The sequence below is a fragment of the Ursus maritimus genome (genome assembly GCF_017311325.1).
Source record: "Ursus maritimus isolate PB19 chromosome X unlocalized genomic scaffold, ASM1731132v1 scaffold_X1, whole genome shotgun sequence".
NCBI classification, from domain to species: domain Eukaryota; kingdom Metazoa; phylum Chordata; class Mammalia; order Carnivora; family Ursidae; genus Ursus; species Ursus maritimus.
Window position 1 is genome coordinate 8691465 of NW_024423319.1, and position 71441 is coordinate 8762905.

General features: G+C 45.4%; 1 protein-coding gene across 6 annotated transcripts; it reads left to right on the forward strand.

The window, feature by feature from the left end:
• Positions 1-6605: 6605 nt before the first annotated feature.
• On the forward strand, positions 6606-60275 carry INTS6L (integrator complex subunit 6 like). Of its 6 annotated transcripts, XR_005834318.1 has the most exons (19): positions 6606-6908; positions 7050-7127; positions 29710-29859; positions 30699-30788; positions 31020-31203; positions 31444-31572; positions 33734-33897; positions 36494-36646; positions 39543-39675; positions 47245-47339; positions 48308-48418; positions 50622-50840; positions 51692-51815; positions 53072-53214; positions 54953-55187; positions 57672-58046; positions 58831-58924; positions 59282-59913; positions 60010-60275. XR_005834318.1 is itself a non-coding variant. In XM_040627627.1 (18 exons), the coding sequence occupies exons 1-18, from the start codon at positions 6798-6800 to the stop codon at positions 59388-59390; spliced, it is 2697 nt and encodes an 898-aa protein (XP_040483561.1). In that variant the 5' UTR covers positions 6606-6797; the 3' UTR covers positions 59391-60275. The 6 variants fall into 6 exon arrangements, 5 of the variants coding, with proteins under 5 accessions (XP_040483561.1, XP_040483569.1, XP_040483574.1 ...); XM_040627627.1 differs by having other exon boundaries at positions 59282-60275; XM_040627640.1 differs by having other exon boundaries at positions 6609-6908; positions 54953-55055; positions 59282-60275.
• Positions 60276-71441: the final 11166 nt, after the last annotated feature.

Genomic DNA, 71441 nt, shown 5'->3' on the forward strand with positions numbered 1-71441 from the left:
TCGGGTGTCCCTCCTTTATTTCCTCCACAGCGTTTGTCTCGCGTTAGGTATTTACTTGTTTATTTATTCTCCATTCCTGAGGGCAGGGATTTTGGCCCTTCTTGCCCACCGACGTCTGTGTAACTCCTGGAACAAGGCCCGGTGCGTAGTAGATGTTTAATAAACATTTGTTGGCTGAGCCACCCCCAAATTCCATCTTTTCCTTCATCCCCAGTCTCAGTGGGTGGCCCCACAGTTGCCCTGTTGCCCAAGCCAGAATACTGGCCCTCCTTGGCTCCTTTCTTTTCCTCACACCCACATTCCATCAATGGATAAGACCTGATTATCCTACCACCTAAGGGTCCCTCGCACCCATGCGCTTCCCCTCATCCCCTTGTTAGCATGACAGCCTGACCCACCTAGAATAAAGAAAGAGACACCTAATTTGTCTCCTGGATTCCATGTTTGCCGTCATCTAACCCATTTTTCCAAGCTGAAGACAGAACGATAGTACCCAAACATAATCCCTCAATGGTGCCTCATGGCTCCCAGAATGAAAGTCCAACTCCCCTGGCAGGACCTACCAGGCCCCACGCGGCCCGGCTTCCGCTCACTTCTGCGAGCTCATCTCCAGCCACCTCTGTTCCCATCCTGCTCCCCTGCCCTCCCTCCCCTTTAATACAGAACTTCCTTTGTTTTTCTACTGGGTCTCTTTCTATGTCTCTCACCATCTTGCCCACCTCACCATTCCCTGACTAGAACGCCCTCCCTCGTCCCCTTGCGCCGTGCCTCACCTCCACCCGCCCTCCTTCTCCAGGCTACTTTGTTTCTTGTGTGTCAGCTTCAAAGTCATCTCCTCAGGGAACCTTCTCCGTGTGTCCCCCTGACCTCTCCACGCCCTCTAGAGCGTATGCTCCTTCCCCGGAGGCCCATGACTACATGCTTTGCCTCTCTCCCAGCACTTCACAGACACCACGTCTACTCTTTGGGTCATTTTCCCCACTAGAATATCATCTGCATGGGCATGGACTGTACCTGTTCTCACTTTGGTTTAACACTGACCTAGAGCTTACTCTGTGCTAAGCCCTTCTAGAAAATATTCATTCATTTGTTCCTCGTAACAGTCATAGGAGGCATGACCCTATTGCCGTTCTCCAGACAATGAAGCTGAAGCAGAGAGAAGTCAAGTAGCTTGCCCAGGGTCACAGAGCTAGCTGACGGCAGACCTGGGATTTGAACCCCCCAAATCCAAACTCTAAACCCCTGCAATAGACTTTTTTTCCCTTGTTCACCAAGGGATTCTCATTGCCTGCCATATAGCAGGTGCGCCAAGAATTATTTGGAAAAAAGAAAGAATGCATGAACACCCACAGGGGAAATAGCCAAGTCTTCTGTGGGGCAGTGGGGGGAGGGAAAAGAGGTAACCGCAGACGGAGACGGAGACAGCGAGTGAGTTTAGGAGTCCGAGGAGTTGAAAGCAAGTCTTCCAAGGGGTAAGGAAGATGCCAATAGAAGTGGCAGGTGACGAAAGACAAGCTGGCCTGGGAGGGGGAGTTCAGAAAGGCAGGTGACAGATAACTCCACAGCTGACAAAGGAAAATATAAAACAGACCATTGGATCTGGCCAGGAGCTGGCCCCTGGGGACCTCGGGGCAGTTTCCAAAGAGTGCCGGGAAGAGAAAGCAGACTGCATGGGCCAGCCAAGGAGGGAGTGGGAGCGGGAGCAGCCCGACAGATCTTACTCCCCTCTGAGCCATGACTGGGTGGGACTCAGGAACGGGGAGTAATCAGGATAAGTAAGGTCTTTTTTTCAAGATGCCAAGGTGATTAGGGCCTGCTTAAAGGCAAGAGGCAACAAATCTTTGGAGAGTCAGACCAGCTCTCCCCAAAACAGGGATGGACTGCACCCCACACCATGGCCAATGCCAGGAAATATAAACATGGGACAAAGCGTGCTAACATTTGGTGTGAGGGGAGTGAAGGCCAGGAGAGCAGTGCTTGGGAGGAACTTTTATCCCGAGAGCTGTCTGGTAACCCCAGACATGAGGTAGAAAGGTCTGGAATGGGAGGAGTATGGTGAGGCATTAAAGTGAATTGATTTAGAGGCTACCAGTGAATGAAAAGCAGATAAAGGGCAGAGACATGAAGAGGAAAGAGGAACCTATTTTCAAGAGCTAGCGAGTTCAAACAGCATGAGAAAAGCAGAAAGAAGACAGGACGGTTAGTGCTGGTCATACAGCTACCATGAACAAAGCATCCCGTTACCTGCAGAGGGCTGGCAGCGAAAATGGGCCTGACATCGGAAAGCAGGCGGGGAGAGGGTTTGGCTGAGGGAGGCAAACAGTGAGCAGTGGCCCAAAGAAGAGTCGCTGAGGAGGGAAGCCTGCGTAGAACCACGGGGAAGCAGCAGGGTTTTTGGTTGGTTGGTTGGTTGGTTGGTTGGTTGGTTGGTTGGTTGGTTGGCAGGGCAGGGTGGGGATAATCAGCTCAAGGGCTTGGCCCGAAGGGGCCCACTGGTGCCCAAACCCCAAAGGGACAGGGAGCTGCTTGGGTGGAAGGTGGTAGGCAAGGGCCAATAGGCAGGCCCACGAAGACAATGAAGGAAGGGAGAGCCAACAATTTCTTTCAACAACCATTTGCTGAGGCAGGCGTTGGTTATAGGCTCTGCCTGCTCTCCAGGACTTGACATTCCAGAAGGGGGCAAAGCCAAGACACAAATTAACCTATAACCTGAGGGGACTGATGGTCCGGAGCAGAAAAAGATGGAGAAAGGGCTCTGGGGGGGGGGCGGGGTTAGTGTTGATGTGTGCCAAAGAAATGCGATAAAGGGGTCTACGCACGTGCCAGCATGACAAGCCCTTTACTTTCCACCAGGAAATGAGGAAGAGAGGTTTCACGCTGAGGGCTGGGGGTTTGGTTCGATCTGGATAAGCCAATAAATCCACTAGATGGTTATTTTTTTTATATATATATATTGTCACTTTCATGTTTTATAATGAGACACAGACAGTTTTCAGATTCTATGTTTACATCATTTCAATTCCATTTGCCCTTATGCCGAGAAAGATCGATAATGTGTCCTGGGAGGCGACAAAAAACCCCATGAAAAGGCATTTACGTGCACAGGGAGCACAGGCTTAAGGACGGTGCTGTGGGGCTGGCATGCCCTCTACCTCGGGAGCTCGGCCTGCTGGAAGTATGTGCTTCCCCAGCACTGGGAAAGCATTTCTGACAACTGTTTCAACAGTATTCACCTGGGAGGGATTGTTTTGAACACTCTGTATGTCATTTTGTAACATAATCTCTTAGCTGATTGTAAAAGTAGGGCACACTCATTGTAGACAAGTTGGGGAGGAAAACATAAAGATTTTTTATGCCATCTCAAAATGCCATTGGTGAATTGGGGCATAGTTCTATCTGTCTATCTACCTACCGACCTATCTATCATATATAATATAATATGATATATGTTTATAATTAATATATTTATTATATTTATTACTATAGGTAAATGTTTTTATATAGATACAAATGCATAAATAAGGAGTGTGATATGCCTCAATTCACAAACGATAATTATATATCAATGTATTATAAAATATATTAAAATGTAAAATATACAATATATTATATATATATGATACAAACTCCTAATAGGAAATATTTTTTAAAAGACTTATTTATTTATTTGAGAGAGAGAGAGAATGCACGCGCTTGTGTGTGTGTGTGTGTGTGTGTGTGTGTGTGTGTGTGAGTGGGGGGAGGGGCAGAGGGAGAGGGGGAGAGAGACTCTCCAGCAGACTCTCTGCTGAGCCTGGAGCCTGGCTTGGGGGCTTGATCTCACCACCTTGAGAACATGACCTGGACTGAAATTAACAGTCAAATGCTCAGGCCCCCCCTTAATGGGAAATCTTGTACTTCTTCAACCAAAGCATAGTCTAAGGAACCAATCAACCCCATGCATTGATCTCGAGGTCTGGAAGTGGTGTATTATTACTTGGAGTTGACTCTAACAAAACTGTGAGCTAGACAAAGTTTGTTTCTAGGTAACAATCCCACCCCCACCTAATGCTAGGCGGAATTCGTAGATGACCCCCACGATCTCCACCCCCTGGGGTTACTTCCTGTATAATCTCTCCTTGAGTGTGGATAAGACCCATGACTTGCTTCTAGTTAACTGAATATGGCAAAGGTGACGGATGTCACTCACAGTTAAGTTACATTATGTCAGGCTATGTCTTAGCAGATGGGAGCAAGCAGTGTCCCTGAAGGGCCTGAAGAAGCAGCCTATGGAGGGGGCCACATGGTGGGGAGCCGCACCCACGGGTAGACCTCAGGGTGGCCTTCAGCCAAAAGACAGCCACAGGGAAAGGGATTCTGCCTCTGTCATCCTGACTGAGTTTGGAAGCAGATTCTTTCCCAATCGAGTCTCCAGATGAAAACCCAGCCTGGCCCACATCTTGACTGCAGCCTTTGAGACCAAGCAGAGAATCTGCCTGCTCCATGCCCGGATCCCTGAGTCATGGCAAGTGTCAGGTAATAAATATGCATGTTGTTTTGAGCTGCTGACTCTGTGGTAATTTGTTCTGATGCCCCAACCAGTCCTGCACTTTTAGTGCCCTGGCTCACGTAGACATTGCCTCTGTCCAACCATATTTGTATCAGAATGGAAATGGAAGCTTCTAGTGCCTTTTTCATCCTGATTTCCTTATTAATTCCCACCGGCTGTATGCCACCAGACCGGCCTGAAATGCCCAAGCATATTACTATCACTGGCTGAATTTTTGTTCATACTATTCCTTCCAACCCAGAATCCCTCCCTTCTGCCTCTGTGCCCCATCCATGAAACCTTCTGAACTTCTAGACTACTGGACCATTGCCTCTGTTGCACTTTTTACTGGCATTGCTTGTTTGTCCCTGGTTCAAATACTGCCATGTGGCCTCCTCTGGAATCTTATTTTTCTGAAAATGTTATTGAATGTGTATGTAGGTATATATACACACACATATATATTACAAAGAACATATGAAATGGTAGAAGCTCATTGAAGCTCAAGGATTCCATGTTGTTTATAACATACTGCTGGGAATCACACCTCTGTATTTAAAAGTTGTGTTACATGAAGTACTCAGCCAAGTGTGATTGGCTCCCTCCTGTGCCTCTCCATAGAGCCGGGACCTGAGAATATTCCTTTAAAAAAAAAAGATTTTATTTATTTATTTGACAGAAAGAGAGAGCCAGAGGGCAGAAGCGGGGTGGGGGGATGGCAGAGGGAGAAGGAGAAGCAGGCTCCACTCTTGGCTGAGCAGGGGGTCTGTTGGGGGGCTCATTCCAAGGACCCTGGGATCATGACCTGAGACAAAGGCAGACACTTAACCATCTGAGCCACCCAGGCACCCCTATTTTATTTTTTAAAAAGATTTTATTTATTTATTTATTTGAGAGAGAGTGAACACACAAGTAGGGGGGAGAGGCAGAGGGAGAGGGAGAAGCAGACTCCCCCACTGAACAGGGAGCCCAATGCGGGGAGGGGGGGCGGGGGCGGGGCTGGATTCCAGGACCCTGAGATGGTGATCTGAGCTGAAGGCAGAGGCTTAACCGACTGAGCCACCCAGGCGCCTCCCCCTTTTTAAAGAGAGAATATTCCTCATTGTTGCCCTAATTCCAGCAAGCTGCACTTTCCCTCACTGAAAATGGAATATAATGCCATCTACCATCATTGTTTCAAAGATTAAATAAAGCTAACGTGGATGCCTGGCACTTCATAGGTACTCAATAAACGTGAGCTGAATCAGAATCTAGGTTGGCAAACCTCCCATGTGTAAAGGCTGTGCAGACGCAACCATGGGTGGAATTATCACTGGCAGGCCAATACTTAAAAAGCTCAATGAAACTGAAGAAGCTTGTGCATTCAAAAGGCCGGTTTAGGTAACTGTGTTTAAGCTTTAGTTTTCTTTCTAAGTGGATATAAGTGGAATGCAAGGCCAGCAACCGCCTTACAAATACTGATCAAGAGTGGGGAGGCACTGAAAGGAATGCGAGTAGGTCTTGCCAGGAAAGAAGTTTGCTGCTTCTGAAATGTTTTGGTCTTAGCCACTGGCAGGACTGATCGATTGCAGTTAGCAGAGCGTTTTCTGTGCAGCCTGTCCAAGCATCTGCTTCTGTAGTGCTGCGCAACTGTTGCTCCAATTCACTCTCCCTTTCGAATCATCATCTCTGAAGAGCCAGGGAAAACCCTTCAAACCGCCCTAAGTATCCTAACAGCTTTCAAGTCCCTTAAAGGAGGGTCCTTAACATTTCCCCTTACCCCCTGCCTGGGTTCAAACTTCAACTCCCAGGGTTCGCCCAAGTCCCTCCCCTTGCCCTGTCATCTAATGAATATGCAAATACCACATAATTGGCAGCCAATGGCGTGGGTTCTGGTCACATGGTGCCCATGGTAGGTGAGCGGACAGAAGTTGTGTGTCGGTGAACAGAGACAGCTCTCAGTCTGGGGCGAGCGCTTGAGTGAGCGTGGACGGATGCTTGGGCAGTAGTCCCTGCGGCGGCGGCGGCACTAGTGGTGGCAGGGGAGGGGAAGGGGGAGGGCCCCGAGGGCTACACACGCTCACACTTTCAAGTTCCCTTGGAGGGAGAGGAGGTGGGGCTGCAGAAAGAGGAGGCCAGGAGCAGTTCATCCGTCCCGTCCCGTCTCCCCCTTTTCCTCTTGCTCCCTGCACCCTGGCTCTGCGAGAGTTGAGGGTTCGGGTGGTAGTCCGCGGCAGTGAGGGCAAAAGGGTCAGGAGAGTGGGGAGCGGAGCCAGGGGTGCGGGGGAAGATGCCCATCCTGCTGTTCCTCATAGACACGTCCGCCTCTATGAACCAGCGCACTGACTTGGGCACCTCCTATTTGGACATTGCCAAAGGCGCTGTGGAGTTATTCTTGAAGGTAAAGGGAGGGGAGGGGAGAGCTGGGGAGAGCTCCCGAGGGGTGGGGGTGGTGGTGGATCTAGGTGCTTCTGTAACGTCCGTATCGCCCCCTCCTCCCTCCTTCCCTTCGCGGCCCCCTCCGTCATCCCTCGTCACGCAGCTGCGCGCCCGGGACCCGGCCAGCCGCGGAGACAGGTACATGCTGGTCACCTACGATGAACCCCCGTACTGCATCAAGGTAAAGGGGCCATCGAGGGCGTGGGCGGGCGGGAAGTGGGAGCCAGGCGCCCAGGGCTGCCGCCCCCTGCCCCCGCCCGAGGCGGTGCTGCGATGCCCGGCGGAGCGCGCGGGCTGGGCGGGGGCGCGCGGAGGGCTGGCGGAGCGGCGGCGGCGCCGGGGGCCAGGGGACGCGGGAGGGGCGGCCGCGGGGCAAACGGCTTCGGGGTGGGGGGCCGCCGAGCTGGTGGCGGCGCCGACCGCAGCGGCCTCGGAACATGGCGGACATTTTGCTTTTGTATGAGCCAGAGAGGGAGACTGAGGGCGCTGCTGAGATGGAAGGGAGGGAAGGGAGGAGGAGGGGAAGGAGGGCCCGAGACCCGGAGGGAGGCCGCGGGGTGGGCCCGCCCCCTCCGGGGCGCAGGGGCGCGGCGGCAGCGGCAGCGGCGGCGGCGGCGGCAGCGGCGGCGGCCGAGGGGCCGGGCGGGCCGAGCGACTCCGCCCAGAGGTGCTGCGGGAAGGGCGCGCGGGCTCTCCGGCTGCCGGCTCCTCCTCCGGCCCTGCCTCCTCCCCCCGCCCCCCCCGCGCCTCCCGCTCTTCCTCCCGCTGCCCTCCCCTTCCTGCTGAGAGCGTGGCAGAGCCAGCCGCCGGCCTTCGGAGAGGAGTCGGAGCCTGTGCACGTCTGTGGTCTCTACCCCACCCCGCTCGATGGCAGATCTCCCCGCGGAGCGAGCCTCCCCACCCCCAGACCCGGAGAAACTTCTCATTTCGCCCCCCCCCGGGGGATCGGTCCGCTCCAGCCCTCTCGCGGGCACCTCCGCTACTGTTAGTGTTTCATTGCGGACCCCGCCGCCGAAGCCGCGACGGGCTGGGGCGGGGACTTGCCGATCTGAACTCACACGGGGCCGAGCTTTTTAGGGACCTGGCCTACCTATTTACATCCTAAATTAGGTTGCTGTTAGCCACGTAGGGATTTGTCCCGGGAGAAGAAAGGAAGGAAGGGGGAGGACTTGACTGCGCGCGGCTGCAGTAGCCAAATTCGATGATTTGATCCACGGCATTCTGTCCTGCAGGCGAAAAGTAGGGAGGATTTAACCTCCGTGGAGTAGTTAATTTATGTTCCGAATGGTGAGGTGATAAAGAACTGCCTCGCCTGCAGTGGCCCGATAAAGTAGAACGCAGACTATTAAATCAACCTGCATAAGAGTCCTGCTTGCATGTTGAAATTTCAAAAATGTATTATTACCATAATCCTTGACGTCTTTTGCTAGACGCCTTCTTTTTCTCAGAATTATCTTAATAGTGCTGGGGAGCAGCAGTCTGGATGTGTTGTAATCCGTTTTCAGGCGAGGAAAGTGTTTAAAAGAATGGAACCTACCAAACCGAATAGTTGGCCAGAGAGAGTGCGCCTTCAGAAATAAAACCAAAGGGAAGCTTTAATCCTGTAACTCGTAGCTTGGGTTAACAGTTCGATTAGTGGGTTCCCCTTCAAACTGTTCTGGTTTGGAGGCTTTGTTTTCCGTTTTCGATTTATCTGTATTAAAAACTGCAGGGAGTAGACAGCTTTCAAAATGCCTTAAGCTTTTAAAAAATGTCAGTTTCCCAAAAGGGTGTGACCATTTTTTTCCACAGAGAAAAGCAGATGTTTGTACATCCTAAGTCTGAAAGTCTACACCCTTTGAGTACTAATGCAGATAAGAACCCACCATCTGCAGTGTGGCCATTGGAAATTCTCCCTAATTTGAAGGAGTAAAAAGGATAAGCCACAAAGCAGTGTGCTTTTCTTTTTCTTGAAAGGATAACTTATTTAGCATTTTTGATCTAGAAACATTTCATGGCAATATTTACAGAATCTTTGGGAAGGAAAAAGAAAGTCTCACCCCCTTCCCCCAACAACCATCATGCATCTTAACCACGGTATACATATTACTTTGCTTTCCCCACCTATTTTGTCCCATGAATTATTCCGGGTTGCCACATAGTCTTCATAGTTAACATTTTTAGTGGCTGCGTAACTTATCCATGGTATTTTGGAGGCTCCAGATAGTTCTGGGAACAGAGGGGAAAAGTTGGATCTTGTTTTTAGTGGAAATTTCATCTGTTAGCTCATTTTATCCTGCCATGTTATAGATCACATTTTTTCCCCTTAAGGGGAAAAAAAAAAAAAGAAGCATCCTTCCAAGTTGAATTTGATCCTTGTTTTCTTGCGTAGGTCAGACACTGGAAGGCACTTTGTGTAATGCTTTTAATTACCCATCATTAGTTGCCTTCTGATTTAGGCTTGATGCTTTCCCAAGGTTCGCTCAGGTTTTTCATTTTCATCTCGCATGATAACTCCATGTGCTCGAAAATGATGCTTAATGATCTTGATGATGTTTCTGTCACGTTGCTGTGTGTACCTGAATCACTAATGCTCCCCATCTTTGGTAGCATTTTCTCTTTCTGAGTCTCCTCAGCCACTCCCTCCTGCCTTCCCTCCCACCCCTCCCCTCCCCTCAGCATGTGGTAACTATTTGTTCTTTGGCTTTTAGGATCTAGGCATTTGGGAAGGCCTGAAATTTTAGAACATCTGGTGAATTTTTCTTAAAATTTAGTCGAGTCTTTCATTAGCTAATAGCTGGGAGCCAGAAAGGTCTGTTTTCCGTCCCACGGATTATCAAAAAGATCCTTCTCTGATGGTCAGTGGGCATCTTCGTTCCTCCTCAAAACTTCCCTCTTCATGAAGAGCCTGGGTCCCTTCAGCCAAGTGATGGTACACAGAGGGCTTTATTGGTACCTTCTTTTTCTGCAGAATACTGCGGACTGTTATTTCGCAGTCGCTCTACGGTTGGAGGGCTATTGTTTATCTCTCCTCAGAATAACTGCTAATTTCTCAGGTCTTGGTTATATACAGCTCGGAACACTGCAGCGCGATTTCTTTTCCTACTAGAAGATTCAGTTCTGTTGGTGGTGTAACAGACAGGAGTTGTGCATTTGGTTGGGAGGGTTTTTTCTAATAGGCGTGGAACTATTCCCAGTATATCCACTTACAGGCTCTGACAATAAATCTTGTGAAAAGTTCCAGTGACTGGAATTTTTCTCGAATGTATACTGGTGCGTACATGAATATAGTGTTTCACCTAGGACTTAGTAACGTCTTACTGCACATCCCCTAGGAATGGCTATGTGCTCTTTTAAAATTAGTCATACCTGTTACTTGCAGTCGGCTTGGCAGGGATGGAATGAGGTTGGATTTGGGGACTGTATAAAAAGCATATGGAATGCAAGCATTTCGTGCTACATCTGTTTCAAGCGTTGCTTTGTAGACAAGTTTTATACACAGTGTCCCAAGTGTTAACACTACTTTTACAAACTGGTATCTTCAGTGTGCACAGCTAGGATGAAACCCTGTTGAATATTTTAAAATTTCGAGTGTAACCGTGTAAGACGAATACGGGGATTTTAAAAAGTGGGGCTTGTTTTGCATATTGGTTCTTAATAGTTTTGGCTGAGGTTCTGCTGTCTTGTATGTTTTCTTTTGCTATGAATCATAATTTCCTTTTATTCAGTGAATAGCTGAGGTAAGCTTGTCGCTGCTCCTCGTTCGGAGCAAAGTGAGGGCTCCGAGAAGAAAGTGAACCAGGAGACTGGCGGATATAGTAGATATTCAAAATAGTTTGATGTTTGAAGCTACTTTCTTAAAATGATTTCTTTTTTATTGAAGGAAATGCTTTTTTAACACAAAACGGAGTCACTTTTCTAGAAATAGCTGAAACCCATGTATAAATAGTGGGCAGAAGTTGTTTTTTTTTTTAATAAATAGGAAGAGATGTTTCAAAGAAATATCCCAAGTCTAATTTGAAAACAGAGAGCACTTGAAAAAGTGAAATTTTCCCTTGAGTGTTGCTTTTTCACATCCTGTAGCTAGTTTTGGTCACTGGTATGTGCATGCCCGAGTCAACATGTGTCAGCAAAGGCAGCCGTTTTGCTTACAGATTTAGGAAGTAAACTTAATGCTTTTTTTTTTAAAGACTTTATTTATTTATTTGACAGAGAGAGAGACAGCCAGCGAGAGAGGGAACACAAGCAGGGGGAGTGGGAGAGGAAGAAGCAGGCTCATAGCGGAGGAGCCTGATGTGGGGCTCGATCCCATAACGCCAGGATCACGCCCTGAGCCGAAGGCAGACTCTTAACCGCTGTGCCAGCCAGGCGCCCCAAACTTAATGCTTTTTAAATGATCTGTGTTCCAAACATGTATTGGTGTTTTGACTAAGGCATCAGTTTTTCCTATGCCCCTGACTATAGGGGATGGGCCTTATTTGGACAAAAGAGTGACTTAGAGGGGAGCCTTTCAGTGGTTGGAAGCTAAGGAAGTGCTCTTGGGTGAACCGGTAGCAACGGAGCCTGTGAGAGCAACCTGAGACAAAAAGGTGCCCTTGAATCTCAAAATGCTGCAAAGGAGGCGCATCGACTGCTGTGATGAACTGTGTCTCCCCCCCTTTGCTTCCTTTTCGGCTTTCATTGGCCATTGGGAGCTTGCGATGATAGGCATTTTGAAATAAGGAGAGGGGAGAAGAGCCATTCACAAAATGAAAAGGCAACCTACTGAATGGGGAGAAAATGTTTGCAAATCATATATCGGGATAAGGTGTTACTATCCAACATCTATAAAGAACTCATCCATCCAACTCAGTAGCAAAAACCCAATCATCTGACTTAAAAATGGGCAGAGGAGGGGGGCGCCTGGATGGCTCAGTTGGTTAAGTGTCTGATTTTGGCTCAGGTCATGATCCCGGGGTCTTGCGTTCCACTCCTTGCTCAGCGGTGGCCTGTTCCTCCTTCTCCCTCAGCCACTCCCCTGCTTGTGCATGCTCTCTCTGTCCAATAAATAAATAAAATCCTTAAAAAAATGGGCAGAGGATCTGAATTAACGTTTCTCCAAAGAAGACATCCAGATGGCCAACAGGTACATGAAAAGATGCTCAGCCTCCTTCCGCATCAGGGAGATGCAAATCAAAACCACAATGAGATACCACCTCCCATGTGTCAATGACTATTATCAAAAAGAGGAGATAACAAGTGTTGGCGGGGACGTGGAGAAAAAAACTTGTGCGCTGTTGGTGGGAATGTAAATTGGTGCAGCCACTGTGGAAAACAGTATGGAGGTTCCTCAAAAAATTAAAAATAGAAATACCCTACGATCCACTTTTGGGGTATTTCTCTGAAGACGATAATAACACTGACCTGAAAACACCTGCACCGTCGGCCCCTTGGTTTATTGCAGCATTGTTTACAATAGCTAAGATACGGAAGTAACATGTAAGTTTCCATTGAGGGATGAATGGATAAAGAGATAGTGATACATAAATTATGCAGCCATACAAAAGAATGAAATCTTGCCATTTGCAAAACATGGATTATGCTCAGTGAAATAAGTCAGGCAGAGAAAGACTAATACCCTATGATCTCACTTACATGTGGAAGCCAAAACAAAAACTAAAACCAAGCTCATAGATACAGAAAACAGATCAGTGGTTGTCAGAGGCAGGAGTTGAGAGGTGGGCAAAATTGGTGAATGGATCAAAAGGTACAGAGTTCCAGTAATCAAATAAATAAGTCATGGGGATGTAATGTATGGCACGGTGATTACAGTTAATAATACTGTATTGCATATTTGAAAGTTGCTAAGAGACTAAATCTTTTTTTTAAGATTTTTTATTTATTTATTTGACAGAGAGAGAGACAGCCAGTGAGAGAGGGAACACAAGCAGGGGGAGTGGGAGAGGAAGAAGCAGGCTCCTAGCAGAGGAGCCTGATGTGGGGCTCGATCCCATAACGCCGGGATCACGCCCTGAGCCGAAGGCAGACGCTTAACCTCTGTGCCACCCAGGCGCCCCTAAGAGACTAAATCTTAAAAGTTCTCATTGTAAGAAAAAAAGAAAATAATATTGTAACTGTGTATGGTGATGGGTGTTAACCAGACTTATTGGGGTGATCGTTTTGCAGTATATACAAATATGAAATCAACATGTTGTATACCTGAAGCTAATATAATGGTTCATCAGTTACACATACATACATACGTATGAAGTAAATGCTTACAGACTTTTGTCCACCACTGAACCTCGCCTATATTCCAAAACCCCATCACATCCTATGAATTAAATACAGTTTACTGGAAAAGAATTTTCTTTTCTTTTTAAAAGATTTTATTTATTTATTGGAGAGAGAGAGAGAGCGAGCATGAGCGGGGTGGGGGGGCACAGAGAGAGGGACAAATCGACTCCCCACTGAGCAGGGAGCCCTATAGGGGCTTGATCCCAGGACCTGGAGATCATGACCTAAGCCGAAGGCAGACTGAGCCCCCCAGGCGCCCCTGGAAAGAATTTTCTGAGTGAGGTACTTGAGTGGTCACACTTTTCCTTTATACAGGAATTAGAACTTTAGTGGAAGCTTATACAGAAAACCCTTCATCACTCAAGTGTATGCCACTCTATCTGTACTTTTGTTGGTGGTTTTTTTTTGGGGGGGAGCAGTGAATAAAATATTCCGTGTTAAAAAAAACACAACAAAAACAAGCAAAATTTTTGGTAGAAGACCAGATCCTTGGGCAGGGGAGTTAAGTGCTATCTGCAGACTAAGCACAAGCTCTCAGATGACGAGGGAGTACTGACCAAATTGCAATTGCGGAGTCTGGTCTGTTCCTTATCCCAAACCTCTCCTCTATCCATTCATTCTTACCTGCTCCTCCCTTGCCCCACCCCTCAGCATTCCGCAGCTGGACCCCTACTTCCGGTCTTGCTCCCCATCCTGGCTACTAAATTGGTCATTCTCAAAGTAAAACAAAGTCAAGTCATCCCCCTACTAAAACCCTTCTTCAGTGGCTCCCCAGTACATTTCTGAGTAGCATCCAGACTCCTCCAAGGGCACCAGGTATAGCTTCCCTTCGCAGTTGTGCCTTTCCACTCTCTTGTCTTCTCCTGGCCCTCAGGCTCCAGCCACAGCGAGAAAGTGGGCTGTGTTCTCCAGACTCACTATGCCTCTTGCTGTTCCCTCTGCCCCGGACACACTGGTTGGCCTGACATGCCTCCACTCTTCATTCTGTATTCTCCAAAGTCATCCTGTCCCTCTGTCCTACCTCTACTCCCAAGGCCATAACAATTCCCACTGTGATCCCCCAACACTGTCCAGACCTCAGCGATAGCAGACAGCATGTCATATGGTGATTCTCAGTGCTCATGTTGGCCTCCCTAATGTGAGCTCTTGAAGGGCCCATATTTGAAGTGCTCTCTCTTTGTACCCCGTTACAAACGGTTCAGATTTATAATACGGGAGAATTGTGTCTTTGACAAGACCAATGTATATGCATCCCCTTTCTTTTGTTGGTTGAAATATAACTTACATACTGAGATACATCAATCTTAACGACCTTTCTGCGTTCACGCAACCACCGCCTCAGGCCCAGCTACAGAACATTTCCATCACCCCAGAAAATGCTTCTTGCTTCTTCCTGCGATCCCTTCCTCCCCTGCAGGTAACCGTTGGTCTGACTTCTATCGCGACTGTGGTGATAGGATCAAAGTGGCGTTTCCAGAAGAGAAGTCTGACAGTGGATTGCTACCACAGCAGTCTAGGAGCCTGTGATCTAGGCCTGAAAGACCTGGCCCAGGGGGAGACCAGAAGGGTCAATCAAAGTCATGGTCCTAGTCATCAAGGGTCATGAGAATGGCCCTTGGAAAAAAGGTGACTGGAGAATGTGAATGAAGGTATGGGCAGTGTCAAGAACAGTGGACTCTTAACCAACAGATTGGTGGTGAGGGAGGGGGGTGGGCAAGATACAGCGAGAATTCAGTTTCTCCAGTCAGGATTCTAACTAGCTGCGACTGGATCACAAAAGGGCTTTGAAACCTCCAAGCTACAGTGTGTACATTTTTCCTGGGATGAAGAGCTAGGAGATGGAGTTGAAGAGAAATGGGGCCAGGTTTGTCTGTGTGCTTGTTTGGGGATGATTCCCACTAGGGGAGGATGACATGGGCAGGGGAGAGGGACGAAGGAAAGGTGGGAGGGGACCCAGAAGATGTGGTTGAAATTGCCTAGTTTTGCATTAGTGCTGACCACCTGAGAGCTCTTGGCCTTGAAGTTGGGATTGGGGTGGGAGGGATGGGAGAAGGGCAGGGCTCATGGAAGGAAAGGGCAAATCCTGCCCTCCTCAGGTTGCCTGTGCTTCAGGGAGATAATTAGAACTGCTTCTGAGACAGGGCTCTTAGTTTCACAGAGTGGTCAAAGATGGCTGCTTCCTGGAGAAGGGCAGGATCAAAGGACCCTCTGTATGGGGGAGCCTCTGTATGACAGGTATGAAGATGGGACCCCACTGATTTAGGTCCTTCAGTGAAAACCTCTTTGTAAACATGGTCTCCAGTTCCTTGCCCAGAGCATAAATGAGAGATCCAGGCAGTCCCTTTGTGTGTGTGTGCGCGTTGGAAGATCAGAACACACTACCTCCTGGATACAGTGTTCCAAATGGTGATTAGGTTCCCAGACCTTCCTCCCCAGGAAAGCCTTTTTAACCCTTAATGTCACTTAGCCAGAGAACTATTGTGTTTGTTATTGTTTCTACGGGGAAATGGGTTTGGGTTTCCAGGGTGATTTGTTAAAAACACATCCTTCCCCTCTTCCTCACAACTCCTGGTGACTAGTGGTCCCAGGGAGGGGTGGGGACACTCTTAAGGGGTCCAGTAAGGAGGATGAAGGGCTGAGGTGGCAGTGAGGGTAGGCATAGCTCTTCAAATATACCATTCATGTTTTATTTTTTTAATCTTTTTTATTCATTTATTATATATATATATATATATATATATTTTTTTTTTTTAGAGAGGGAGGGAAGGGAGGAACAGAGGGAGAGGGACAGAGAGAATCTTAAGCAGTCTCCATGCCCATCAGGGGCTCGATCTCACGACCCTGAGATCCTGACCTGAGCCCAAGTCAAGAGTTGGATGTTTAACCGACTGAGCCACCCAGGCACCCCCACCATTCATGTTTCAGATTGGCCATATTTACACCATTCGGTACAGCACGCACTGGGCACATGTGGTGAAGGAGCACTTGAAAGGCGGCTAGTCTAAATCAAGACGTGCTGTAAGTGTAAATTAAACATTTGATTTTGAAGACTCAGTACAAAAATATATAAAATACCTCATTAACAATTTTTGTTGATCACAAGTTTAAGCAATCATACTCTTCATGTATTGGGTTAAATAAAATATACTATCACTTTCACCTATTTTCTGTATTTTTTAAATGTGGCTACTTGAAAATATAAAATGACGTATGTGGCTTGCACTGTATTTCTGTTACCCAGCGGTGTTAGTTGATGTTTTTTCTTAAGATACTTATGACGTTCAAGTCCTAGAAACTATTTGCTAAGGAGGTTCTTTTCTCTTGAAGGTCTGTTTAAAATTAACACCATAATGGACTCATTTGTGCATGAAAGGTTATCATACAGTTCAGAGTTGATGGGTTGATAACCCTTGGCCCTGGGGCAAAATATGAAAGCATCCCATTCTTGTTTAAATTGAAAGCCAGTTTGGTTGCTTAGACTTTTGGATGCAGTTGGTGATCCAACTGGTTGGGTTAGAAGTGTTTTCCTAGGCTAAGTACAATAGAATGTATGTGTGAACTCCTAATGTAACCACGGGAATGCAGAATTCTGCTTGTAATATGTGTTCGCCAGCGGCCCTAAATGTTGCATGCTTTCAGTGTTATTAGAAATATGTGACACAGCCCTGATTCGATTTATAGAGCTTCTTGGCTCAAGAATCCTTAGGAACAGCATTCATCAAGAAAAGTAGGATAAAGGATAAATTCTCTAGCTTGGCATAGTATAAAACCTAAGAAACAAAGGGGGGTTTGTATCCCTGCTCTTATTGAAGGCTTTCTCGATGTTTCCTAGCAGAGTCCTTGTCTTATATCATGGGGTGTCATCAGTAGCATTAAAAGGAGGGGGGAGGCCCCGGTCCACATGATAGGAGAGCTCGCATGGTTATTCCTTTCTCTAACCTTGGTCCTCCTAATGGGGGCTATGGAAGTGACTACGTTATTTTTTGCTACTGTAATGACTCCCATTTAAGGAAGAAATAGCCATGTTCAATTCCGAGTCTGGACGAAAGTGCAGAAGTACTGCTGAAGGGCTTGTATTGTATAGCCCTGGTTTTGGGTCCTCCTAAAACCCACCGTGTTGTCAAAAGTGTCATCTGGCTTTTACAGATACGATTGGCCTTGTAACTACTTTCTTGTAATTGTGAGCAATAATACAGTCGCTTTCTAATAATAGCAGCTGACGTTTATTGAGTAATGCCTATGTACAGGGCCATGTGCCAATGAATATAAAGCACTTACTTCATTTATCTTCCCAACCAGCCTAACTCAGGGAAACCGGGGCGCAGAGGTTACTTACAACACAGGCGAATCGTAACCCGGGTCTGTCTCTACTCCAGAGTCTGCAGTAAATGAGCCACTTCACTTTTCCTATCAGTCATGGGAGAACATTCCTTTGAATAACTTCTCACTGCTATTTTCTCATTATGATATACGTCCCAGAGCCATGTTTTTTAGACAGAATTATCATGCTCTTATTTATAGTTGTTCTTGATATAGCAGTGCTGGTATTAGAGCAAGCGCTCAATGAATGAAAATTATTACTAGTTTTATTTATTTGTTTTTTCCCCTGACTATTTCTAGGTGAATATCACGGTGCATCCGTTTGTGAAACAGTTTGGCTTGTGATGGGCCACGGTTCTGCCCCTACCCAGGACGGTGGGCGGAGGTGGTGGAGCCGGGGATAGTGGCTGTATGTTGGGGGTGGAGCTTGAGGGCGGGGCCTCCGGGCTGAGTCCGCCCTATAGAAAGAGCGGTGGGCTTGAAAAAGCAACCGGGTCGTCCTTGCCCATCTAGTGGCTTCCAGGATCCGATCTGCCGCTTTCACTCTGAATCTCCTGAAAACATGTTTTTCTTGTAAGGAAGAGAAAGATGTTCAAGATAAACCACAGTAACCATTTCGTTTCTTCTAATCCATAACCTGTGGGGAGGTAGAGTGGTTTTGTAAAAGGCTGGAAGGCGCCAGAACCACCTTTGCCGTGTTTTAGGTGTCAGCCTGTGCCTTACCTAATGGTATCTTCTTCGTTCCCTCCACATCACCCAGTCTCCCCAGGCCCCCCACCCCTGCCAAACCCAGGTCGCTTGTGTTTCCTCCTGCTTAGTTAGGTTGGGAGAGGTGGATTTCAGAGAAGGAGTGGAGATCCCCCCCCTCCCCTCAGCCACTGGAATCTTAACCAGAGAAAAGGGGAAGACTTTCGTGCTGATGTGCCCGATGTTCACCCGATTATACTCGTCATTCATGGCATTTGCTCTTTCATTATCTATATCCTGCCCTGTGAGTTGAATAGTTCAGTAAACTTAGTACCAGGAGCCAAACTCTGGACTTGAATGCTAATGAACAAAAGACCAAAAGCATTTATGTTTGTGCAAGTAAAGAACAGTACTAGCGAGAAAAGTAAATATGATTTCTCAAGGCCTTGGGATTCACTATATAGCTACTTGGGCCAATTGACTCATGTTTATTCTCTTTGCCCTTGACTACGTTTGGAACTGTTAATACTCCTTCCTTCCAGAAACTGCCTCCTCTATATTCTTTCCCTGTCTTCCAAATCCACTCCCTTGGTCAATGCATCTGACCTCATTCGTGGTTTCCAATATTTCTTCCACATGGATGCCTCTGCATCATCAGTTTCGTACCCAGGCATCTCTACTTGGCTGTCTGTCCTGCCATCAGCTCAAAGGAAGCATGTCACGGAGACCCTGTGGCCCTAAACCTATCCCCTCTTCCATACTCCCCGGCTTTTAGTCACCCAGGGTTGAAAGCCAGACATTATTCAGCTTTGACCCTGACCTTCCATTTCTTCTAAGACCTGTCCGTCATCCCTTTGAAATGTCTCTTACATATGTTCCTTCAGCTCAATTTCTGCTGCCTTCACTTGAGGCCCGGTCCTGACCTTTTGAGCTTTGACCACTCTAACAACTTTTGACTTGGTCTCCCTGGTGCCTCCCAAATTCCCACTCTTCCCACACTGACTGCTGACTTTCTAAAAAAGCTGGTTTCATCATACCCACTCCCTTCCCCCGCCCAGGCCTTCAAAGACTCCCCACGCCTGTGGATGGCATCCCGGGCCCTCTGGGATCTGCTCCGTTCGTGTGTATGAAACTTATTCCCCGTCATTTCCCCACAGGAGCTCCGCGCTTCAGCCAGACTGGTCTCTTCCACCCCCTGAGTTGGGTCTCCCCATTCCTGATGCCAGCCCTTAGAGCATCAATTAACCAAAGGAAAGGGGGATCGGAGCCCAGATAGCTGGAGGCTGGGGAGGGGGGAGGAGAGAAAGTGAACTGGCAGCATTCCAGGAAGGGTGTGACTTGAGGGGGAGGATGTGACGGAAGGTGCTTTATTATAATGATGAGAAGTTGCAAAAGGAAGAGGGAGGAGGGCGGAGTATGACCTTTGGAGGTTGATTAGCCTGAACTAGACCAAGATGTTGTGATTTAAATCGGCCTGAGATGCCCGGAGGCACGGCTGTGTCCTCAGAAGCCCCTGCTCTCTGCATTTGTCTGTGCCCAAGAGAGCCTGCATCGGTAGACAGTAGACAACAGGATTCTGGGGGGAGAATAGCTAGGCTTTAATACGAACGCGGCATTGGAAAGGGGGGGGTCCCTCCTGGTTTATTTCTTGTAGGAGAAAGCTGAAGACAGGGCAATGCTCTCCATTTTTCTTAAAAGCTCACACGTCTGTGCTGACATTGTGATCTCCACCTCATACCGGCATTTCCGAGCTGTTGTGTTAGAAGTCTGGTTAAGTCTAGGTGCTTTTATAAAAACCCGTTTCTAGAAAGTGGTCATGGTACATCCTGTCTGGTAGGTCACCCCACCCACTGTCACACAGCCGCAGTCTGCTGCTGATTAGATAGATACATGACCCTGGGCAAGTCACTTGCCTTTTATAGGGTCAGTTTTCTTATCATCTGTAAAATGAAGGGATTAGACTAGATTATTTCCACTTTTCTTTCCGGGAAGAAGTACAGACAGACTGTATAACCGAAAGGCGTGCAAAGTAATAACTGAGCCACGGATGGAATTCAGGGTGATTTCAAAATTGCTTTAAATTTTAGAAAAATGGATCCTGTCCATGCCTAATGTGCTTTCTCGCACACTTAACGTTACGTCCATGAATGTCACTCCATTTTATGGGTAAATGTCACTCCATTTTATGGGTAAATGTCACTCCATCTTATTGATGTCATTTCTGTTTGCTGCTAACAGCTCAGTGATTCTTGGCAATGGTTACCTCTGAAGAGTGTGGAACTGGGAGCTTGGGGGAGATATTGACTGACTTCGTATTTCTTCTTTTTTCTCTTTTTTAGATTTTTATTTATTTGAGAGGGAGAGAAAGAGCGAGCATGTGCATGCACGCGTGAGCTGGGGGGCAAGGGGTAGTGGCAGAGGAAGAGGGAGCAACAGACTTCCCGCTGAGTGGGGAGCCCGAGGTGGGGCTCAATCCCAGGACCCCGGGATCATGACCTGACTGACTGAGCCACCGAGGCTCCCCTTGACCATGTATTTCGGTTGGGATTTTCAACAATGAATGTATGTTACTTGTATAATGTAAAAAAAAATTGCATATACAATTTTTTGAGAAAATAATTTTTAAAAAGTCTAGGGGTGCCTGGGTGACTCTTGGTTTTGTCTCAGGTCTTGATCTCAGGGTGGGGGCTCTACGCTCAGCAGGGAGTCTGCTTCTCCCTCCGCCTCTGCTGCCCCCCTCCCCCATGCGCTCCCCCCCTCAAATAAATAAATAATCTTTAAAAAAATTAGTCTGGAGGAAAGAGATGCTATGTAATCTTTGGAAAGTCGTGAGTGGCCATTCTTCAGTCTCCTCTGTTCAGTTCTTTCTGCAGTGTTTGGGTGGCTTCCATCCTTGTGTCTTTCCAAGGCCACCTTTGTTATTTTTATTTTGTGCATGTGTTCATAAAAATGTCTCCTGTGGGAATCCAAAGTCTCAACAGTTGAACATGTGATCTGCACAGTGGCTTTTTTTTTTCCTGATAATAGGTCAATAGCTACAGTTGAAACCGTCTGAGAGTGAGAGGGGTAGTAACATTTAACACCATATCTGACCAACTTTGGCAAATTTTTTTGCTACTCTAAGGTATTTTTCCTTTAGTAACAATGCAGTTGAGTTTCAGGGACAATTTTCCAAAAGTTCCGTTTCTATGTGTTAGCATACTCTGGTGAGGATCAAGTTTTGATCTTACCGTGCTTTGAAGTGGGAGGTGTGCTGCTTCATGATTTCATCCTGATTCATGATTTCATCCTGATTCCCTGGGGTAAGAATTGAAAACTCATAAGTGAATTTTACAGGTATTGTAGACTAGTCTTTAGGATAACAATCCTATCCACTAAAAAATCCTATCCACTAAAAAAAAAACAAAAAACAAAAACCAAAAACCAAAAAAAAGCACATCTCATACTAGGTATTCTTAGGAGACCAGTGACACAAAATCGTGAACTTTGTATCAGTAGACTCAAACTGTGAATCATTTCTTTGCCTATTACTTAAAAATAGATACTCATGGTGGCACATGGGTGGCTCAGTCCTAAGTGTCTGACTTTGGCTCAGGTCATGATCTCGGGGTCCTGGGATCCAGCCCTGTGCTGGGCTCTGTGCTCAACACGGAGTCTGCTTGAGGATCTCTCTCCCTCTCCCTCTGCCCCTTCCCCTGCTCATGCTCTCTCAGTCTCTCTCTCAAATAAATAAATAAAATCTTGAAAAATAATAGACTCTCACAAGGGCCTTTAGCCATCTGCTGGGAAAACGGTCCTGCAAGCCACAGACTGTCAAATATATTTCTGCAATGCACTAGGGGGACAATTTCTTAAGAACTTTTTTAACAAGTAGAGGACTCAACTAAGCCAGAATTCTTGTATGTGGTCTTGACTGGTAGTATTTCCTGAAGCATGTGGATGGAAATTAATTGGTGGACAGAAACACAGAATGGTAGCATTCAGAGTTCTCAGGGAGAGAACTGATTTAATCAAATAAATGCACTTTGAGCATTTTAGCAAGTGCAGGACACTAAGTACCCGTGGGGAAGTGACTTCGACAACAAGGAATCCAAGAGAACTGGATATTCTTTTTTTTTTTTTTTAAAGATTTTATTTATTTATTTGACAGAGATAGAGACAGCCAGCGAGAGAGGGAACACAAGCAGGGGGAGTGGGAGAGGAAGAAGCAGGTGCATATCGGAGGAGCCTGATGTGGGGCTCGATCCCAGAACGCCGGGATCACGCCCTGAGCCGAAGGCAGACACTTAACCGCTGTGCCACCCAGGCGCCCCGAGAACTGGATATTCTTAAAACCAGTAATTTTATAAGAAAAACCTATATTAGTAACACAGAATGATTGACCACCTCTTTTGAACCTGGAAGTGTATTAGTACCTTGAGTCACCAAAAAGTGAAATCAGCCCAAATCGCTTGAGTTTTGAGGGGGGGGGAATGTGTCAGCATCAGAAAATATAATAACAGAAGAGAGTTTTAAAGGAGATCCAAGAGGCAAGACAATTCCATTCTTTTAATGACTCGGTGTCTTCCTAATGTGTAGTTCACCATTTTAACAAGCTCCTTTCTAAGTGTGCGGCCTGCAAATACAATTTAAAAAGAAGTTTGAATGTCTTAAGGTGATTCGGCTATCACAGTGGTCTGTTTATGTAGGAGAGCAAGAAAACCTTGTCTTATATCTCTCAGAATTAGAGTCTGTTTTCATTGTGCGAAGAAAAGTCCAGAAGCTTTAAAGTTTTAACTCGCACAGATATTCCATATAAGGCTAAGGGCAAAGACCAAGGGAAAAGTCATCTGTCTCCTCTGGAGACAGAGTTGATTGGAAAAGCAGGTCTTCCTACTCCTCACGTCGTTTTGTCTCGCTGGTCAGTTTACCAATACAAGAACGGGATGCGATGACAAAGCTGATAGAACTTCGGAGGGGAGAAGAAAGGAAGTAGGTCGAAAAATGCAGTGGAAATTGATTTAGTCCGATTGTCTGAGTTGTTGCAGAACCAGTTTGCCCCCAAGCAGATGGAAAAAGGGAAATAGTTTATCTTTCAACAAGAGAAATGGTGGCCCTGCTAAATTTAAACTCTTCGGCTTTAACTTGCAACATCTGGGAAAATACTCAAATCCTTTCATCATCTGGTTTGTAACCACCTCGAAGAAGAGCCCGAGGTCCAGGATAGCCCTCTTATATGGGATTATGAAGGGCAAATATTACCAGGCTGATTTCATTTCCTTTTGTAAAAGACAAAAACAAAAAAAGTCTTATCAAGGAGAGGGAAGCAATGTGTATTGCCTCTCCCCGGATCCCAGGGAGGCCTTTTATTCGTCACGGAGGGCTTACTAACAAGCTTGGAAGACTTGGGCTGAGCGGAACTGTAGCTTTTCAGGGGAGTGTCCAAATGGGCTTTTGGGTGTGTGTGCCTAGAATGGGTCGGTGCAGTGGCTCAGCCTGAAGGGACACAGCCAGCGGGACACAACCAGAAGGACACACTCTTCCAGTGAGAGAGCCTGGCTTGTGACAAGCTATATTCCTGCTCTTTGAAAAGATTCCCTGCGATTCCCTTTCAATAGCTCTCACCCTAGAGAATTGGAATTTATTCATTTATTTCTTGATTTCGAAGTATTCCCTTTACATAGTTTTTAAGGGAGCGGTTCTCTTGTGGACGGTTAGCTGTAGCTTCCCTGAGTATGTTTTCCAGTTCCCTTAAGAGGCGGAGATTCACAGCCTGTTCATTAAGTTTACACGTGAGACTAAGCCTAACAAGGTCATTTATATTTTGGAAAAGAATTACAAGTGCCCTTTAGAGATGGAGCAGGGCTTTTCCCAAAGGGCTCTAGCACCACTCCCACATCTCCTTCAAGGACATTTGATCTGCTTTTATCTCTGTGACTTGTTTACGCTTCCTGGCATGATTTCGATGGAGGAAAGGGTTCTGTTTAAAAAAAAATAAAAATAAATAAACATCAGTGAATCAGAGAAGTGATCTAGCCAAAATGGGTTGAAGTTCGGGAAGGACAAGTGTCAGGATGGTGAGGTTTGGAGGACCCACTACACAACGCCCCCTCCTTTTCCTCCTCCGTTGAAACCAATGACGAAATAAGACATGGGAGCCAGCCAGAGTTCTGAATAATGGCTGTCTTCCTGAGGAAGGCTAGACTGGAGGACATAGCCTAGGTGCGTGTTCCCGAAAAGTTCCCAGATGGTTCCCATGTTGCTAGACCTCCCGTATAGTCTGTTGTAGGGCCAGAGCCTACCTCTTAAGCAACATATGTCAGAACATACCAGAAAATTAGAAAAAGTTTCAGCAACAGGCCTACAGGGAGCATGCCAGCTTCCTGTTGCCAAAGCCAGCAGTGAGGTAAGAAGATGGAAGTATTTCTCTCAGGCTTTGCCCTTCTAGGGAAAGGAGGGCAGTTTCTCTCCTTTCCGTGGTGATCCGAGGGGGGCAATAAATAGCAAGTGGCTAGTCGGTAGAGTTGGGACAGAGCCCAAGACACTGATAGTCTGAAAGGCCCATGCTTTTTCTCTTGGTATTCAAAGACGTTTTCAGTTGACTATACAAATTTCAACCAGGACTGAATTAGCATATTTATTAAGATGTGAGGTGTTTTCCTTCTGTAAGTCAGATTTATATAGCAGTATGGAAGTAGGAGATATGAAAAGTCGAAGGGACCTCAGAGTTGGGTTTTCAGCCTTTTCGTTGCTTAGATGAGGCAACAGCCCCAGTAAGGGGCAACCGACTTCCTCTGGACTAGTTGCTTCGCTAGTTGGTCACGGCCAGGATAGCCCAGGTTTCTTCCAAGTCCTAGCTCACTGCTCCCCACACCCTACTGGTCTGCATTTAGACATCAGGGAAAGTCAGCTTCGGTGAAATGAGATTTGGAAGTTCCGTTAAATGTATGACCTCAAGCTACTCTAACAAGGCTTGTCTTTGAGGTGAGTATGTGGAATGGGTAGAGTATCCTCTAGTAGAGTGGTTGTTTTTTTTTTTTAAGATTTTATTTTATTTATTCGACAGAGATAGAGACAGCCAGCGAGAGAGGGAACACAAGCAGGGGGAGTGGGAGAGGAAGAAGCAGGCTCCCAGCGGAGCAGGGAGCCCGATGCGGGGCTCGATCCCAGGACCCTGGGATCACCCCCTGAGCCGAAGGCAGACGCTTGACGACTGAGCCACCCAGGCGCCCCTCTAGTAGAGTGGTTTAAATTGCCGGGCTCTAAACTTAGGCTCCCTGGGTTCAAATCCTGGCTGTGTCATTTACTGGTTGTTCGCCCTGGATGAGTTGCTTATCCTCTCTGCGCCTCAGCGTGCTCATCTATAAAGTGGAAATAAGAGAGCAGCACCTGCTTGATGGGGCGGTGGCGGCGCCCAGACGAGGAGGATACTGTGCTTAGTAAGTGAGGCCCTGACACATCGGCCCAGACACGCGTTTCCTATGATTAGTATTCAGCACCGTCATCATTGCCATCACCATCATCATTTGACTTCTGCGAGACTTTTAAAACTTGAGCTGTGAAGACAGTAAACTCTTAATTTAGGATTTTACTCATCCCAGGCTACTCCTTAGTCCCAAACCTCTGTTTCTTCGGTGTCCCGGGCTAGAATTTCTGTCATCTTTTGCTCTCTCTCTTGGAGGCCCATGCATGGTCTCTCTGTCACAAGGTCCTATCTTGTTGGTTTGAAATGTTTCTCAGTGAACCCCTTCCTCTTCGTTCCCGTCCTAATTCGGGTCCTCATCCCCTCAGGCCTGAATTACTAATTCAAGCCTCCTGGTTTCTTTTCCCTGACCATAGCTTCTCCTTCCCCAGTCTGTCCTCTGTGTCACTGCCAGACTGACCTGCCTAAGACACTGCTTTATCCTGTCTCCCCCTGCCTCAGAGTCTGTAATGCATCTGTTGTCTTCCGAAACCAGGCCAGCCTCTCTTGCCTGACCTCCAGGTCTTTCTAGAACATCTCTAGCCAACAGACATATAATTCCAGCCATGTACAAAACCTAACATTTTCTAGTAGCCACGTTAAGAAGTAAAAAGAAACAGGTGAAACTTCTAGTAATGCATTTTATTTAATGGCGAATATTCAAAAATGATCACTTCAATATATCATCAATATAAAAATAAACACCGAGCTGTTGTCATTCTTTTTTTTTTCCTTCTAAGTCCTCCAAATGCCACCTGTGTTTTTACACTCAAGTCAGACTAGCTCAGAGCTACCAAAGTAAGTGCAACCTCAGAGTGTGACTCGCTGCCCCTGTCACCCCTCCCCAAACAAGACCTACTTAAGTCTTCCTGCTTCCTGGTTTAGGAAAACAAAATAGGGATGGTAATACCATGCCTGTTTTATAGGGTTGTCCTACACGAATGTGAAATGGGAAAGTGCTTTGTAAGCTGTAAAGTTCCATAAGAATGAATGGAACTTGTCCTGAGTCAAGATTTTATGGACATGAGAGTAGGATACCTTTGGAGTAAGTTGAAAGAAAAGACGATATTAAGAAGGTAAATGGCTCGGGGGCGGGGGGGGCGGTGCCTGGCTGGTTCAGTCCATGGAGCATGCAACTCTTGATCTCGGGGTTGTGAGTTCGAGCCCCATGTTGGATGTAGAGATGACTTAGAAATAAAATCTTAAAAAAAAAGGTAAATGGGCTGTCCTGAATTCATTTATAAGAAAAGTCAACTCCAAGCAATGAAGAATAGAATGAGAATGAAGAATATAAACATCTACTTTCTGCCACTAGCTCTTTATAATGATCTTTGGGGAAGAAATTTGTCACATGAATTGGGTTTTCTAAATATTGAGATTAATCCATAGACTTGTCCTCCCCCCCCAGGACTGTGAGGAATTCATTTAGAGACATTTGGTTTTTCTCTTGAAGGAGCTAGACTGCTCCCAAGACGTTTACTGCTTTGGGTAGTACGTGTGGCCCCCACACTTTGTGATACCGAGGGGGGAGTAGCATCCAAATTTCTCGTACTGTTCCATTCACTGCAAAGAATTGAAATTGACCTAAAAACAGAATGCCAGTGATTGAGGCACAGAAACGATTTGTAAAATGCTTTCAATCCATATTATAAAGGGAAATTCAAAGGGCGATTATTCCGACAGATTGATTAGTAAGAGCATGAGCAATCAGGGCACATTGTTTTAAATATGGATGAGTTACAGGGCGTTTGCTTACGTGGTACCCATGTCTTATCCCAGCCCTTTCCCAAATCAAGTAGTCCGCTGATTTTTCTTTGGTCATGCCTTAAACTGCTTTGTAGCTCCCAGGAGTTCAATGCTCACTGTAGATCTAATGCCGAGTTTATGGTGTGGAAGTAAGATTGCTCAGTGAAGTAACTCCAAAAAAGAAGTCAACTTTATTTGGGGGTGAACAACGGGCCATTCTCAGGTTTGCCCAGGCCACAAAGCTCAACCTAATGGAGGACCTTCCTCTGTCCCCCAGCCCTTCTAATTAGCTCCGAAGACCTTATGATTGGCCTCTGAAGTACTTCATTCATCGGCAGCCTCCTTTCCCTCCCCACTGCTCTTGCTCGGGGTTTCATCACTCTTCCCATAAGCTATTGCAACAGTTTCCCAACCAGTTTCCCTGCCTGGAGCTTCAGCCTCCCCTCCACCCCCCAATTTATTCTCCAGCTCCCCAGCAGAACGATCTTGCTAAAATCCGGATCTGATCGTGCCACTGCCCTAATTAAAAACCTCAAGTCATTCCCAGAGCCAACAGATAAAATCCAAACTACCGAGCACAGTGTACAAAGCACCATACAGTGAGAGCCCCACTTATCAGCCTCGCCTCCCGCCACTGCCCAGAACAACGATAATCAAAGTATTTGTGGTTCCCCACGAAGCCCTAGCCTTTTATGGACTCTCGTTCTCTTCCTGGGTGGGCCCCTCCACTCCCAGCATCAGGGCAGGGTGTCCCACGCTCTCCCACAGATTCCCTGTGCTCGGTGAGAAGCCCTCCCTGACTTTCTGGCCGCTCGTCTCTTTCACCACAAAGAAGAAAGCTTATTTTTGAATTCAGTGTGATTTGTAACCTGCTGATATTTCTAGGTATTTGGTGAGGACAATTTACACCACAGGCCTTCCCTTTAAGTAAAGTTGAGTTTGTCTAATCCAGTAAGATTTTCGTGGGGCCACAAAGAATTACTCTCGTGCTCTGCTTTCCGGCACTGGAAGTCATGTCTACAGTGTGGCCAGAGGAACACGTGGAAAGGTTTTACCTTTAGATCCTTTGATCTATAGGATATGGTAGGAGTCTTTTAAAGAAACAACCAAGCACATCTTTAATTTCAGAGAGTCTCAGACTGTTGGACTAGACTGGATCTTAACCAGGACCACCCTCACCTTGCATGGTTATGCAGGTTCTAGACTGTTCAGCTGAAGGGGGCGCCATTCTCATGGATTCCAACGGGAGTGACTCCTCCCTCAGGTTGCATTTTGCACCGCCTGCTTGCCTAACCCTCTTCATTTGTGGAGAACACAATTTAGGTCCTCAGGGCCAACAGGTTTGCTCCAGGTCACGCAGACCCTGCCCCCTTTCTGTCTCCCACTCATCCTGACCCAAACTGCTTCTGGAGGCTGTGAAACTAGCAAAGATTGCGTTTGCTGTACTTGCGTGGATAATGGACAGTATGCTTTCAGTGAGACGTGACATTTAAATGCTTTACTTTATCTCTTCTTATTTGCTTTTGCTTCCGCCTCCAGCTGTACTGGCCTGCTTGGCATGACCTCAGCATTCAGCCTCTCACACTGCTGCCCTCGGGGCTACGGAGACTCAGGTGGCCATTCATCCCACCGAGTTGCCACTCTGTGCTGTTTGCTCTCTCGCTTGCTGGCCGTCTCCTCTGTGACCCGCTCTTTGGTCCTTGGCTGTTGTCCATTGCTGCTGGGGGTGCCTAGGGGACGCTGCTTCTTTGCCAAAACTTTTTAAATTGCTTTCTCCCCCTTTTTCTAGATTTGGGGCTTTCTGAATGTTTGAAGATGCCAGAAGGGTTGTCTTCAAATAGTTGTGGCTCTATTCCTAGAATTCCCCGTTGACTCTTATTTAAAGTGAAAATATTGTTTGGGAGGATGAATCCTGGTTAGAGAAGTTCAAGTCGATCAGACATTCTCGAGCGAGTTGTCTCTATCAAGGACAGTGCATTTACAAATAGTCCTTCCTCTCCTCCTTACTTGATGCTGAGGTGTTTGGGTAGGTTCGATTGGACCCGAACAGAAGATTGGACTTCTTGAGGCGGAGCCTTCCAGCTGGAATGGATGAATGCACTGTTCGCATCTTTGCCGTTGGTCATTAATGCTGACAGATCTTTCTGACACTGATGGCTTCAGTTCCACTTGGTCAGTCAAGACATAGACTAGAATTAGATCGAGGAACTATTCGTTTGTTAGAGGTTTGATACTTGCTGTTTAGCGGTTGCTTGCACTTTATATATTGTTCATTGTATAATCGGGAATTTCTTTGTAAATGTTTGGTTTTCAGGCTGGTTGGAAGGAAAATCACGCAACATTCATGAGTGAACTAAAAAATCTTCAGGCTTCTGGACTGACTACTCTTGGTCAGGCTCTAAGATCCTCATTTGATTTGTTAAATCTCAATAGATTAATATCTGGAATAGACAATTATGGACAGGTAAAAAAAACCTTGAGTGAGTACAGCTAATTTATTTTGGTGACTTGGGGTAAGAGTTTAAAATTGGGCGTGGTTACCAAGTTTTCTGCTACTTTTCCCAACTGCCAAAAGGAAGTCCGTAACTTTTAAATACCTGCTTTAAAAAAGATCCCTCTTTTGGGGTGGGTGGGGGGTCCTTGTATGTGGCTTGATCATAAAATATGTAGTGAAAATTGCCTCCCCATCAGATCATCAGATATCTGAGAATGGGATAAATAAATTGCTGAGAAGTATTGGAACGAGGCCATTAAAGAGAAATTTTCAGTGTCCTGAACTCCCTCGTGTCTCCCAATTCAATTGAAAAGCTCTAGAATAAAACAAAGGCAAGACAGCATCTGGTGCTCCTGTTGTCTTTACTCTAGAAAACTCAGCGCACAATAACCAGCGTCCCTGTCTGAGCTCCAGAGCATAAGTCACTACTGTCCCCCAGTCCGTGCCAGGACTCAGGTGAATTGAATTCACGGGTGTGGAAGCTGCTGCCATTATAATCTCTTTAATCTCTTTCTTTCACGATTACTTGGAAAGCAGAGGGAGAGGAGTATTTGGAAGTTATAGTTCGGGGAGCTCCTGAGTGATACGAGTTCCTCAGTGTATTCTGAATCTTAACCTCAGCAGGGATCCTTATTTTGATTCCCACCCGTTTCAGTCCCTAATCTTTTCCTTCTGATTTATCCAGGCAAATTTTATCACACACCTGAGAGATCCCTGGCAAGGCAAATGTAAAAAAAAAAAAAAAAAATTTTTTTTAAATACAATTTTATTACTTTACATGGCTCTAATACTTTTTAAATGTATTTTAGGGGAGAAATCCATTTTTTTTAGAACCATCTATTTTAATTACCATCACAGATGGAAACAAGTTAACAAGTACTGCTGGTGTTCAGGAAGAGGTGAGATTTCTTTTCTTTTTTTTTAAAGTTTCGTTTAAATGGCAGAGAACATGCCGCTATTTCTGGGGGAGGCACACGTTGCCAGTTAAGAACACGTTTGATCAAACCTTCCCTCTCCACTAGCCCTGAAAGATTAGCAAGTCCATGAAGGAAAAGTGACCCTTTTTTAACTCTTTCTTCGCTGTTGCCCGGGTTGTTATGATGAAAACTTCTCAACTTTTGCCTTACCAGCTTCATCTCCCTTTGAATTCTCCTCTGCCCGGAAGTGAACTAACCAAAGAACCTTTTCGTTGGGATCAAAGGTTATTTGCCCTGGTGTTGCGTTTGCCTGGATTGGCTCCCACGGAACCAGAGCAACTAGGGAGTGTACCGACTGATGAGTCCGCCATCACACAGATGTGTGAAGTCACAGGAGGTATTGGCAATATTTCATTATTTCTAAAGGAAGAATCCAGAGCGGCAGGGTATGGTTTCTCTCAAGCGCCATATTCTGTCTGGTCTTGCTTTTTCCTTCAGAATCGTCTAGCTCTGCCGCTTATGCTGCCAACGTGGTTATAATCAGTTCAAGATATATTTTAGGATTTCCGATGCTTATATTGTTAAGTCGTATTTTATTTGATCCAACTTACGCTGTGTGTTCTTCCTTCTGGTATAGGTCGCTCCTACTGTGTTAGAACGCAAAGGATGTTGAATCAGTGTTTAGAATCTCTAGTCCAGAAAATTCAGAGCGGTGTAGTTATTAACTTTGAAAAAACGGGACCAGACCCACTTCCTGTTGGAGAAGGTACAGTAGATGACCGTTTTTTGTTTTTTTGTTTTTTTGTTAACCCTGGAGAATGATCTGAGATGGGGAAGGCGTTAAACTAATCATAGACGCAGTCTTTACTATCTGTACACATTCATGGGGTTGCAAACATCCATCCAGACAAATGCCTTTCATTCACTGCCGGTGTGGTCAGATTCTAACAACTTTAATTCAGTGTCAGATCTTATGGAGATTCTTCCTTTTCCCCCACGCTTTTCATATCCCCTGGTCTCAGTCTGGGGATACGCTCTTTTATGCGCTTCTTGATTCACGAAAAGCTGGAGAATTACTTTGGAGTGCCACTTAACCAGTAACCTGGTTTTGTGCCAAGTGATCTTTCTGAAATCTGTGTTTGTCACCGCATGTCAGCAAGAGATGGTGAATGTGTGTCCAGAAACTACTAGCATCCTATAAGATCCTACACCGGGATTTTCCCGGCCACTTTTTAACAGCCGAAACTTTCCTCTTCAAGTGACATTTTACAGAAAGTTCAACCTCTCAAAATAGATGATCGCAGAAGTACTTTTGTATAGGGGAAGGGTCTTTTCCCTCAGGTCATCCCTGTGCCGCAAGGCTTCCCGGGAGCACTCTGTAAGGCTGCTGCTTCTCCTCGTTCCTGTGCGCTCACACACATCATTACCCGTGCTGCTTGTCTGACCTGATCCATACGTTGTCATTGCGTGGCCACAATCAGTGGCGGCTGCTCAGAAAGACACACGTTTCGGTCTGAAGCCGTGGATCCTGTGGTTCCTGACCTTTTTGATGCTCAGTTCCCAGAACCCTGTAAGAGACAGCTCTCCCTAGAATAGTGGACATAGGCCACACAAATACAATTTTGTATTTACTTCTAGGGTTTCTCGGACTCCACTTTAAGAACATCTACTACAGAAGACTGAGGCCTCACAGCCTCTTTGAAATTCATTAAATTAACTGAGGACGGACATACTCTATTGCTAACAATTGACTGCTCCATCCGTACTTTTGTGCTTGTTACCTTACTGTGAACTGGGAACTGTCCTATGGAAAGCCTGTTGGATCTGGTGTCCTGTAAATAGCTCCGATTTTCTTTCTAGCTCCATTTCCCCTTTGTCCAGGGTTCTTAGCCTTTGAGATTCTGACAAAAGCTAAGAACTATCTCCTCAGAAAGATGAACATCCCCAGAGTTGTGAGCTCAGCTTCAAGGGGGTCTCTTGCTCCCCTGAAGCCATTACATATATTCCCTAGAGATCCATGGACCCTAGTAAATCTCCTGGTGTAAAGTAATTACTTGTTTAAAGTAATGTTTAAGTAAGTAAATCAAATGACCTGTAATTTTAGAAATATGACTCAAATCATTAGAACATCTCTTTTACAAATATAGACTATGGAATTATTGCATTAAAGGTTATATAACTCTGCCTTGCCCTCTTTTGGGAGGCAAATGAAATATGCTAGTTTCAGTAATATTTATACATTCTGGATACACCCTTCGGCGTTATATAATGCCCAGTTTCCATGGAATTTTAATGGCGGATGGGGAAACTATAATGAATTAGTCCGTTATAAACTTGATGCATTTGCTTTATAAAGTTCCTTCCCCCAACCATATATGTAGATTGTATTGTCAACATTTCTTCTATCTTTGAGTGACTCTGGATTGTTTTTATTTTGCCTTTGTGGTCACTGGGTCTGTTTAGTAAAGAATACTTTTTTTTTTCATCTAATTGGGAAGAGAAAGAAAATCGAAATGGGATTTATGACCTATTTTGTCAGATCCCAAAAATGTAAAAACTATAGCAGGGGATGAGCAATTTCATTTACCTAATTTGGAAAAAATAACTCTAGTGGTTTGGTGTGTGTAATTTATGTGTCCAAATTCAGAAAATTGGAAACTAATTTTGTAATAGTTTTCCATATAACTAGGTTTCTGGGGAAGAGTTAAGGATGGGGATGGGGTGTTGGATTAGAGGGCTGGATTAGATGAAAAATGCTAGAGAGAACATTCAGAAATCCTGGTAGAGTCTTTTCTTTCTTTCATTTTTCATGAATTACCGTTTTGGCTTGTTTTGTACTTTGCTTTTAGGTGAAAATTTTGTGCAAGGAGATCAGCAGCTGTAAAAAGAAACTGATGTCTTAGTGTCTGTCTTTGTTTAACTTTTAGATGGACTTCTGGATTCATCCAGGCCAAGCAATTCATTTGCTGCTCAACCATGGCATAGTTGTCATAAGCTCATTTATGTACGACCTAACTCTAAGACTGGTGTTCCTGTTGGACATTGGCCAATTCCAGAATCTTTTTGGCCAGATCAGAATTTACCTTCACTAGTAAGTGTCATAAAACAAAAAGGTAAACATCATTCTGGATTTTCAGTTTGCTGATTACAGTGACCCTTGTAAAATGGCTTTGAGGCTTTTAAGCTATACCTTTTATCTCTTGCTGGAAGTCTAAGCTTGTACCTAAAAGCAAGAGAGGACTTCTTTGCTCTTCTGGCATTCTTTTCTTTTAGTTGCCTTTTGCCACTTGAACTGCCCACTTTGGATGTTAAAGCATTGTTATTTTGGATGGCGCCGCCATCTGTGTCTTGGTTTTTATTTCCGGGCGGCTGAGTTGATTGACATGGGAAACACCATGTCCTAAGAGTGCTAGCATTGTTTTTCGTGTACATCCTCAGGAAATGAAAACTTAGCTTGCACCTTGTATAGGTTCTAGAAACATATTCAGAACAGAAGCTCTTCTGCTTCCCCCTAGGGAGTCATTAGACACGTAGTGGAACTTTGTGGACCTGCTTTTCATCTTTTTGTAACCCATGGACTTGCGTTCCTTGGCAGTGTACCTTTCAACGATGGATAATTGAGCAATATTTTAAAAATGATCTCTAAGCGAGGACTTTTCTTTTTGTTCACTGCATTGGGGGAAGAGGGTTCGATACTGTAGTTGCTTCTGGTACCAGATGAATCGACTTTCATCTGGGGGAGATGGGTGTCTGCTAATGAGGGAAAGCATATGAAACCCATTCTCCCTTCATCTTCCTCCCCCCAGCCTCTGCACAAAGGCCAGAGTGATCCTTCTTGTGTGGGGGGAGGGGCACCAAACGATCACTGGGCCTTCAGGTCAGCACCTTCCTGGTTCAGCCAATCTACATTCTGTGTACATTTTAGAAATTTCTGACATGAATTGTATTTTCTTCTGGATTACTCTTTCTAGGCTCCTTTTTTCAGGAGACGCCATGAGAATGTAGGACTGAAGAGCCACTTCCGCCCCTGCTGTGGGTGAGGGTATATCTCCTCCGCCTTCCCTCAGGGCTCCAAGGTGACACACTGGTCAGGTCTCAGTGCCCAGTTGCTCTTAGCTCCAAACCCGAGTGAATGTTTTAGTTACGAATTTATGTCATTATTGCTGGTGACAGGGCTTCACTTGTGTCTTTATGGCTTTTATAAAATTGATTTAAATCTAAGAAGCCAGAAACATTTCTCAGGTTTAATTAAGATGAAAATGGGGGGGGTGGCACCTGGATGGCTCAGTCGATTAAGTGACTGACTTTTGATTTCAGCTCAGGTTGTGATCTCACGGTTGTGGGATTGAGCCCTATGTTGGGCTCCACGCTCAGTGCAGAGTCTGCTTGCCCCCCCATGCTTGCATGCTCTCTCACCCCCAAATAAATAAATAAGATATTAAAAAAAAAGAAAATTGGGAAAAACTGGAATAAAAGAAATTCCAGCTAACTCACACATCACCCCTGTTACCATCCCTCCAGCTTTAAAAGCACATTTGAGGGGCGCCTGGGTAGCACAGTCGTTAAGCGTCTGCCTTCGGCTCAGGGCATGATCCCGGCGTTCTGGGATCGAGCTCCACATCGGGCTCCTCCGCTGGGAGCCTGCTTCTTAGAACTCTCCCACTCCCCTGCTGTGTTCCCTCTCTCGGTGGCTGTCTCTCTGTCAAATAAATAAATAAAATCTTAAAAAAAATAAAAAAATAAAAGCACATTCGATGGCTGTCAAAACATCTTGTAGGTATGTAAATCACAAAGGCAAAGGAGCATGTTTTTCCCCTTTATAAGGGAAATGGAAATGTTTTGTCCTATTCACATTAGCCTGAGAGATCTCTAGGCAAGAAGAAGGGGAACCACGTCGCACCCTTGTCCCTGGGACTTGTCCTATCTCCTCATCTCTTCGGCTTGCTCTTGGCTGCTACCATTTCTCTCCTCAGTGCTGTCCATCCCCACAAACTAAACCTGTTAATGCAGTGGCTGCCCCACCAATCTGCTCTGGGACCCCAGGCACATAGGCCTTTGCAGCCCAGCCCAAAGCCTCCTTGGCTCCAGCTGTCCCGAGGCAAGTGTGCGGGTGTGAGAAGGGCTGTAAAAATGCAAGTTGAAAAGAGATTTCCACTGGTCCTGGGTGTTGTGACTGGCTCTTTTTTGGTACCTGTCTTGCCCTTTCCATGGCTTTACAATTTTTCTGCTTGCTCGTTAGTGGCTCTAGCCCTGTCATTAGCTCATCAGACAGCTTCGTGGATTTCTTCTTCGCTAGCTAGCAGCGTCGGGACAAGCTCTAACCTCATGGTATGAAGGAGTAAAGGGCAGGTCATGCTTGGAGGTTGCAAAGTGGATCTGAAAATCGGGGTTCATCCTATGGATCATTAGTGACTTCCTAACCGTGTTCAAAGCACTTGTCATCTTTACTTCACTGAAATTGTAGTTACGAGTGTTCTAATTTACCTTTCCTCCTCCCAATGCCAAGTAGACAGAGTCAAAGAGTCTCTGTGCCCTCCCCAGATGGATGCTGTTGGCGATGCCCTCCTCTTCAAAGCACTGGGGTATAGCTCAGCGATGGTTTCACGAAACATGAAAGGGGTTGCGGATTTGTCAGCAATGTAAGCTCGCTTTGATAACGGACCGTATCTTCCCCTCTTGTCTTTTAGCCTCCACGAACATCTCATCCTGTTGTGAGGTTCTCCTGCGTAGATTGTGAGCCAATGGTAATAGACAAACTTCCTTTTGACAAATACGAACTTGAACCTTCACCCTTAACTCAGTACATCCTGGAACGAAAGTCTCCCCATACCTGCTGGCAGGTACTTACCCTTACCTGTTGGCCGAATGTCTGTACCCACTCTGGGATCTGGGAATTGTTTTCAGAAGTGTCAGAGGTTAATGTGGGAGTCTGTTAATAATTTTTCTAACAAATGCTATCAAATAAGCAACAGGGCCAAGCAAATAATTTCAGAGTGATGCGATTCATTAGCCTGCATACATTGCTGTTTGAGGTGGGGGCTCTGATGACACCTGTATCTTTGGGAGGCTTTGGAGGACCCGCTGAAGCCTACTCAGGGATCCCAGGTTAAGAAACCCTAACCTCAGTGGTGTAATTCTATTTAGTTACAGCTTCCGCAGCTGAAGTTTCATATGAACTTGACAGATTGGAAGTACAAGATCAATTTTTTTAAATGTTTTTCTTTAAACTACGGGTAGTTAACAGTACAGTGTAATTAATGTTCGTTTCAGGTGTACAAGATATTTTTGACACAAAAAACGCCGTAAGCCCTGAAACTACTTTTTGTGTTAGTGTCACGTAGTCACACTTCTCTTCCTGTACAAAGCACAGTGGCATGTGTAACGTGGATTTTACTGGGATGTGGCAAATGCCCGTGTTACCGGCTCTCTGAGCGTTATACTCCAGCCCGAAGGGCTTGCTGATTTATTAATAGACTCACCTTCGGATATTAGTTTGTAAAAATCCAGACCTGGCAGTCACACAGCCCTTTCATTTGGATATAATAAGGAAGTCCTACCCTGGAAGTATGTTTGTTCTATTTCTAAACGCCAGCACCATATAGCAATCAGTAATTGTTAGGTTCTATTTACGCAAGAAACGCTTTTAGACTCCCATCTGTTTCATCCTAAAATGTGAGATTATTGCTCCTCGTTGTCTTCAAGCTACTTAAATTCCCCGGAGATGCTAAAACAGGGTAGGGGAAGAGGAACACACTTGAAGCAAGAATGTACAAGTGTAAGAAACAGAACAATCTCGTAAATATAATATTGAGCGGAAAAAGCCAGACATTAAAGATCCCATATTGTATGATTCTGTTTTATCTACGCCCGAAAAGAGGCGAAGTGGGCTGGCTGTGTCAGAAATCGGGTTGGTGGTTTCTCCTGGGGGTGCAGAGCAGTGTCCAGCAAAGGACACGAAGGCGTTTCTGGTCACGTGCTGTTTCTTGATTCGGGTGCCGTTGACACATGCGCTTTCACGACTGAGCTATATACTTAGGACTCATGCACTTTTCTGAATGTATGTTTATATTACAGTACAAGGCCCCGGAAATGTGCTGAGAATGTAGAGATACGGATGATAGAATGTTAACTCAAAACCACGATCGGAGGTTGACTTCATGGACTGACACAAATTTTGCAGTAAAAGCAAATACAATTACAGATCCTACCTTGCCCCTAAAAATAAGCCCTCTTTTCTGTATGGCACATTTCTTGTAAAGCTTCTCCCAAGGCACATAAGAAATCCTGCCCTCGCTTCCTGCACTACCCCTCAAATGTGCCATATGCCTATCTCCTATACCTTATGTGACTTTGGTTTAGTTCGAAGGCAAGGAATTAGTGGGAGTGAGAAGGAGTAAGATGAACCAGGAGCCAAGAAATGTGGCTAAATTGTAGTGGAGCCTGGATTCCAACCCTAGCTCTGACACCAATGACGTGGTCCTGGGCTAGACACTTACTTTCTCTAGATGAGATGGCCTCTAATGATCCCTTTGAGCCAACCGCCTCCCCTCCACCCCAGTTCTATCTGGAGGTGATAAGGAATTTGGAAAAACTCGGGGCTTATTAGAAGGAGGGGAAGGAGGGAAGAAAGAGAGAAAGGGAGAGAGAAGAACAAAAAACACTGTTTCTCCTCTCTTGGGCCTCCTAGGTCTGACCCCCAATGGCGGTGTGTAACATTTTTAATCCTTTATGATGATTTCCCCCCTTCTTCTGTTACATATACTTAGGGAATAGGGGAAAATCCACCACGTGTTATTATACTACTCTGTTTCTATTAAGGTTCAGATTATGGCATGAAATCTAGTTAGATGAGTCCTGTTTTATAACACCAGCACGACTCATTGTTTTGTGGGGTCACAAATGACACAGGAAAGATTTATTCTTAGCTACAACTAAATATAGCAAGAATTCAGTCAACTGGTAGGTGATATGGCTGGCACCAGGAATTAGCGAGGTGAATGGATTCTGTTCACCATCAGGGTTTGACTTTTGTCTTCAGTGATCCTGCTGGAGGACTCGGGAAAAGGCAAAGGTCTAGGTCCCTAAAAGTATATACCGGTGCCCTAACTTGGACCAAAGAGTAAGCAGGGAACAGAGAGAAAGCATGGTAGCCAGAGGACGTGAGCCCAGCCTATTGAGTGTACGGGACCTGACCGTATAATATCTATCGAATCAGGAATCATCAGCGAGGAATAAGACGGTAGTCACACGGAATAAAGATTACTGTTTTGATCGTTACTGAATGTTTGCTCTACCAGCATCCTTTATAAGAGAAAATGCCTTCCGGATTGAACCAAAGCATCTCCTTTCTGCCTCCAAATAATGACCACTCCAGTCACCACTTGTTCTTTTGAGAAGTCTGTTTGTTTTCATGGCTGGTATCACTTAGTGGTATTTCGGCCTCGTTTGCCATTGTGCTTACCCAAGTAAATATTTGGGCATTGTTGATGTAGCCCGTGGTCTCCAAATGGTGAGCGCAGAGCCCGGTTTCAGTTCTTAATATAATGTATAAAGAATTCTAATCAGAACATTCTTATTTAGTATGGCCTGTGTGGACATAACTAGGCTGAAAGCACTATTGCTATTTTTTACATTACAGTTAAGCTGCACCTTAGGTGTCGTTCTGGAATGTTGCTGGGAGCTTGGTTTCACATACAATCCTTATTGTCATCACTGTGTCTAACTTCATGTTCTTAGGTATTTGTGACTAGCAGTGGAAAATACAATGAACTTGGCTATCCATTTGGTTATTTAAAAGCCAGTACGACTTTAACTTGTGTAAACCTCTTTGTGATGCCGTACAACTACCCGGTTTTACTCCCTCTTTTAGGTAAGTAAAGCATGTGCCACTTCTTCATCTTTAAAACGCCACAGAAATGAAAAATAGGAGAACGCGCTAAGCATTTTAAACGTAGTTGAAGAGTAATTGATATCGGGTTATAGAAAAAGTTAACATGGGTTTGGAAGGATAGAATTTGCACACTGTTTTCTGTTCTGTTTGTTTTGTTGCTGTTGTTTTTGTTTTTTTTTTTTTGTTGGGTTTTTTTTTTGTTTTTGTTTTTGTTTTTTTTGCATCAGACCTTAGAGATACAGCCTCTGGCTAGGCTCGTGCTGCTTTTTAGGCTGCAAGCACGAATGCTGCCCCCACCCCCGCCCTGGGTTTCAAGCGACTTGGTTTTTTCGTAGACTAATTTGGGACCAAAAATTCCATTGATCGGAATTAATGTTCCGAGAATCTGATGGTTTTCTCCAGGAAAACAGGGCTCCTCTGGGGGGGGGGAGTTGTTACTGGCTCACACTCATTCCCCCATAAAAGAATCTTAAATGCTCCAGAAGCATCTGTGTTAGGCAAGTTAAGGAACGAGGTACGAGAGTCAGTTCTGCAATTACTGTAGTCGTAGAAGCTGTCGTTTCCATGGTGAAATTCTACAAGGAACAACTCCAGACGCTGGTACCGAGATATCACTGGAAATGTGTGTAGAGATTTTTTTTTCTCATTGAAAGAGCCGCATCTGTTTGGAGCAATATAGTCGTACCACGTGGTATCCTTCTAGTTGTAAAATTGGGATCATTTTTATTTGATGGGGTTTCTTAATTTTTGCAAAAAGTTTCAACCTTTACGTTTTAATCTGGTCGTTAAAAGCTAAGATTTTTAGTGCTGTAAATCGTGTTTGTACTAAATGTACTGAAACATGTTGCAAGTTAAGCAGGTGAAGAATGGGTCAGCATGATTGTTCTGTGTAGTCTACCGATTTTCTTAGTCCGATCTAAAAATATCCTCTCAAAGGTTATTGTCACTGATATAAAATATAGGTTATGTCTTTGAGGTTAATAAGGGTACCGGTAGAAAGTACCTATATTTTGTGGATTTGTTGAAATTATTTATAAATTCAAATAAATTTATTAGTTATTAATGATTTCTTAAAAAATATTTTTACATGGGTGTAGTTGACACACAATGTTACATGAGTTTCAGGGGTACAACATAGTGATTGGACAAGTCTCTTCGTACTGCTGTGCTCCCCACAATTGTGGCTGCCATTTGTCCCCGTACAGTGCTGTTATAATACCATTCTCGACATTCCCTATGTTGTGCCTTTTATTCCCGTGACGTATTCATTCCGTAACCGGAAACCTGCACCTCCCTTTCCCCTTCACCCATGTTGCCCATCCCCCTGCCCCCTCCCCTCTGGCAACCGTCAGCTTGTTCTCTGTAATTATAGGTCTGATTCTGCTTTTTGTTTGTTTATTCATTTCTTCTGTGTTTTCAGATTCCACATATGAGTGAAATCATACAGTTTTTCTCTTTCTCGGTGTGACTTAATTTCACTTAGCATAGTAGCGTCCATGTCACAAATGGCACGATCTCAGCCTTTATGACTTCAATTTTCCAAACTAGGAAGTGAAGGATTGGACTAGATAATCTCCACTTAAGACTGTTAATGGCATTATTTTTCTATTTTTTAATAGAAATATTTTTAATTTCAGATAATTGTAGATTCACATGCATTTGTAAGAAATAATAAGAACACTGGGGCAGCCGCTGGGGAAGACAGTATGGAGATGCCTCAAAAAGTTAAAAATAGAAAAAAAAGTTAAAACTGGAACTACCCTATGATCTAGTAATCACACTACTAGATCTTTACCCAGAAACTACGAGAACGCTAATTCAAAGGGTACGTGCACCCCTATGTTTATAGCAGCATTATTTACAATGGCCAAGATATGGAAGCAGCCCCAGTGTCCATAGATAGGTGAATGGATAAAGGCGGTATGTGCACACAATGGAATATTACTCTGCCGTCAACAATGACATCTTGCCATTTGCAACCACGTGGATTGACCTGGAGAGTATTATGCTAAGTGAAATAAGTCAGAGGAAGGCAAATACCATATGATTTCACTCCTATGTGGAATTTAAGAAATAGAACAAATGAGCAAAGGGAAAAAAAAGATAGGCAAACCAAGAAACAGACACTTAACCATAGAGAACACACTGCTGGTCACCAGACGGGGGGTGGTGGGGGGGGCTAGGGGAAACAGGGGATGGGCATTAAGGAGTCCGCTTGTTGTGATGAGCAGTGGGTGTTGTATGCAAGTGTTGAGTCACCAAATTCATACCTGAAACTAATATTAACACTGTATGTTCACTAACTGGAGTGAAAATGAAAACTTGAAATTTAAAAAAAGAAATGAGAGAGAGGTGACACCAAAAGCACAGGCAATAGAAGCAGAAATAAACACATGGGGCTCCATCAAACTTAACAACTTTTGTGCAGCAAAGGCCGTGATCCACAGGATGAAAAGGCAAGCTACGGAATGGGGAAAGTTTTTTCAAATCACAGATCCAGTCATGGTGGTGGTGGTGGTGGTGGTGGTGTGTGTGTCTTTTGTCATTCAGATTGGGTGATTTCTCTTGTTCTCTTTCCAGTTTACTCATTGTTTCCTCTGTCCCCTCCATGGTGCTTTTGAGCCCATCCGTTGAGCCTTTGTTTTTGGTTATTGTATTTTTCACTTCTAAGATTTCCATTGGGTTCTTCTTTACATCTTCTGCTTTCTACTTTTTCTTGGATAAGGCTTTCTGTTTTCTCGTCGTATCACGCCTGTTTCTCATGGCTTGTTGGAACATGTTTTGTACCTGCTCCTTTTACAGCTTCATCGGATATTTTTAACATCTCTGCCTTTTCAGTGTTGGTGTCTCTTGATGGTCTTTTGAATTTGTTTTGAGATCTTTCTGGTTCTTGGTATGATGAGTGATTTTCAGTTGAATCCTGTGCCTTTTCGGTATTATGTTATGAGTCTCGATCTTACTTAAACCCTTCTGGCTCAGCTTCCTCTCACACTCCTGGCAGAAATTGCCAGGTAGTACCTCGTTAGTGCCAGGAGGGGGTAGAAGTCCAGGTTCCCCACTTGGCCTCTGCTGACACTCAAAGGGAGGGGAGCGGGGTGGGGGTTCTGGATCCTCACTAGAGTGATACCTCCCAGGCTGGGAGAAGTAGGAGTTCCTCGTTACTCCTCCCCACGTGGTCTCCATTGACACCGCGGGGGTGGAGGTGGCCCTGTTACCGCAGGGCAGTGGAAAAGTTCTATAGAACTATTAGGGGTTGAATTCTAGGATCTCATCTTTGGTTTAAACTCAGCCTGCCTTCCAAATTATTATATAAAAGTGGCCCTAACCAGAGTAGCTGGTCTCCCAGTAGAAATTGAGATGTACAGCTCTTCACAATAGCGAGACCCGCCCTCTAAGCCTGGGCTTTGCTGGTCTTGCAAGTAATAGAGGTCAGATGTGGACATGGCATAATGGCTAAGAGGAAGCATTCAGTCCTTCCTTTGTCTAAACTTGCCATGCCTAAGTAGCCACTTGTTGCCCACTCTCACACTCCCCAGTACTAGGTAAGGTCAGCTCCTGGTGCTGTCTGCTTGGTCACCTGTTAGTCTGCCTCTTCCCCAAATACCAAGTTCCCCTTCTCCCTGCAATGTCTTCTGTCACAAGGGATACATGTGCCACATCTGTCCCTTGTCCTCCTCAACCTATGACACCGAGGATCCAGCCCTGCCTAGGGCATCACCATCCCTCTGCAAATATCTCAAACCAGAAACCCCAGAGGCCACACATCCATTTGAGGGTCAGTCTGTCCTTGACTCAGTTCCCATTCTGCCCTTTGGCTTTAAATATCCATTTCCAGGCTTTTCTGTAACCTGTGTCTTCCCAGGGAGCACAGGGTTTTTCACACCCTTTGAGGCCGGAAGTCCTTGTGCCCCTGAATCCCATACTTGGGTTTCATGTTGAGTTCTGAAATAGTCACTCTCAACATTTCCACCATTACTTCACTTCCTGGGTTGTGTAGCCCCATAGTGTTAAGAGTATGGACTGTAGAGGGGCACCTGGGTGGCTCAGTTGGTTAAGTGTCCAACTCATGATTTCAGCTCAGGTCATGATCTCAGGGTCATGGGGTCGAGCCCAGCGTCAGGCTCCTCACTCAGTGAGGAGTCTGCTTGAGAGTCTCTCCGCCTCTCCCTCTGCCTCTCCCTCCTCTCGCAAATAAATGAATGCATCTTTAAAAAAAAGAGTGTGGACTGTAGAGCACGGCTGCCCTCATATGGATTCTGATTCTGCCCTTTGCTAGCTTTGTGACCTTGGATAAGATACATAGCCTCTCTGTGCCTTACTTATTTCATCTGTAAAATGGGCATAATGATAGTATGTATCCCAAAGGTATTGAGTTGGGATTAAATGAATGAATGCATTTAAATTGCAAATAATAACGGCTCAGTAATTGCTATTAACATTGTCATTACTGTTGTCATTATTGATGTCTGTGTTATTTTCATAGCTCTTGAAGGCACTGCTATTCCATATGAAGCACATTATATAAAGATGTAGGACAGTTTTGCAGTCTGGTGGACAGGGCATTTAGTAAAAAGACAAGTTAAGTCACACTTCCGAATGCCAAGAGACATCACTGTATTACTGCTTCGTGTGATAACTGTCCCTAAAGGTCACCCTTGTTTTTTTTCCTTATCGATTCAGGATTTCCATCAAAAGTAGTTAATAGAGGTTTAATTATTTAAGCACGAAAACTTACCTGGAATGGATAAGTGAGGCTTAATTGGATCAGTGAGCCATCATGAGAATCATGTCAGTAGGGTGGTAACCAGAATATCACAGTGGGCAAGAAGATTATCTCTCAATAAGGATTTTTTTTTTATTGAAGGCCAATAACTACAGAAATTAAGACATCTGTAGCAACTTTTTTTTCTTAACTATACCACGTTCAGTTCATCTGTTTTTTTAAAAAACATTATTTATTTATTTATTTTAGAGAGAGCGTGGGGGGAGGGGCAAAGAGAGGGAGAAATCCAAGCAGACTCCCCACTGAGCACGGAACACAGAGCCCTAGGTGGGGTTCGATCTCACGACCCTGAGATCATGACCCTGAGATCACACCTGAGCCAAAACCAAGAGTCGGATGCTTGACTGACTGCGCCACCCAGGCGCCCCTGTTTGGTTTTTTTTTTTCAATTAAGAAGTGGGATTTGTGTAAAAAAGTAAAATTCAGCTCCATATCAAGACCAGTTCCGATCAGGAGGACAAAAAGAAACGGAGGCACAAAAAGCCAAAGTGGTTTCTCAAAGCTCAGTCTGCTAAGTGTGTGGCTGAGCCTGGCACTCAAACCACCTCTTCCCCCCATTTTTTGCAGCAGGAAATGGGAAGAAATGAATGAAGGGAAAATGTTAGTAGTTTTGGAGGTGTGGGCAGTATCACTTCACTCTCCTGCACTCTCATCTCCTCAGTCTTTCAAATGTCGACTAGCTGAGTGTAGATGACATCTTCCCTGTCCCATCCTAATGCCACCTAACGCCATGGAAATCCTTTCCTGCCCTGCGGAGAATGTGACTCAAGCGGCCTTACCCCAGTAGCTCTCTACTCTTAATCTAGACTGTGGAACATTCTCTTTCTTCCTCCCCCGTTTCAGAAACTCCGACAAGAAATAATTAGACTAAATTAGACTAATTGGTGGAATCATTGCAATCGGCATTGTTTGAAATTCTAAGACTATTCTTGACTCTCATTATCTAATCTATTTATATCTAAATGTCTCCCCAGTCTTGTGGTATTTCAATTTGTCAGTTTCCAAAAATCTGCTTAATTCCCAACAGACTCCACATAAAGACCCAAGTATAACAGCATATTTCCACCGCGTCTCATTCCTTTCTGTCAAGATATGAATGGTCTTTAAAGGACCTGCATGTTACAATGAGCCAGAAATCTCTTCAGATCTGTTTTTCTTTGTTCCCTCTACCCTGCGCCAAAAGAACAAAAGACCCACGTTTTATGACTTTGTAAATTCATTTAAATTAGTTTCGGCAGGGGTGAATAATTTATTATAGCAGTAAAAGGAAGAAAATGTGTAGTTGCTTTTCTTAACTAGAGTAATTGAGCATTTCAAAGAATAGGCCTATTTGTAGAGAAATTATGCATATGGCATAGGGACGCTTTTGTCCTTGGAAGTAAAGCATTTGGATTTTTTTGGATAAGAGCCAATGAAACCTGAAGAAACAAAATAGAAGATGAATTTAAAATATCTTCGGCATTTGTATTAAGCGTGGCGGGTTCCTGTTGATGTCTGGTGATACCAGTTTTGAATTAATATATAAAAAAATATCTTTTCGTACCCTCAGAAGGAAATGATGACATGGTTTGGAAATTTTCCTGTAGTGTCTATATGCCTTTAGGTTTTTCAAGCGATTAAATTTAAGTGTGAAAAAGGTAGGGGATGTCCACTTATTTAAGGACAGTGTCTTTAGGGGTATTAACGCACATGGTATTCAAGACACATATTTACTTGTACAGTTTCGAATTTCAACTTAACACTACTAGCTTGTACTAGTCCCATGACCCAATTGTTAACTAATGTTTGACAGACCCAAAGTTTGGCTCGAAATGCTGCACCCCTGAAATGGAAGAAAAATGAAAGGGGGGAGGGAATAGGACTAAACAAAGCCTAGGCTGATGAAGGCAAATCCAAAGCATAATTTAGAGCCCGCGTCATTGCCTGGAAGTGAGAAGCCTCGCTTTTGTTCTCGTATACTTTGTAAAGTCTCTTTACAACACCCTCCATTTATTTATTTATTTATTTATTTATTTATTTATTTATTTCTGACATGTAATCGACACGTAACATTACATTAGGTTCCTGTGCACAACATAACGAGTCAGTATTTTGTACACATTGTGAAAAGAACACTGCGAACGCTAGGTAACACCCCTCACCATGTATGATCACAAATTTCTTGCGATGAGAACTTTCAAGATCTGCCGTCTTAGCAGCTTGCAAGTTTGTAGTACAGTACATCCCCAGGACTAACTTATTTTGTAACTGGAACTTTGTGCCATTTGACCACTTTTAGCCATTTTGCCCACCCCCTGCACCCCCACCCCACTTCTGGCTGCCACCGATCTGTTCTCTGTCCCTGTGAGTTCGGGGTTTTGTTGTTGTTGTTGCTTTAACACCGTCCGTTTGAATAAAAGACATCTTCCATCCACCAGTGACCATGGATTCCCCCTCAGGTGAAAATTAGTACAGTCGCGTTACCCGTATGTAGCAGGTCAGAAAGATACTTCACCTGCATCAGAGTCAGGGCTTTCATATTATATTTTATGTAGCTTCACAGATGGCAGAGGAATATCTAACCTGAGAATTTTTTTCTTCTAGAAAAATACCCTATATAATTGGTAAATCGTACCAAAAAAGACAATCCAACCAACAAGAGGTTCATCTCATGCAATTAAAACTTGAGATTTCTAGGAAATGATATCACAGATGCGGTTTGCTTGATAGAGATCTTGGAATTTAGGGCTGGAATCACGTAATACTGTTTGGTTTTTCTCTTACAGATGACTTGTTTAAAGTTCACAAGCTTAAGCCAAATCTGAAGTGGCGACAGGCTTTTGACAGCTACTTAAAAACTCTGCCTCCGTACTACTTATTAGTATGTATTTATGTGTATATATGCATTAACTGTATCAGTGATGATTCTTGTCACCAGAAATGTCAGTGAACCAAAAACTGGACCCCTGAAATAAGCTCGATATTTTTATTGCTAAATATTTGTATCGCCACTGTCTTCTCAAATTATGTGTAAGAGAATCGTTTCTTTGTTTTATTGCCTTTAACTGCCATGGTGAGTTTTTATAACAACACCATCTGTCTGTGTTTCTCTTATTAAAAGTAACCTTATGAAAGTGGAATTTGGGGATTTAAGAAAAATAGATCTGGATTCGTGTATGATACCAATTTCCCTTTTTAACTCTAGAAATTTTCAATATGGGGTTTCCCTCTGAAAAACAATTCTGAAGGCCGTATATTGACACACTGCCTGTTAAATGTGTCCGAGACACAGCACGAAGCAGGGGTGCTGGTTGGGGGAGGGGCATCCCAAAAGAACAAAAAGCTACTTGGCCTCATTTGGGTTCCTACAATTTGAGAAAAATCGTCATGATGATTTCGAACTGGTGGTATAATGGAAATCAAAATGATCAAAATCATTCAGAGGCAGATGTTTCTAGAGGTGAAAAGGCAGAATCTTAAAGGGTACCATTGGTGTCACTGGGAGGAGAAATTGGGGTGCGTTAGTATTTACCATGGCAGGAATGGGGTGCACGATAAAATGCAACATGAAATGATTTTTATGACTTGGGAATTAAGCCTGAAAGCAATTTACCTGTTTGAATTTGCTGTTTCTTGCTCTTCTTATCCCACTCTCTTCTGATTTTGTTACTTTCTGCTCCTTACTCCTCTGCTATATTCATTGCCACTTTTTAATGTTCCATGTTTGGTTTTATGTGCAGCGCCTTGACTTCTAAGAAATGAATCATGTCCCTTTGCCCCTTATAACTGAACTTTGAGTATTTTAAGATTTATTCTATTCTTACTGTTGTGTATTTTGTTTCCTTATAGCCATTAAAGAAAGCACTAAGGATGATGGGAGCTCCAAATCTGATATCAGATAATTTAGATTGTGGACTTAGTTACAGTGTTATCTCTTACCTTAAAAAACTCAGCCAACAGGTAGTATTGGTGAAAACAAACAAACAAAAATCCTTTGCCCTCAGAAGTGCCTTTCCTTATTCTTTAGTGTAATTGTAATTTTTCAAATTAAATGTGTATATATTTCTCCACTTTATGGATTAGTAATAATGTGATTCTCTATGGCTTTTAGCTTCACCATTAAACTGCAGTTAAGGGTCTGTCAGTGTCATTGGAGGCTGTGCCGTTTCTCCTTTCGCCCGCCAGTTTGTGCTACCCACCAGCTGGTTGATATCTTGTGGCCTAAGAGGGGCAGAGGCTTCGTAAAATTATCTCATGGGTCACAGTTTGTCTGTCCTCAACCTAGTTTCTCCTCAAGTCACATTGGGCTAGAGCACCCCCCCCTTTTTTTAGGTCAGCACACGGAGGCGTGGTGGGATTCAACGTCTTGCCTGACATTCGTGTTTAGGCAGTAAATATCCAGATGGCTTTTCTTGGAGACGGGGAGATGAGACCAGGGTTCCTCACGCTGGAGGGTGATAGGCCCCGAGGGGACCTGAAGAGTGGAGTTCAACCTCCTCTCTTCTTGCCCTCCACCTGTTCCTTTATACCCCCACCTCATTTACCATTATTCACCTTGTCCCTTGCCTGCCCCTCTATTAGTACCTCATCCTCCACTCACCCCTACTTATCATACTTCTCACCTCTACCTAGCCCATTCTTGCAGGATGGAAATATTTGAGAACTACTGAGTTAGAGCTTTACTGCCATACAAATGTGTTATGTTATATGACCAGTTGATGCAGCCTTTTACTCTCTTCTTCTGCACAAGGGTATTCCCAGGCAGGGAGCAGTACTAGCATTTACGGTGGCCATCAGGCTTTAAGTCAGATATGTTTGGAAGCTGGGCCTGTAGGAGACAGACAGTAGTAAGCAAAAGAGTGTCAGATTTCACTAAAGAACCAAAACGACTCCACAGTTGGGAACGCTGACCCACCTTGTGAGGCCCTGGCACTGACGGAAGGGCGGTCTGGGGCTTACCAGCTCCTGCCCGGCCAGCGTGCTCATAAATGCAAAAGAAAGTAAAGGCAAACCCAGATTTCTGGTCTACCGCGTGTCCGCACGACCCCCTTTCCTCTCTGCTAATAGATTTTTGTTGTGGTTGTTAATGTTTTGTTTTGGTTATTGATTGATTGACCTGTTGATTTATATATATTTTTTATTTGATGTCTACCTTAGGCCTTTAAGGCTGTGTCAGCAGGGTATGGCCACAAGGAAGAATAGTGAGCAGAGTTGAAACTCATGCAAGTTCTGGGACCTTCTGGGACACGTTGCTTGTGTAGTTTTCCAAATGAGATTTCAGGACCATTTCTGGAAACAGACCCTTCATGTGCTCTTCTCCCTTATTTCATACTTAATTTTTTCATAAGTGTACTTCATTCCAATCGTAGTGAGAATTAGTGAATATCTCTGACCTAACCATAAGAAACTCAAAATTCTTTTGGGCTTACTGGGTATTGGTGGGATTTCTTCTTTTAGAGAAAAAGAAAAGATTATTACTAATTTATAATCACTCCAATTACTAATTTAATTACTAATTTAATAACTATGTCTCCAGTGTTCCTTGAACCACCTCAGATGTCTGTAAATCACAAAATATGCCCACTATATTGCTACAATACGCTGTCAAGCAATATTTATCAATGTCGTTTAACAGTGTCTAGTAAGAGGATTTTTTCGTAAGTTAGCTAGAAACTTACTGAGTACACATTACATGTTATTTACATGGTAATGTTTGTTAAATTAAGCATTACTTTTTGGGGGCGGTCCGATATTAGGAATAAACAGTTTAATTTTTTCCAGATGTAATACCCATCTATGTAATCTGAATTTTAGCACTAGTTTACGTTTATAAATACAGAGTCTTAAACCTTTATGTTTGGGTCTGAAATAAATATGTTGACTTAGACTAGATTCTGCAGCAACAAAACGTGATAGTAAGTGTCTAGGAACGGAAGTCTTAGCCAGTTCCCATTTTCTCCACGATTCGATCATAATTTTGACACTAGACAAGAGAAAAAAATGCAGTAAGTTATTTACCTTTCTAAGCCCCCTCCCTGTTTGCTGTGATTTACGATTGAAAGATTGTTCTGTGGGGGTTCTTAAAGTATTACCTTTCTTAAGTAGTGAAAACAGCAGTGATCACGTAGGTCTTTTCTTAACATACTATCTACTTTCATTTTAGACCAAACTAGAGTCAGAACGAATACTAGCATCCGTGGGGAAGAAACCTCCCCAGGAAATTGGAATCAAAGTGAAAAACCATTCTGGAGGTGGCGTGTCCTTGATACACAGTAAAAATTTTAGAAAACTATTGAAAGAAATCATAGGGGAAAGTGCACCAAGACTGACAGAATCGAATACCAAAGAATTTGCTGGCTTCCGGTTAGGGCTCTTAAACAAGGTAAACGGGGACAGAAATCGTTCGTGTGTGTTTGAACTTGTCTGATACGTGTCTGTCGTATGCTTTTAATTTTGAAATAATTACGATCCTGTTTTGGACTTCATGGTTATCCAGATGGACCAGTTCAGGAATTGGCCTGCTGGCAGGTGCCCATACAGAATTTAATGTACAGGATACGTTCGGGGGTGGGGGTAATGTCTGTGAAGGCTAAAGGGGAGGGAGGACAGGAGTAGGCGGGGAGAGCCTTCAGGCCATGCTGCTGATGAGCACCTGTGAGAGCAAAGGACAAGGAAGAGGATCGGGTATGAAGAGTCTCAGGGGTACAGCTGCGAGACAGTCTTGGGCACCCCCGTAGGGGCCCCTGGCCCCACGATTTCCCATAGAGGAAGTCCACATGGGGCAGAACGGGCCAGGCCAGCTGACATACTCGGAAAAGGATATTCCCAGTGCTTTGAATACTTTGTGTCCGTATTGGAATTCAGAACAAGGCCATCGAAGGCAAACTTGCCACCGGCCGAATTCTGCTATAGTTAGTTACATTGAATATCCCCCATATTCACTAACATTTTTTTTAAAAGATTTTATTTATTTATTCGACAGAGATAGAGACAGCCAGCGAGAGAGGGAACACAAGCAGGGGGAGTGGGAGAGGAAGAAATAGGCTCCTAGCAGAGGAGCCTGATGTGGGGCTCGATCCCAGAACGCCGGGATCACGCCCTGAGTCGAAGGCAGACGCTTAACCGCTGTGCCACCCAGGCGCCCCATCACTAACATTTTAAGAGAGTTAAGAATGACACCGCTCTGTCAAAAGCCTCAGGAGTGACTGAAATGATTTGTTCCCTTTCGAATAGGATTTGAAACCTCAGACCTATAGAAATGCTTACGATATTCCACGGAGAGGTCTTCTAGACCAGTTAACCAGGATGAGATCCAGTCTGCTGAAGACACACAAGTTTATTGTGGGACAAGATGAAGGTAAACGAACAAAGCAGTACTTTTGGTTGGTTAGGAAAACGTCAAGCCTGACGTACATGAAGATGCTTCCTGCATAACCAGTAGGTTATTTTGTAGTATTGTAAGGCTGAGAATGCCCTGTGTGAATTGTGCTGAATCCCTACACTCCCCAGGCACAAGTTGCTTGTCCTGGGGGTTGAGGGGAGGTGTGCATTAATCGGCATATATCCTGCGCTACCCATACTTCAGCTCTTGTAAGCCTCACAACAGTCCCATGAGAGAGAGACTGTTTTTATGCCCGTTTTATGGACATGGAAACTGAGAGTGAGCATTTTTTTCCCTTTTTTTGAAGTTTTCATTTTAATTCCAGTCTAGTTAGCGTACAGTGGAAAATTCGTTTCAGGTGTACAATTCAACACTTCCGTACAAACACCTGGAGCTCATCCCAAGTGCGCTCCTTAATCCCCATCACCTGTTTCACCCATCCCCCACCCCCTCTCCTCTGGTAACCATCAGTTTGTTCTTTGTGGTTAAGAGTCTGTTTCTTGGTCTCCCTCTCTCTCTCTCTCTCGAGCATTTTAATAGCTAGTCCAGGTTCCGTGAGTTGGAAAGTGGCAGGACCTAGGTCTGTCAGATTTTGGAAATTGCACAACTGGCCTGCCACGATGAATTCAGTCCAGAATTCCTCATTTACGTGAAAAGAATGAACCTGATAGTGTCTAGGATAATTGGTGATGGTGTACAATTCCCCTTTACTCCCTTTTGTTCATTTTAAAGGGGTCATTTGTCCGTTAAAGTGAGCACATCTTAGCCTGGCCCGTCTCCTGAAATTATACACCCAAGTTCTGAGGCGAGGAGGAAGCTTCTCTAGGAAGAGAGCCCGTAGATACAATCACATTCTCCCAAGAACATAAGGCCTGCTAACCAAAGTTCTCTGGATGATAAGAGATAACTGCGGAGCCTAGGCTCTTGGAAATGCAGAACAAACATGGTGCCTGAAATTGGGTGGGGGGATCTTGGATGTCAGCCCATTTTCCAACCTGGTTGGAAGCGGAGGGGAGTTGTGGTGGGCCTAGTGATTTGAGTTTGTAGGCAGGAGCGATGGTACCCTGAGTAATGAGTGGGATGAAGAGAGATGCTTTTGGATCTTGGAATTTGAGATTTTAGGCTCTTGGATGCCAAGGTCTGCATCGTTAAAGCCAACTGTGATCGTGTCCTCTCAAAAGGATGGGACACTGAGCTGTGGAGCGTCTGTTTCTCTCCCTGTGATGTTACAGATTCCCTTCATAGTGTTCCAGTCGCACAAATGGGTAACTATCAGGAATATCTAAAGACATTGGCTTCTCCTCTTCGAGAGATTGATCCCGATCAACCAAAAAGACTGCATACTTTCGGCAATCCGTTCAAACAAGATAAGAAGGTAAGATGCCGATTTCTGCGTCTGCCTACCTTGTGATATCCTTGCTATGATTCCTTTCTTCTGGACAAGATGAATATAAATCAGAGCTTCTCCCTCTGTTTGTTTAAAAGATAAAATAGCACTCTAGGGCTCTTTGTGAATGGAAAGCTGGAGCCTTCTGGTGCAAAGGTCTGTTGCTGGCAGAAAATAATAGGCCTCGATTGAGTACCGTGTAGGAGCTGGTGTTTTAAATGATCACATTTCATGCTCGTAATGCAGTTGAGTGTTCCCATCTGCCCCTTTAATAAGAAGAAATCAAGGCTCGCAGTGGTCAAGTGGCGTGCCCTGAGTCACACGGCTGATAAGAGGCAAGATTTGAACCCACGTCTTTCCGGCTCCAGAGTCTGTATCCATTCCCACCGCTACACACTAATTCCTTTAATATTGAGATCACCATTTATTTCCTGTTTCCATGACTCAGATCTCTAATGCTGTATCTAGACCGTGATGAAGTGTTCCTCTTGAAATAGGAAGTACTAGGTGATGTTGCTTTACTTGGATTGTGACGTGTGTGTGTGTATAAGAGAGTGAGAGCGAGAGAGCGAGAGGAAGATGCTGACTTGACCATTTAAGGATGAGGACACATGGGGATTATGTCTGCACACATGGAGAAGACAATTGGTATTAAGTAAGGTGAAGCCCATACAGTAATCTCTCTGGTAACAAAATGAGACTGGAAGGTATTCCACCTCACCCCCATCCTCAATTAATTGGAGTTTTTCTTAATTTTCCTGTGCCTTGGTCTCCTCATTCGTAGCACTGGGGCTGTTTGTTACACTTAACTAATAGAGCCCTGTGGAGTATCGAGTGAGTGCATGTGATTCCATTTTGAACATCACCTGACATGTGGTAATGGTCAAGGAATGTGCTTTCCCCTTTCTGTACTGTTTTGCTTTGGAAAGTGCCTTGGAAATGTCATTTATCATGATTTTATGAAAATATTTTCATATTCTTGGATGAGAACAGCTTTTAGCCACCCTTCTGCACTTTTGCTCTCATCCTTTACCCCCGAGAGTGAAAAGCCCCCACGGCGGCCATGTTTGAATCTCTGCGAGGTTGCTGTCTGGGGAATGACATTTTCCATCTGCCTGCCGTCCACCATCAACATGCAGCATTCTGTACAGTGATAATCAGTATTTCCTAATGATGCGTATAAAGCACAAAAGCACACAAAAGGGAATTGTTTCCCTTACCCAGGGTTGGTTCAGAGTGGTTTGTCCTTCCTCAGAAGGGTCACTGTGGGTTTATTCCCATTTCCGTTGATGAGAGTTGCTCATTCCTCAGGCTTTCTGGGTAATCACGACTGTGCCGTGTTTGTTGTATACTGGTGGTTGAATCTAGAGGCTTAACCAGATTTGGGGTTATTTATTTATTTAATTTTTTAAAAAAGATTTTATTTATTTATTCGACAGAGATAGAGACAGCCAGCGAGAGAGGGAACACAAGCAGGGGGAGTGGGAGAGGAAGAGGCAGGCTCCCAGCAGAGGAGCCTGATGTGGGGCTCGATCCCACAATGCCGGGATCACGCCCTGAGCCGAAGGCAGACGCTCAACCGCTGTGCCACCCAGGCGCTCCGGGGTGGTGCTTTCTGAGCACCGGGTCGGTGTGGGGGGCGTGGCAGGCCTGGCCCATGAGCAAGGTCTGTGTCGGCGGTGAGACGCATGATCTTTAATGGAACACGTTCACTGATGTCTTCTAGGGAATGATGATTGATGAAGCCGATGAGTTCGTGGCAGGGCCACAAAACAAAGTGAAGCGTCCTGGAGAAGCCAGCAGCCCTCTGTCACCTAAGAGAAGGCGGAGTATGTCCCTGCTGTTGGCGAAACCGCAAACACCACCTACTGTAACTAACCACGTGGGCGGAAAGGGAGCACCCTCAGCCTCGTGGTTACCATCTTATCCAAACCTCCTAAAACCCACCCTTGTCCGTACAGGTATAGAGTAGTGGTTGTGGTTTCCTTATGGCTCCTAGAGGACTAAGACACTAAGCAACTTTAGTTTCCTTTGTACTCATTTCGTTTGTATTCGCTTTATGGTCGTTAAGTAAACCGGTAGGGAATCCGCTATGTGGTAGGTGCAGAGGTGCCCCGTGGGGAGTGGAAGCCCTGTTTGTAGAGGTAGGAGCACGTTGCTGTGTGAGTCAGAAAGAGGAAGCAGGTGCCCGAGGCAGCAGGAGCGAACGGGCTCAAGAAGAGCGTGGATGGGCCTGCGCTGGCTCTGTGGCCTTATTTCCTCTTCCTGCTCTCACCATGTGCAGTCCGGCTCTGCCGCTCCCCTCCACTGCCACGGGGGTCATCGGGGTCCCCCGTGTCTGCCGCATGTTGCCATTGTTCCTTTGTGTCACTTGGCACAGTTGTTCGCTCCCTCCTGTACGGAAACTTTCTCGGGTTCCCAGACACCACGAGCCCTGGTTTTCTTTGCCTTTTTATGGCAGCCCCTCTTCATCCTCCTTTTTTGGTTCCTCCCCTTCTCTCCCACCTGTAAATAGTGTAGGGACCCGAAGCGCCATCCTGGCCCCTCTCCCCTCCCCCAGGTGATCCCGTACAGTCTTGGGCTTTCCAGGAGATGCATATGTCAACAATTCGGGTATTTACCCCTCTCGACTCCAACTTGCTCCAAACGCCAGACTTAAATTTATCAATGGACATGGTATCTCCACCTAGGTGTCCGATAGGCAGACAAAACTCGGTTGGTTTCATGCGTTCATTGGAAAGCCTCACCTCCGCCCTCTCCAAAACATCTCTCCCCGCAGCCGTCCCCAGTGTGTGACGCTTAATCTTAAGTGACACCATCCGGCAGTGTGTTGGTAAAGCTGTGTATGACAGCCAGCTGTCGGAGGGTGTGGGGGTTGGGAGGGTGAAGCCCTGGATTATAGTGTCTGCGGGTTTCCACAGTGTAAATAATGCCAGCATTATCGATGTCAGGCCATCAGCCTGAGGTCACTGAGCCAGATTGGGAAGAGGAGGGTGCAATCCACTCACGAGCACGTGGGCACCGGCCTCTGGCCAGCCCTGGCACTATTTTTTCCCCAGGGATTCAGGTGAAAAGCCTTGGAGTCACCGTGATTTCTCTTATTTCTTCTCTCACTTCCTTCCCTTGGCAAATCCAGGCAACCTGACACCCACTAGAATTCCTTTATCGCCCCCCTTTGTCTCCATCCCTTGAGTCTATGCTGCCACCATCTGTCCCCAAGCTACTACAGCAGCTTCTCATCTGATTTCCCTGCTTCCCATTCTAGGCCCTGTCTAACCCAATCACCGTGCTGCGGCCAGAGTGACCGTGCCCACACAGAAACCAGGTTGTGTCACGTCCATCCCGAAACCCGTCATCAAGCCGCCCCCCCCCCAGCTCTCAGAACAGAGTCTGAGCTCCCAGTGCTGGTCCGCACACTCTGCACGACCTGGCCCTGCCATCCTTTCCTACATGCGTCCTCTCTGTGTCCTTCTAGCTCTCTCTGCCTCTGTCCTCTGCTCCACGGCCCTGGCTCGTCCCCTCCTAGGGGCCCTGCGCGGCCCTCCAGCAGCTGGAACTTCTCTGCGTGTGCACAGGCCGCCTCTGCCTCCTGCTCCCGGCTCTGCCCAGGGGTCACCTCCTCAGAGGGCCCTGCCCGACCACACGGTCGTGGAGGCTTCCCTCCTGCTCTCGCTCAAATCCCTGCTTCCTTCCTTCCTCACACAAATTCAAACCGTGTTATTCCCTTTGCCCATTGTGCACGTACCGTCCGACTCCCCCATGGGGATGTAAGTTCCATAAGGGTAGGGATTGTTTCCGTCTGTCTCATTCCCTGCTGATCCCCCGGCTTTGGCTCGGTGCCCGGCCCAGAGGAGGCTGAGCATATGAAGTGTGGAGATCAGACTTGGGAGTAAAAGGAAACCCACTTCTTTGTCACAGAGAGGAATGATGAGAATCATACACAGACAAGGATTTTTGGTGATGGAGTCCATATAGAGCCTTGAGACCTAGTGGGCACCTCTGTTTCCTCAGAACTTTTGAGGGAGAGAGGAGGAAGGTTGAAGGGGGCCCATGCAGTGTGGTGCCAAGGTCAGTGAAGCCGGGCAGACATTTTATATGTCAGTGACAGGAATCATGACATCAAGTGAGACTTGCTGCTTTTCAGCTTATAAAGTGTGGGCAGCCGCTACACCATGGATGCCAGGGATCTGAGAAGGCTTATTCATTGTCCTGTCTCGCTTGGTTTCCATATTTATTCAGAGCGCCATGAAGAGAAGAAAGTGGTTTTGTGGTATTATCTTCCTGAGCTCAGTTGCGGGGTGGGGGGGCTCTTCAGACTCCATCTGTACACCTTCTTGCTCTCTGAAACGAAGAATTTCCTCACAACTGAGGAGTTCTGGGGATCTACCTGTGGGCTGGATAGAACGCACCTACCTCACAGCTCAACTTCTTAATTTGCTTTCCAGATGTCACTGTCATCCCTGAGGTCCATGAGGAGAAGATGGAAAATGGTCAGATCCCACCTGATGGCTTCTTGTCAAAATCTGCTCCGCCCGAGCTTATGAATATGGCTGGAGATGGTGTTCCACACAACCAGTTGGATTCTCTGTCTGATGACTTTGCTAGTCTGAGGAAGGATGGCGTGATTCACAAACCTGGGGCTAACGCACTTCTAGGAGGAAGCAGAAACGGCGGCGTCTCTGTAGAAGATCGAAAAGTCTCAGTAACGTCTGCTTTGGGAACTGTACCAAACACTTTCCAAATAACCCCTGCCATGGCACAAGGAATCAATGCCGATATAAAACATCAGCTAATGAAGGAAGTTCGGAAATTTGGACGAAGTAAGTAGTGAAAGAACATGAGTCAATAATATAACGGAAGGTCCTCGTGCTATGATTCGTGCTATCTCTTGAGGTACATTTTGGGGAACTATTGGGTTTTCACTTCATTTAAAGTGATTTCCTCTTGCTTTAACTAAAAGGACCCACTACACCTTTCTGATGCAGTGGTGGAAGTCGGAATCCTGAAATTATTTTCACTGGGCTAAAAGGAAGGCTCTGGCAGGCCAGCGAGCCTTCTGGAGACTGTAGGGAGAATCTGTGCCGGTGCCCTTTCCAGCTTCCGCAGGCTGCCTGCACTCCTTAGCTCCTGGCCCCTTCCTCCATCTTCGAGCTGGTCACATTAACGCCTTCTCTCCTGCCTCGCCTCTTCTCCCATCCTTACATCTTTTCTCCCTGACGCCAACTCTACGGCTTCCCTCTTCCTCGGGTGTTTGTGACTATGCTGATGCAGAAGCCTGGATAATCGCCCCATCTCAAGAGCCATAACTTAATCACATCTGCAAAGTCAAGTCCCTTCTGCCATACGCGATAACGTATTTGCACGTTCTGGGAATTAAGGCACAGACAACTTTGGGGGCCATGACTCAACCTACCACATCTGTGCAGTGTTCACGAGAGTTTCCTTAGTAGCTAATGGGTGGATGTTTTGATTTGAGTGGTTAAAATACAAATTAGATATAACTTTCCACCCGTGAAGAAGGACTCCTGAGGATGTGTAAAGACTGAATTTTATTTCCCATTCGTTTTTTTTTTTAAATACTGAATTTTTTTTTTATGTCTTCAGAGTACGAAAGGATTTTCATTTTGCTTGAAGAAGTGCAAGGACCTCTTGCAGTCAAGAAACAATTTGTTGAATTTACCATCAAGGAAGCCGCAAGGTGGGTGTAAAGAGGAGAATGTCTTTTTTTTTTTTTTTTTTTTTTAGGCAGTCGGGCCCAGTGCAGGACGGGGGAGGAATAGTTTGGGTGGTCTCCAGAGGCATTTAGATTGATAGTGTCTGAGTCCCACTGAGTCACCCAAGTCCGCGGAATCTTCTGGGCTCACCACAGTCTGAGGCGGGCTTGGACCCTCCCCCAGTTGGCACTGTGAGTACTTGCTAAACCCCATCTTTACACGGGGGTGCGTTTTTGATCCCCGTGGAGCTCTCCATCCCCACTTTGTCCCCCGCACGGTGCCATGCATGTTGGAAGTGCTTTTAATATCTTCCAGTTAATAAAATTTCTCTCTCTTTTTAGGTTTAAAAGACGAGTCTTGATCCAGTACCTTGAGAAGGTCCTAGAAAAAATAGACTCCCACCACCACCTCAACAACATTAATCACATCAACAGCAGATCGTCGTGTTAATGCAAAGACCAGGGAGCAAAAAGGGCGAGTTCTCCGTGCTGTAGGATGGAACGGGATACTGTTAAAGCTTCCTAGAATGTTTTAGCCAAGGGAATTGCCTTTCTGAAGCTAAGAAAAAGCCATGGAGCTTTTTTTTTTTTTAATTAAAATTTTTTTTTTAAATTTTATAAGTCTCTGGAAGTAAAAGCTGGCTTTTGCCCTAAGAGTTTCCCTTGAAAGTATTAGTTTGTTATTTTGTTGTTTTTTCCCAGTTAGTAAATCAGCAGGTTCAATTCAGTAAACACTGTCGCCCCTACGAGATGTGATCAGGGTTTCTTCCGCGGAGCTTTGTTGTTCTGGGCATTTCCAGAGTGACTAGGGGCCATCTGTAAGTGGAGCTCTGCTAGTGCCCTTACTCCGTCCTCCAGAAAGAGTAGGTGTCCAGAAGCCAACTGGTCATCTTGTGTGTGCCGAACAAAGTTTTCAACAATTCCTAGTCGTGCCTTCTAAACCACGCAATATGCAGGACAGTTTGAATCAAAGAGTAAGAAAGCTGCTATTCGGGTAACTTATTTCTCTGTGGGAGGGGACAGGGAGAGTCACAAACGATCTACCTCCAACTCTCTTCTATTTTGTCTAGAGACATCACCAAGTGCACCTGAGGCTGCCCCAACCCTAACATTTGTTCTTGCATGTGACGCCAGAAAGTCTTCAGGTGGACTTGGACATTCTGTGCTTTGGAAGCACTAAAAGAAAAAAAAATAATGTATATATTTCCTTTAATGTTTATACAAAGGTTTATATGGAACAGTATTGTGATGTCTGTATTAATTTGCAAAAATTTAAGTGTACAAAGAGACTTTGAGTTTGCGTATATAAAATAAATCATTTTATGGGTTTTCACAAGTTTGGTAATGCTACAGAAATTTCTAGGTTTTTGTTTTTAAAGATTTTATTTATTTATTTGAGAGAGAGCACGAGCAGGGAAGGGGCAGGGGGAGATGCAGGCTCCCCACTGAGCAGGGAGCCTGCGGTGAGACTCAATCCCAGGACTCTGAGATCGTGACCTGAGCCAAAGGCAGATGCTTGACTGACCGAGCCACCCAGGGGCCCCGAGAAATTTCTAGTTTTATCTTTCCTGTGATGTGTTACTCCTTTCAGAAAACCGTGCACATTGTTAAATGAAGATATTAACATTAGGATTTAAGCTTCAGAACATCACTCACAGAACCCAGTGATGTTGGGGAAAATGGCAGAGAACTGTTCTCTGGGGGGGTCAGTGCCTCTCCAGACACACTGAAAAACCTGTCAGAATGAAGATAGCCAAAGATTTATAGCAACCAAGCAAACGCTGAATCAGGAGAAAAGCCATCGAAACATGATAAGAGTTTTGGGACATTTGAATGTATTCTTGGGGGCATTTGAACCCCCTCCCTGGTCTTAAGGATGGCAGCTTGCATTCTACGTGTGGGTTCCTGATTCTGGAGGGAGGAGAGTGGACCTTAGTCCCAAGGAATTGTATTTGTCTGTTTCAACCTGTCTGGGGGCTCCTGGAAGGACTGACACAAGGGGAGTGATTGCTTCTGTTTGGCCCAGCTCCTGGAAGGAAACACAGGGGAATGAGTTACCTTGGAGAATAAGGGCTTTGACATGCTGCCGTGTGTACCTGGGTATCTAGAAAACCATGTGCATGCCCGGGGCAGGGCTCAGAGTCAGAAAAGACCTGAGGAGACCGTAAGATTTCACCTCTGGTTAAGCTTTAGGCTTAGCACGATAGTGGATAGAGCAAGTAGTCAGAGGATCAGTAAGGAAATAGAGCACTTGAACAACACTGTAAATCAATTAGATCTAACAGACACCTGCGGAACACCCACCGGACAACAGTAGAGTACATATTCTCAAGTGCTCACGAAGTACGTTCCAGGACGGCCCATATATTAGGCCATAAAACAAGTCTCCATGAATTTTAGAAGATTGAAATCATGCAAAGTATCTTTTTAGAAAAGATTTTTTATTCGTTGAGAGTTTGTGCAAGCAGTGGGGAGAGGGCAGAGGGAGAGGGAGAGGGAGAGAGAGAATCTCATGCAGACTCCCCACTGGGCGCAGAGCCCAACTCAGGGCTCGATCCCATGACTCTGTGCTCATGACCTGAGCCAAAATCAAGAGTCAGACGCTTAACTGACTGAGCCGCCCAGGCGCCCCTACAAAGTATCCTTTTTGCCATCGTGGAATCAAACTAGAAATCAGTAACAAGTCGGATACTCACTTCATACCATAAACAAGAATTAACTAAAATCAATAAGAGCTAAAGCCATAAAACTCTTAGAAGGAAACTTTGGAGTTAACTTTCATGACCTTGGATTTGGCATGGTTTCCTAAATATGGCACCAAAAGCACAAGCAACAAAAGAAAAATATAGATAATTTGACTTCATCGAGATGAAAAGCTGTGCATCAAAGGACTATCGAGAGTGAAAAGACAACCCATAGGGTGGGAGTGTTTTAAAATATTTGCAAAGCATACATCTAATAGGGGTCCACTATCCATGATATAAAAAGAATTTTTTCAACTCAACAGCCAAGAGGCAGTCTAAGGAAAACAGGCCAAAATTATTTTGGAAAAATGTAACTCCAAAGAACATACGCAAATCAAAACCACGATAAGATGACACTTGACACCTACCAGGGTGATCATAATCGAAAAGACATAGAACAAGTGTTGAGGATGTAGAGAAACCAGAACCCTCATACACTGCTGGGAATGGGGTACCGACACACGCTACCAACATGGGTGAACACTGAAAGCATGATACTAAATGAAAGAAGCAAAACAAAAGACAAGACGGGGCCTATATGTATGATTCCATTTATATGAAATATCAAGAACTTCCCAGTCCATAGAGACAGAAAGGAGATAACTGGCTCCGAGGGGCTGGGGAGAGGAGGAAATGGGATGACTGCTAGTGTAGTTTCCTTTGGGGATAGTAAGAAATTTCTAGAACCAGATAGTTCTGTGATGGTTGCACGACGTCGAAAAAGATTTTATTTATTTATTTGACGGAGAGAGAAACAGCCAGCAAGAGAGGGAACACGAGCAGGGGGAGTGGAGCAGGGAGCCCGATGCAGGGCTCGATCCCAGGACCCTGGAATCAGGCCCTGAGCAGAAGGCAGACGCTTAATGACTGAGCCACCCAGGCGCCCCTGACTTGTACCTTTTAAAGTGGTAGATTTCATGTGTAGTTTACAACAACAACAAAATGCTCCAGAGCAGTCCAGCTGCCATCTAATAGCACTTGATGCCATATGGAGCAGAACGAGTGCCATCTTGGCCCTGCTCAAATTCCTGACATACAAAAGTATGAGATGCAATCATGTTTTTTTTTAATTCCAGCATAATCAACATGCAGTGTTATATTAGTTTCAGACGTACGATACAGTGATTCAACACTTCTATACATGACATCACGGTAAGTGTGCTCTTAATCCCCTTCACCTATTTCAGCCATCCTCCCTCCCACCTTCCTTCTGGCAACCACCGGTTGTTCTCTAAATTTAAGAGTCTGTTGTTTTGTCTCTTTTTTGTTTTGTTCATTTGTTTCTTAAATCCCACATATGAGTGAGATCATATGGTATTTGTCCTTCTCTGGCTTCTTTCACTTATGTTATACCTTCTAGCTCTGTCCACGTCGTTGCAAATGGCAAAATTTCATTCTTTTTGTGGCTGAGTAATATTCCATTACACACACACACACACACACACACACACACCACACACACATCCCCCCCCCACACCTCATCTTCATCTTTATCCATTTATTGATGGATGCTTGGGTTTCTTCCATATCCTGGCTATTAAAGAATGCTGCAGTAAACATAGCAGTGCATGTATCTTTTTAAATTAGTGTTTTTGTTTTCTTTGGGTAAACACCCAATAGTAGAATTACTGGATCATATGGTAATTCTAACTTTTGATTTTTTGAGAGATGTAATAACATTTAAAAAAAATCATTGACTTCTGGTTTCTGGTCCTGCATGTAAAGAGCTTGGAAGTTATCACTCGATCCCAACAAGTGAGAGGCTGAACAGACTGAAAAACCAACAACTCTTCTTGGATCTGTAAGTGAAGGGAAGACACAGGGCAGACCACTGCCCCCAAGATTGGAGAGATGGACAAGCAAATAACAGGGGGTCATGGTTTATCGGAGCAGAGATTAATGATAGGAAACCGCCATGAGAATGAGGGCCAGGGTAGAAAAACCTGAACTGTGGTCAGCAAATTGTTGGATGCTTTAGTGTGGACAAGTCTGAGAGTTAAAAACTCCAGTCTTGTCAAGATGTCAGTTCTTCCCAACTTGATCTGTAGATTCAATGCAATCCCAGTCAAAAATCCCAACAAGTTATCTTCTGGACATTGATAAACTGTTTCCTAGATTTATAAGGAGAAGCAAAAGATCCAGAAGAGGAGGAAGGAAAAGAAGGAAGTTGGAGGACTGACCTTATCCGACTTCAAGACTTACTATAAGCTGCAATAATTAAGGCAGTGTGGTATTGGCAAAAGAATAGACAAATAGATCAATGGAACATAATAGAGAACTTGGAAATAGGACCATAAAAAATAGTCAACTGATCTTTGCAAAGGAGTAAAGGCAATACAGTGGAGCCAAGGCAGTCTCTCTCTCTCTCTCTCTCTCTTTTTTTTTAAAGATTTTATTTATTTATTTGACAGAGAGAGACAGCCAGCGAGAGAGGGAACACAAACAAGGGGAGTGGGAGAGGAAGAAGCAGGCTCCCAGCAGAGGAGCCCGATGTGGGGCTCGATCCCAGAACGCCGGGATCACACCCTGAGCCAAAGGCAGACGCTTAACGACTGTGCCACCCAGGCACCCCCAAGGCAGTCTCTTCAAACAAATGGTGCTGGAACAACTAGACATCCACGTACAAAAAACAAAACAAAACAAAAAAAACCCCAAGTCTAGACACAGATCCTTCACAAAAGTTAACACAAAATGAATCGTAGACCAAAATGTAAAATAGAAAACCATTAAACTAGAAGATCACATAGGAGAAAACCTAGAAGACTTTGGGTGTGATGATGACTTTCTAGGTACAGTACCAAAGGCACAATTAATGAAAGAAAAATTGACAAGCTGGACCTCATCAAAATTAAAAGCTTCTTCCCCATGAAAGGCAATGTCATGAGAATGGGAAGTCAAGCCACAAACTGGGAGAAAAGATTTGCAAAAGACATATGTGATAAAGGACTTTTCTTTTTATTATTTTTATGAAAGATGATCCACATCCTTTGCCATTAGAGAATTGCAAATGAAAACAGCAAAATCCATAAGACTGACAACACCAAATGCTGATGAGGATGTGGAGCAACAGGAACTCTCATTCATTGCTGCTGGGAACGCAAAATGATACAGTCACTTTGGAAGACAGTTTGGCTGTTTCTTACAAAACTAAACACACGCTTGCCACACCATCTTGCAATCACTCTCCTTGGTATTTTACCCAAAGTAGTTTAAAGCTTACGGCCACACAAAAACCTGCACTTAAAGTGTTTATTGGCAGTTTTACTCTTAATTGCCAAAACTTGGAAGCAACCATTGTCTTCCAGTAGGTGAATGGATAAGTAAACTGGTACATCCAGACAATGGAGTCTCACTCAGTGCTAAAAAGAAATGAACCACCACACCATGAAAAGACATCGAGACACCTTAAATGCATATTAATAAGTGAAAGCAGCCAATATGAAAAGGCCATTTACTGCATGATTCCAACTGTCTGCCATTTTAGAAAAGGCAAAACGCTGGAGACAATAAGATAGCGGTTGGCAGAGGTTGGAGAGATTGAGGAGAAACGAATGGACCAAGCACAGATTAAAAAGATTTATTTATTTATTTTGTATATATAGAGAGAGCATGGGGGGAGGGGCAGAAGGAGAGGGAGAGAAAGGGTCCCAAGCAGACTCCACACTGAGTGGGGAGCCTGACGTGAGGCTTGATCTCGTGACCCCGAGATCACGACTTGAGCCAAAGCCAAGGCTTGGATGCTTAACTGACTGAGCCACCCAGGTGCCCCAGTACGGAGGATTTTTAAGGCAGTGAAAATGCTGTCTCATAGTATAATGATGGATCCATGTCATTAGACATTTCCCCAAACCCATAGAATGTGCCACACCAAGACTGAACCCCATATAAACCCTGGACTTTGTTGACCATGATGCACTAATGTAGGTCCATCAATTGTAACACGTGTCCCGCTCTGGAGGGGGATGCTCATGGTGGCGGAGGCTGTGCCTGTGTGGGATTGTATTAGGAGGTCGGGCCTTTGGAGGGGTGACTTAGTCACGGGGATGGGACCCTCCTGAATGGGATTAGTTCCCTTATGAAAGAGACCCCAGAGAGCTCTCCTGTGCTCTTTCTGCCCTATGAGGACACAACGAGAAGTGAGCAGTCTGCAACTTGGAGTAGGGCCCTCGCTAGAACCCCATCGTGCTGGCACCTAGATCTCGGGCTTCCACCTTCCAGAACTGCAAGAAATAGATTTCTGTTGTTTTTAAGCCACTGTGTCTATGGTATTCCGTTACAGCCACTTGACGTAAGACACTTCCAATCAATAATGGTGTTTGTTTATGCTGGAGTGGGAAACGTTGAACAACAAATTGTAAAAAGTGAAATTCAAAGGTGTTTCTATCTACAATATATCAGCCCAGGGAAGACTACCAAACTTTAGAAGCCAGTGGTATAATGAGGCTTAATAAAATCTAGTCATCCTCCTGTCTGCATCAGTCGACTAGAGATGCAGAAAAAGTGGGGGCGTATATGCTGTCACTGCTGCTGCTGGTGACGCTGGTACAGAAAATTGGTCTTATTTATTTAATCGTGGAATGTGGTTAAGCTGTCTCTGGAAGGGTGCTGTCACCTCAACTGGGATAGGGGGGTAAACTCTTGGGCTAAAACCCACAGACTTGACTGGGAAACCCATAAGAACAAGCAAGCGCCTCTGACCTTGGTGACAAGGGTATCTGCAGAATCCGGGGCCCTGCTTCATGGGGCTAAACGCGAACATCAACGAGATAGAGAAACCAAGGGAGAATCCAGGAGAAGGTCGAGACATTCTGGGCCCAGCTGCCGACTCCGGGCAACAGGTGAATCAGCAGACCAGCAGTAAGTAATGTGTGCGAGCTACGAAAGGGTTTTGGCTTCTCTTCCGCCATGCCCTTCGATCTCTGGAAACCTCCCTGTGGCACGCTTTGGCTGGAAATGGCCAGGGGAAGTGCCTGTAATGTGTGCCGTCTAACCAAGTGAACACATGACAGTGGGTGCCCGCTTGTCAGTTTGGCCCCTGTGAACGTCTCTTTAAACCACACTTCATCTTTGTGTGAAAGGCAATAACAAAACCAGATTCCTGGCTAACACGATACAAAACTCCATGCTTATGACTGAGAATATGTTAACCCTTTTCCTAAAGAGAGTACAAAGCTCAATTTCTGCCTTTAGGTCTTTGCCATTCCTTGGCTGCCTAAATGACCCCTGCCTTGATCTTTTTTTTTTTATTTGTTTGAGAGAGAGAGAGTGTGTGTGATTGTGTGTGGGAGGGAGAGGGGCAGAGGGAGAGAGAGAGAATCTTAAGCAGGCTCCACGCCCAGCACAGAGCCCACTGCGGGGCTCAGTCTCACGACCCTGAGATCATACCCCGAGCTGAAACCAAGAGTCAGACGCTTCACCGACTGAGCCTCCCAGGCGCCCCTCCTCTGCCTTTAATATCCTGCATCTTAAGTACTGATAAATAAAGTTAGCCCACATTAATACATTCTATGTTAGTAGCTCAGGGGATGAGAGCGGATGAACCCCAAAAATATCTGGTGGGGCGCCTGGGTGGTGTTAAGCATCTGCCTTCAGTTCAGGACATGATCTCAGGGTCCTGGGATCGAGCCCTGCGTCAGGATCCCTGCTCAGCGGGGAGTCTGCTTCTCCCTCTGCCTCTCCCACCCAGCTCGTGCTCTCTCTCTCTCAAATAAATAAAATCTTTAAAAAAAGTTAAAAAAAATTTGGTTGCTATGTATGTAAACCTATTCATATCAAAATAAGGAGGTAACACTCATAATTATTACAGTCCTTGATTCTGCAAATGGCTGCGTGGTCATTTCTCTCATTACCCATTCCACATTCCCTTAGCCCTCAGCAAACACCTTGCCTGGTGGTGGTCCTCTTTGCGTTGGGGTGACCCAAACCTTTACTCCTGGCTCACCGGCATAGCAGTCCTGAATGAGTTAGCTTGGTGTAGTTCCATTGACTATAGGAAGTGGACGTCAGAGGATTGACGTGGGAATATCTCTTGCATTGCACACAGCACCTGCTTACTCCCCTCCTGACCAAGGGTCCCTGAATCAATCAAACCCCACACTTGACTTGGTTAAAGATCCAAAAACTCGTGTATGAAGGGGTGGCTTCTTAAGGAAGGACCCCTGTAAACCAGTTTCTGTTATTATCTTTCTCCCATGCATACCCAAAGGGGCCTGCAACCCTTTGCTAGGGTGACTGTCCATCGGGGATGAGAACTAATCAGATTGGTCCCTGATTACAGGACCCCGGCTCCGAATCGGCACTCCTGTGAGGCCACGGGGCTTTGCATGAGCACGTGGCCCCAACCCATGGCTCTGACTCCTGCCGCCTTAACTTCTTTCTCTTGCTTGGAAGGACTCTAAGATGTTCCCAAGGACCTTTGCCCTCTGGCATTCTCCCATCCTTTTTTTTTTTTTTTTTTTTTTAAGATTTTATTTATTTATTTGACAGAGAGACCACCAGGGAGAGAGGGAACACAAGCAGGGGGAGTGGGAGAGGAAGAAGCGGGTTCCCAGCAGAGGAGCCTGATGTGGGACTCGATCCCAGGGATCACTTCCTGAGCTGAAGGCAGATGCTTAACGTACTGAGCCACCCAGGCGCCCCATGGCGTTCTCCCATCCTGACAGCCCAGGACAAGAGTGACTTCTCAGAGGGAACTGAGATGCCTAGTCTCTTGGCCTTTACAGTGGGGTGAATGGGAGTGCCCAAGCCCCCTCCTGAGCCTTGGAAGCAGAGTCTCCTCCAGCCGGTAGCACCAGTGCCTGGCGTGTTAAGAAAGCACGAGAAGAATTTGATGTGTCATTGCTGACTTGGAGATGGACAGAGCCACAGGAAAGAGTGGCCTCTAGCGGTGACACTGAGCCCTAGGTAACAGCCTGTCAGAAAGGCAGGCTCTGTCTCACAGCACAAAGGACTTGAATTCGGCCAACGATCCGGATGCACTTGGAAGCGTGTCCCACCCCAGATCGTCCAGATGAGAACCCCGCTTGGCTAAAATCTCGACTCTGGCCTTTCAAGCCCTGGAGCAGAGAACCAAGTCAAAACCATCCAGACTCCTGAGCTAGAGGACCGTGAGAGAAGAAAGAACAAATACTTCCCCCGGCCTCGAAGTTGGGTATAATTTTTGAAGCCACGGAACTGGGGGTAATTTGTCACACAAAATAAAAAATGAATGACTACCCTCTGGGAATGGGGATTGAGAGTGGCTCATGAGGATTTCGCTAAAACCGGTTTGACTAGAGAAGCAATCCATGAAGCCTGGATTAGAGATCCTTCTTCCCGATGGGCAGGCGCTGCCGACACTAGCTTCCTTCCAGAACAAAAAGAGAAACAGTATAGATAATGCACAGTCCACTGCACTGGATTTTATACTTAGTATAGTACGTAGCCTGTACGATGAGGCACTTCTGCGCTGGTGGAGGACGGGCCTGTGAAAATCCACTCCAGCACACAGGCAATGAGAACACGGGCAAATCCTGTCTAAATAAATGGTTTCCAAACTGTCCAAATTCACCCAAGCCCGGCAACAACCGGAAGAACGTTCACTCAAGAAAGATGGCTCCATCCCCACAGGGACAGTGAGCTCTGGGCTGTTGTGACCAGCACTGTTCCCACCGCCCTCTCCTCAGCTCCCTGGTGGCCTTGAAACCAATGACCTCATGTCCACACAAGCTCTGAACACCAGCGACCTGCCGGCTCTGGAGGGAACTAAACTGATTTGTGTTCCCCACAAATCTCTATTCCCAGACAATTGTCACTATTGGACGTGCCTGGTGACTCCCTGAAAAGCACCTCTCCTGGGGCTTGTCCGTCACTGAACAGTCGGAGAGCTCGCTCTGTGGGCACAGCCCTGTTCACCATCTTAAGGTGCCAGGCAGGACCCCCGTAGGGCCTGTTGAATAGAAGGGACGACAGTGGGCAACCTTGTTTCTGATCCCACAAGCAGTACTTCTATTTCTTCACCTAGGAATAATGTGTGCTGAAGATTTCTGTAGATTTATTTATTTTTTATTTCTGTAGATTCATATACTTAACAAATGCTTTTAACTTTTTCTTCACTAATAGTTGTTGCTTTTTCCCTTTTTTGATTCTTTGGGATGATCATGTGACAGTCCTCTTTTAGTGTGTTGATAAAGTGCCTGATTATATTGCCTGTAAGCTCCAAATTGACTCTTGTCCTGCTCTGTGGGAATGTTCTGGGGCCTTTGTATCTTTCTCGTAGCTGGTGTTACCGAAGTTTGTCTCTAGAGGGCGCCAGAGTCAAGGGAAAAATTTTGCTTCCTGGTTCTGGGCAGCCGGCACAGCAGGCTCCTGAGGGGTATGAGGGTTCTCCAGCACCAGGCTCCGCACCGCACACAGCTTCTGGGGGGGGGGGGGGCGGCGGGCTGCTGCAGGACAGTGTGGTCAGCATCACCCCATGGCCTGCAGCTGCCCTTACACCTACCTCCCTGGGGCAGTAATAATAGATGAGCCTTCTGGCCAGACGCCTCGCTGTGCACACTCCTCCCAGACCATCCAGGGGGCGTATTTCCAGCAACTGCCAGGGGGCACATTTCTAGAAAGTTCCACCTGAGAGGCGCCACAACTTCACTGCCATCGTGTGAGTTGCTTCCAGGCTCCTGGACAAGGTCAGGATTTTCACCGTGGGAGTGCGGGTTCTTCTCCCTGGGGGGGTCTCTCTGTGCCCTGCAGGTGCCTCTCCCTTGGCTGCGGTGTCTTCCTGGGGAATCTGCCTCAGTCTGTGGAGACACGTGGTTGGGTTCTGATATCAGCACAGGGGGAGGCATTTTCGGGGAGGCTTATTTCAGCCACGTTGGAGAAGAGGTTACTGGGGGCTGTAACAATGACCATAGACTGGGTGGCTTAAGAAACAAAGGTAGTTTATTTCTTCCAGGTCTGAGACTGAAGTTCAAGACCAGGGTGCCAGCAGGGACAGGTTCTGGTGAGGGGCCTCTTCTGGGTCACAGACCGCTGACTTCTTATATCCTCACATGGCAGAAAGAGAGCCTCTGTTAAGGGCACTAATCCCACTCCCATCAGGGTGGAGCCCCCATAATGTAATTACCATGGAAGCGGAGCCCTTACGATGCAATTACCTGTCAACGATCCCGCCTGCAAATACCACCACACTGGGATTAGGATTGCATGTATGAATTTAGGGAGCTGGGCACAAACAGTCAGCCCATTGCAGGTGCTCTCTTTCAGTTCTGGGGACAGTAGCTGCTCCTCATAGCCCCTCTTCCTCTCTTTAGAGTTCTCCTTCCTTCTTACCAATCTCTTGTTACTCTATTCCCCCCTGTTATAGTTAATGAGTCGTTATATTAAACATTTACTGTTCAAATTACCCTGTGGTTTCTCTCTACTGATTGGACGCACTCCAAAACAGAGCCGGTGGGGTGGGTAGTATGGTCCCCGAGGTACACCCCTTAGGATGAGATTTTGGAGTTGGTTTGGTTGGGTCTTTGGGCTTGAGGGCAGTGCTTTGCTTCTGGCCAGTGGTAAATGGGATAAAAGTAATCCGTGGTGTGTGGTGACGTCACAATTTGTCAAACTGTCACAACGGTTGATGGTGATAAAGTGCCAACTGAGGCACAGGGGAACCAGTGTATCAATCTGGTTCCAGAAATGCAGGAGAGTTCCACTTACATCAAATTCTCACAAATTCTCACATGGTCATAGTCTGTCTGCAAGTTTAGCCATTCTGGTGGGTGTTTAATGGCATC

Coding starts and splice junctions, on each gene's coding strand:
- INTS6L (XM_040627627.1), top strand. CDS start 6,798: ATGCCCATCCTGCTGTTCCTCATAGACACGTCCGCCTCTATGAACCAG. Junction 51,816..53,071: donor TATTGTGGGACAAGATGAAG/GTAAACGAACAA, acceptor GTGATGTTACAG/ATTCCCTTCATAGTGTTCCA. Junction 53,215..54,952: donor CGTTCAAACAAGATAAGAAG/GTAAGATGCCGA, acceptor GATGTCTTCTAG/GGAATGATGATTGATGAAGC.